The sequence below is a fragment of the Phalangium opilio genome, unplaced genomic scaffold (assembly GCF_054372755.1).
Source record: "Phalangium opilio isolate 3A_F unplaced genomic scaffold, DU_Popi_V2 ptg001170l_1, whole genome shotgun sequence".
Lineage (NCBI taxonomy): Eukaryota > Metazoa > Arthropoda > Arachnida > Opiliones > Phalangiidae > Phalangium > Phalangium opilio.
In genome coordinates, this window is record NW_028324255.1 from 6,878,129 (window position 1) to 6,950,217 (window position 72,089).

The 72,089-nt window shown below is 39.2% G+C and overlaps 9 non-coding genes across 9 annotated transcripts; all 9 read right to left on the reverse strand.

Moving 5' to 3' along the window:
• Positions 1 to 11,115: 11,115 nt before the first annotated feature.
• Positions 11,116 to 11,188, reverse strand: TRNAS-GCU (transfer RNA serine (anticodon GCU)). Its single transcript has one exon. It is a non-coding gene; the product is annotated as a tRNA-Ser (tRNA).
• A 6,987-nt stretch (positions 11,189 to 18,175) lies between these two features.
• TRNAI-GAU (transfer RNA isoleucine (anticodon GAU)) lies at positions 18,176 to 18,248 on the reverse strand. The gene has a single exon. It is a non-coding gene; the product is annotated as a tRNA-Ile (tRNA).
• Positions 18,249 to 20,381: 2,133 nt separating this feature from the next.
• TRNAI-GAU (transfer RNA isoleucine (anticodon GAU)) lies at positions 20,382 to 20,454 on the reverse strand. Its single transcript has one exon. It is a non-coding gene; the product is annotated as a tRNA-Ile (tRNA).
• A 368-nt stretch (positions 20,455 to 20,822) lies between these two features.
• Positions 20,823 to 20,895, reverse strand: TRNAI-GAU (transfer RNA isoleucine (anticodon GAU)). The gene has a single exon. It is a non-coding gene; the product is annotated as a tRNA-Ile (tRNA).
• A 1,531-nt stretch (positions 20,896 to 22,426) lies between these two features.
• TRNAI-GAU (transfer RNA isoleucine (anticodon GAU)) lies at positions 22,427 to 22,499 on the reverse strand. The gene has a single exon. It is a non-coding gene; the product is annotated as a tRNA-Ile (tRNA).
• Positions 22,500 to 23,455: 956 nt separating this feature from the next.
• Positions 23,456 to 23,528, reverse strand: TRNAI-GAU (transfer RNA isoleucine (anticodon GAU)). The gene has a single exon. It is a non-coding gene; the product is annotated as a tRNA-Ile (tRNA).
• Positions 23,529 to 23,896: 368 nt separating this feature from the next.
• TRNAI-GAU (transfer RNA isoleucine (anticodon GAU)) lies at positions 23,897 to 23,969 on the reverse strand. The gene has a single exon. It is a non-coding gene; the product is annotated as a tRNA-Ile (tRNA).
• Positions 23,970 to 25,514: 1,545 nt separating this feature from the next.
• Positions 25,515 to 25,587, reverse strand: TRNAI-GAU (transfer RNA isoleucine (anticodon GAU)). The gene has a single exon. It is a non-coding gene; the product is annotated as a tRNA-Ile (tRNA).
• Positions 25,588 to 27,426: 1,839 nt separating this feature from the next.
• On the reverse strand, positions 27,427 to 27,499 carry TRNAD-GUC (transfer RNA aspartic acid (anticodon GUC)). Its single transcript has one exon. It is a non-coding gene; the product is annotated as a tRNA-Asp (tRNA).
• Between the last annotated feature and the right edge of the window lie 44,590 nt (positions 27,500 to 72,089).

A 72,089-nucleotide genomic window follows, 5' to 3' on the forward strand; every position in this document is an offset into this window, starting at 1 on the left:
CCACGGAAGCTCAGAAATTAAATGGTTGTCACGTATTGTGGAAAAGTTTTGACTTTTTACGCAACATCTGAGACCCCACAACACCTCTCCCGGGTGGGCTCGAACCTTCAACCTTTCGATTAACAGCTGCACGCGCTAATCATTGCGCCACGGAAGCCCAAAAATTAAATGTTCGTCAGGTGTTGTGGAAAAACTCTGACATTTTACGTTACATCTGAGACCTCACAACACCGCTCCCGGATGGGCTAGAACCACCAACCTATTGGTTAACAGCCGAACGCGCTAACCATTGAGCCACGGAAGCTCAGAAATTAAATGGTTGTCAGGTATTGTGGATAAGTTATGACTTATTACGTAACATCTGAGACCCTACAACACCTCTCCCGGTTGGGCTCGAACCACCAACCTTTCGGTTAACAGCCGAACGCGCTAACCATTGCGCCAAGGAAGCCCAAAAAATAAATGGTCGTCAGGTATTGTGGAAAAACTTTGGCTTTCTACGTTACATTTGAGATTCCACATCACCCCTCCCGGGTGGGCTCGAACCACCAACCTATTGGTTAACAACCGAACGCGCTAACCATTGCGCCACGGAAGCCCAAAAACAAAATGGTCGTCAGGTATTGTGGAAAAACTTTGGTTTTCTACGTTACATTTGAGATCCCACAACACCGCTCCCGGGTGGGCTCAAACCACCAACCTATTGGTTAACAGCTGAACGAGCTAACCATTGCGCCACGGAAGCCCAAAAATTAAATGCTCGTCAGGTATTGTGTAAAAACCTTGACTTTTTACGTCACATCTGAGACCTCACAACACCGCTCCCGGATGGGCTCGAACCACCAACCTATTGGTTAACAGCCGAACGCGCTAACCATTGAGCCACGGAAGCTCAGAAATTAAATGGTTGTCACGTATTGTGGAAAAGTTTTGACTTTTTACGCTACATCTGAGACCACACAACACCTCTCCCGGGTGGGCTCGAACCTGCAACCTTTCGATTAACAGCTGAACGCGCTAATCATTGCGCCACGGAAGCCCAAAAATTAAATGTTCGTCAGGTGTTGTGGAAAAAACCTTGACTTTTTACGTTACATCTGAGACCTCACAACACCGCTCCCGGATGGGCTCGAACCACCAACCTATTGGTTAACAGCCGAACGCGCTAACCATTGAGCCACGGAAGCTCAGAAATTAAATGGTTGTCAGGTATTGTGGATATGTTATGACTTATTACGTTACATCTGAGACCCTACAACACCTCTCTCGGTTGGGCTCGAACCACCAACCTTTCGATTAACAGCTGAACGCGCTAACCATTGCGCCACGGAAGCCCAAAAATTAAATGCTCGTCAGGTATTGTGTAAAAACCTTGACTTTTTACGTCACATCTGAGACCTCACAACACCGCTCCCGGATGGGCTCGAACCACCAACCTATTGGTTAACAGCCGAACGCGCTAACCATTGAGCCACGGAAGCTCAGAAATTAAATGGTTGTCACGTATTGTGGAAAAGTTTTGACTTTTTACGCAACATCTGAGACCCCACAACACCTCTCCCGGGTGGGCTCGAACCTTCAACCTTTCGATTAACAGCTGCACGCGCTAATCATTGCGCCACGGAAGCCCAAAAATTAAATGTTCGTCAGGTGTTGTGGAAAAACTCTGACATTTTACGTTACATCTGAGACCTCACAACACCGCTCCCGGATGGGCTAGAACCACCAACCTATTGGTTAACAGCCGAACGCGCTAACCATTGAGCCACGGAAGCTCAGAAATTAAATGGTTGTCAGGTATTGTGGATAAGTTATGACTTATTACGTAACATCTGAGACCCTACAACACCTCTCCCGGTTGGGCTCGAACCACCAACTTTTCGGTTAACAGCCGAACGCGCTAACCATTGCGCCAAGGAAGCCCAAAAAATAAATGGTCGTCAGGTATTGTGGAAAAACTTTGGCTTTCTACGTTACATTTGAGATTCCACATCACCCCTCCCGGGTGGGCTCGAACCACCAACCTATTGGTTAACAACCGAACGCGCTAACCATTGCGCCACGGAAGCCCAAAAACAAAATGGTCGTCAGGTATTGTGGAAAAACTTTGGTTTTCTACGTTACATTTGAGATCCCACAACACCGCTCCCGGGTGGGCTCAAACCACCAACCTATTGGTTAACAGCTGAACGAGCTAACCATTGCGCCACGGAAGCCCAAAAATTAAATGCTCGTCAGGTATTGTGTAAAAACCTTGACTTTTTACGTCACATCTGAGACCTCACAACACCGCTCCCGGATGGGCTCGAACCACCAACCTATTGGTTAACAGCCGAACGCGCTAACCATTGAGCCACGGAAGCTCAGAAATTAAATGGTTGTCACGTATTGTGGAAAAGTTTTGACTTTTTACGCTACATCTGAGACCACACAACACCTCTCCCGGGTGGGCTCGAACCTGCAACCTTTCGATTAACAGCTGAACGCGCTAATCATTGCGCCACGGAAGCCCAAAAATTAAATGTTCGTCAGGTGTTGTGGAAAAAACCTTGACTTTTTACGTTACATCTGAGACCTCACAACACCGCTCCCGGATGGGCTCGAACCACCAACCTATTGGTTAACAGCCGAACGCGCTAACCATTGCGCCACGGAAGCCCAAAAGTTAAATGCTCGTCAGGTATTGTGTAAAAACCTTGACTTTTACGTCACATCTGAGACCTCACAACACCGCTCCCGGATGGGCTAGAACCACCAACCTATTGGTTAACAGCCGAACGCGCTAACCATTGCGCCACGGAAGCCCAAAAATTAAATGGTCGTCAGGTATTGTGGAAAAACTTTGGCTTTCTACGTTACATTTGAGATCCCACAACACCGCTCCCGGGTGGGCTCGATCCACCAACCTATTGGCTAACAGCCGAACGCGCTAACCATTGAGCCACGGAAGCTCAGAAATTAAATGGTTGTCACGTATTGTGGAAAAGTTTTGACTTTTTACGTTACATTTGAGATCCCACAACACCGCTCCCGGGTGGGCTCGAACCACCAACCTATTGGTTAACAGCTAAACGCGCTAATCATTGCGCCACGGAAATCCAAAAATTAAATGTTCGTCAGGTATTGTGGAAAAACTCTGACATTTTACGTCACATCTGAGACGTCACAACACCGCTCCCGGATGGGCTCGAGCCACACACCTATTGGTTAACAGCCGAACGCGCTAACCTTTGAGCCACGGAAGCTCAGAAATTAAATGGTTGTCAGGTATTGTGTATAAGTTATGACTTTTTACGTTACATCTGAGACCCTACAACACCTCTCTCGGTTGGGCTCGAACCACCAACCTTTCGGTTAACAGCCGAACGCGCTAACCATTGCGCCAAGGAAGCCCAAAAAATAAATGGTCGTCAGGTATTGTGGAAAAACTTTGTCTTTCTACGTTACATTTAAGATCCCACAACACCGCTCCCGGGTGGGCTCGAACCACCACCCTATTGGTTAAAAGCTAAACGCGCTAACCATTGCGCCACGGAAGCCCAAAAATTAAATGCTCGTCAGGTATTGTGTAAAAACCTTGACTTTTTACGTCACATCTGAGACCTCACAACACCGCTCCCGGATGGGCTCGAACCACCAACCTATTGGTTAACAGCCGAACGCGCTAACCATTGAGCCACGGAAGCTCAGAAATTAAATGGTTGTCAGCTATTGTGGATAAGTTATGACTTATTACGTTACATCTGAGACCCTACAACACCTCTCTCGGTTGGGCTCGAACCACCAACCTTTCGATTAACAGCTGAACGCGCTAACCATTGCGCCACGGAAGCCCAAAAATTAAATGCTCGTCAGGTATTGTGTAAAAACCTTGACTTTTTACGTCACATCTGAGTCCTCACAACACCGCTTCCGGGTGGGCTCGAACCACCAACCTATTGGTTAACAGCTGAACGCGCTAACCAATGCGCCACCGAAGCCCAAAACTTAAATGCTCGTCGGGTATTGTGTAAAAACCTTGAATTTTTACGTCACATCTAAGACCTCACATCACCGCTCCCGGATGGGTTCGAACCACCAACCTATTGGTTAACAGCCGAACGCGCTAACCTCTGCGCCACGGAAGCCCAAAAGTTAAATGCTCGTCAGGTATTGTGTAAAAACCTTGAATTTTACGTCACATCTGAGACCTCACAACACCGCTCCCGGAGGGGCTCGAACCACCAACCTATTGGTTAACAGCCGAACGCGCTAACCATTGCGCCACGGAAGCCCAAAAATTAAATGTCCATCAGGTATTGTGCAAAAACTTTGGCTTTCTACGTTACATATGAGATCCCACAACACCGCTCCCGGGTGGGCTCGAACCACCAACCTATTGGTTAACAGCCGAACGCGCTAACCATTGAGCCACGGGAGCTCAGAAATTAAATGGTTGTCACGTATTGTGGAAAAGTTTTGACTTTTTACGCTACATCTGAGACCCCACAACACCTCTCCCGGGTGGGCTCGAACCTTCAACCTTTCGATTAACAGCTGAACGCGCTAATTATTGCGCCACGGAAGCAAAAAAATTAAATGTTCGTCAGGTGTTGTGGAAAAAACCTTGACTTTTTACGTTACATCTGAGACCTCACAACACCGCTCCCGGATGGGCTCGAACCACCAACCTATTGGTTAACCGCCCAACGCGCTAACCATTGCGCCACGGAAGCCCAAAAATTAAATGGTCTTCAGGTATTGTGGAAAAACCTTGACTTTTTACGTCACATCTGAGACGTCACAACACCGCTCCCGGATGGGCTCGAACCACCAACCTATCGGTTAACAGCTGTAGGCGCTAATCATTGCGCCACGGAAGCCCAAAAATTAAATGTTCGTCAGGTGTTGTGGAAAAACTCTGACATTTTACGTTACATCTGAGACCTCACAACACCGCTCCCGGATGGGCTCGAACCACCAACCTATCGGTTAACAGCCGAACGCGCTAACCATTGAGCCACGGAAGCTCAGAAATTAAATGGTTGTCAGGTATTGTGGATAAGTTATGGCTTATTACGTTACATCTGAGACCCTACAACACCTCTCCCGGTTGTGCTCGAACCACCAACCTTTCGGTTAACAGCCGAACGCGCTAACCATTGCGCCAAGGAAGCCCAAAAATTAAATGTTCGTCAGGTATTGTGGAAAAACCTTGACTTTTTACGTCACATCTGAGACCTCACAACACCGCTCCCGGATAAGCTCAAGCCACCAACCTATTGGTTAACAGCCGAACGCGCTAACCATTGAGCCACGGAAGCTCAGAAATTAAATGGTTGTCACGTATTGTGGAAAAGTTTTGACTTTTTACGCAACATCTGAGACCCCACAACACCTCTCCCGGGTGGGCTCGAACCTTCAACCTTTCGATTAACAGCTGTACGCGCTAATCATTGCGCCACGGATACCCAAAAATTAAATGTTCGTCAGGTGTTGTGGAAAAACTCTGACATTTTACGTTACATCTGAGACCTCACAACACCGCTCCCGGATGGGCTCGAACCACCAACCTGTTGGTTAACAGCCGAACGCGCTAACCATTGAGCCACGGAAGCTCAGAAATTAAATGGTTGTCAGGTATTGTGGATAAGTTATGACTTATTACGTAACATCTGAGACCCTACAACACCTCTCCCGGTTGGGCTCGAACCACCAACCTTTCGGTTAACAGCCGAACGCGCTAACCATTGCGCCAAGGAAGCCCAAAAAATAAATGGTCGTCAGGTATTGTGGAAAAACTTTGGCTTTCTACGTTACATTTGAGATTCCACATCACCCCTCCCGGGTGGGCTCGAACCACCAACCTATTGGTTAACAACCGAACGCGCTAACCATTGCGCCACGGAAGCCCAAAAACAAAATGGTCGTCAGGTATTGTGGAAAAACTTTGGTTTTCTACGTTACATTTGAGATCCCACAACACCGCTCCCGGGTGGGCTCAAACCACCAACCTATTGGTTAACAGCTGAACGCGCTAACCTTTGCGCCACGGAAGCTCAGAAATTAAATGGTTGTCACGTATTGTGGAAAAGTTTTGACTTTTTACGCTACATCTGAGACCCCACAACACCTCTCCCGGGTGGGCTCGAACCTGCAACCTTTCAATTAACAGCTGAACGCGCTAATCATTGCGCCACGGAAGCCCAAAAATTAAATGTTCGTCAGGTGTTGTGTAAAAACCTTGAGTTTTTACGTCACATCTGAGACCTCACAACACCGCTCCCGGATGGGCTCGAACCACCAACCTATTGGTTAACAGCCGAACGCGCTAACCATTGAGCCACGGAAGCTCAGAAATTAAATGGTTGTCACGTATTGTGGAAAAGTTTTGACTTTTTACGCTACATCTGAGACCCCACAACACCTCTCCCGGGTGGGCTCGAACCTGCAACCTTTCAATTAACAGCTGAACGCGCTAATCATTGCGCCACGGAAGCCCAAAAATTAAATGTTCGTCAGGTGTTGTGGAAAAAACCTTGACTTTTTACGTTACATCTGAGACCTCACAACACCGCTCCCGGATGGGCTCGAACCACCAACCTATTGGTTAACAGCCCAACGCGCTAACCATTGCGCCACGGAAGCCCAAAAATTAAATGGTCCTCAGGTATTGTGGAAAAACCTTGACTTTTTACGTCACATCTGAGACGTCACAACACCGCTCCCGGATGGGCTCGAACCACCAACCTATCGGTTAACAGCCGAACGCGCTAACCATTGAGCCACGGAAGCTCAAAAATTAAAAGGTTGTCACGTATTGTGGAAAAGTTTTGACTTTTTACGCAACATCTGAGACCCCACAACACCTCTCCCGGGTGGGCTCGAACCTTCAACCTTTCGATTAACAGCTGTACGCGCTAATCATTGCGCCACGCAAGCCCAAAAATTAAATGTTCGTCAGGTGTTGTGGAAAAACTCTGACATTTTACGTTACATCTGAGACCTCACAACACCGCTCCCGGATGGGCTCGAACCACCAACCTATTGGTTAACAGCCGAACGCGCTAACCATTGAGCCACGAAAGCTCAGAACCAAAATGGTTGTCAGGTATTGTGGATAAGTTATGACTTATTACGTTACATCTGAGACCCTACAACACCTCTCCCGGTTGTGCTCGAACCACCAACCTTTCGGTTAACTGCCGAACGCGCTAACCATTGCGCCAAGGAAGCCCAAAAATTAAATGTTCGTCAGGTATTGTGGAAAAACCTTGACTTTTTACGTCACATCTGAGACCTCACAACACCGCTCCCGGATGATCTCGAGCCACCAACCTATTGGTTAACAGCCGAACGCGCTAACCATTGAGCCACGGAAGCTCAGAAATTAAATGGTTGTCACGTATTGTGGAAAAGTTTTGACTTTTTACGCTACATCTGAGACCCCACAACACCTCTCCCGGGTGGGCTCGAACCTTCAACCTTTCGATTAACAGCTGAACGCGCTAATCATTGCGCCACGGAAGCTCAAAAATTAAATGTTCGTCAGGTATTGTGGAAAAAACCTTGACTTTTTACGTTACATCTGAGACCTCACAACACCGCTCCCGGATGGGCTCGAACCACCAACCTATTGGTTAACCGCCCAACGCGCTAACCATTGCGCCACGGAAGCCCAAAAATTAAATGGTCTTCAGGTATTGTGGAAAAACCTTGACTTTTTACGTCACATCTGAGACGTCACAACACCGCTCCCGGATGGGCTCGAACCACCAACCTATCGGTTAACAGCCGAACGCGCTAACCATTGAGCCACGGAAGCTCAGAAATTAAATGGTTGTCACGTATTGTGGAAAAGTTTTGACTTTTTACGCTACATCTGAGACCCCACAACACCTCTCCCGGGTGGGCTCGAACCTTCAACCTTTCGATTAACAGCTGAACGCGCTAATTATTGCGCCACGGAAGCCCAAAAATTAAATGTTCGTCAGGTGTTGTGGAAAAAACCTTGACTTTTTACGTTACATCTGAGACCTCACAACACCGCTCCCGGATGGGCTCGAACCACCAACCTATTGGTTAACCGCCCAACGCGCAAACCATTGCGCCACGGAAGCCCAAAAATTAAATGGTCTTCAGGTATTGTGGAAAAACCTTGACTTTTTACGTCACATCTGAGACGTCACAACACCGCTCCCGGATGGGCTCGAACCACCAACCTATCGGTTAACAGCCGAACGCGCTAACCATTGAGCCACGGAAGCTCAGAAATTAAATGGTTGTCACGTATTGTGGAAAAGTTTTGACTTTTTACGCAACATCTGAGACCCCACAACACCTCTCCCGGGTGGGCTCGAACCTTCAACCTTTCGATTAACAGCTGTAGGCGCTAATCATTGCGCCACGGAAGCCCAAAAATTAAATGTTCGTCAGGTGTTGTGGAAAAACTCTGACATTTTACGTTACATCTGAGACCTCACAACACCGCTCCCGGATGGGCTCGAACCACCAACCTATCGGTTAACAGCCGAACGCGCTAACCATTGAGCCACGGAAGCTCAGAAATTAAATGGTTGTCAGGTATTGTGGATAAGTTATGGCTTATTACGTTACATCTGAGACCCTACAACACCTCTCCCGGTTGTGCTCGAACCACCAACCTTTCGGTTAACAGCCGAACGCGCTAACCATTGCGCCAAGGAAGCCCAAAAATTAAATGTTCGTCAGGTATTGTGGAAAAACCTTGACTTTTTACGTCACATCTGAGACCTCACAACACCGCTCCCGGATAAGCTCAAGCCACCAACCTATTGGTTAACAGCCGAACGCGCTAACCATTGAGCCACGGAAGCTCAGAAATTAAATGGTTGTCACGTATTGTGGAAAAGTTTTGACTTTTTACGCAACATCTGAGACCCCACAACACCTCTCCCGGGTGGGCTCGAACCTTCAACCTTTCGATTAACAGCTGTACGCTCTAATCATTGCGCCACGGATACCCAAAAATTAAATGTTCGTCAGGTGTTGTGGAAAAACTCTGACATTTTACGTTACATCTGAGACCTCACAACACCGCTCCCGGATGGGCTCGAACCACCAACCTGTTGGTTAACAGCCGAACGCGCTAACCATTGAGCCACGGAAGCTCAGAAATTAAATGGTTGTCAGGTATTGTGGATAAGTTATGACTTATTACGTAACATCTGAGACCCTACAACACCTCTCCCGGTTGGGCTCGAACCACCAACCTTTCGGTTAACAGCCGAACGCGCTAACCATTGCGCCAAGGAAGCCCAAAAAATAAATGGTCGTCAGGTATTGTGGAAAAACTTTGGCTTTCTACGTTACATTTGAGATTCCACATTCACCCTCCCGGGTGGGCTCGAACCACCAACCTATTGGTTAACAACCGAACGCGCTAACCATTGCGCCACGGAAGCCCAAAAACAAAATGGTCGTCAGGTATTGTGGAAAAACTTTGGTTTTCTACGTTACATTTGAGATCCCACAACACCGCTCCCGGGTGGGCTCAAACCACCAACCTATTGGTTAACAGCTGAACGCGCTAACCATTGCGCCACGGAAGCTCAGAAATTAAATGGTTGTCACGTATTGTGGAAAAGTTTTGACTTTTTACGCTACATCTGAGACCCCACAACACCTCTCCCGGGTGGGCTCGAACCTGCAACCTTTCAATTAACAGCTGAACGCGCTAATCATTGCGCCACGGAAGCCCAAAAATTAAATGTTCGTCAGGTGTTGTGTAAAAACCTTGAGTTTTTACGTCACATCTGAGACCTCACAACACCGCTCCCGGATGGGCTCGAACCACCAACCTATTGGTTAACAGCCGAACGCGCTAACCATTGAGCCACGGAAGCTCAGAAATTAAATGGTTGTCACGTATTGTGGAAAAGTTTTGACTTTTTACGCTACATCTGAGACCCCACAACACCTCTCCCGGGTGGGCTCGAACCTGCAACCTTTCAATTAACAGCTGAACGCGCTAATCATTGCGCCACGGAAGCCCAAAAATTAAATGTTCGTCAGGTGTTGTGGAAAAAACCTTGACTTTTTACGCTACATCTGAGACCCCACAACACCTCTCCCGGGTGGGCTCGAACCTTCAACCTTTCGATTAACAGCTGTACGCGCTAATCATTGCGCCACGGAAGCCCAAAAATTAAATGTTCGTCAGGTGTTGTGGAAAAACTCTGACATTTTACGTTACATCTGAGACCTCACAACACCGCTCCCGGATGGGCTCGAACCACCAACCTATTGGTTAACAGCCGAACGCGCTAACCATTGAGCCACGGAAGCTCAGAAATTAAATGGTTGTCACGTATTGTGGAAAGGATTTGACTTTTTACGCTACATCTGAGACCCCACAACACCTCTCCCGGGTGGGCTCGAACCTTCAACCTTTCGATTAACAGCTGTACGCGCTAATCATTGCGCCACGGAAGCCCAAAAATTAAATGTTCGTCAGGTGTTGTGGAAAAACTCTGACATTTTACGTTACATCTGAGGACTCACAACACCGCTCCCGGATGGGCTCGAACCACCAACCTATTGGTTAACAGCCGAACGCGCTAACCATTGAGCCACGAAAGCTCAGAAACAAAATGGTTGTCAGGTATTGTGGATAAGTTATGACTTATTACGTTACATCTGAGACCCTACAACACCTCTCCCGGTTGTGCTCGAACCACCAACCTTTCGGTTAACAGCCGAACGCGCTAACCATTGCGCCAAGGAAGCCCAAAAATTAAATGTTCGTCAGGTATTGTGGAAAAACCTTGACTTTTTACGTCACATCTGAGACCTCACAACACCGCTCCCGGAAGAGCTCGAGCCACCAACCTATTGAATAACAGCCGAACGCGCTAATCATTGAGCCACGGAAGCTCAGAAATTAAATGGTTGTCACGTATTGTGGAAAAGTTTTGACTTTTTACGCTACATCTGAGACCCCACAACACCTCTCCCGATTGGGCTCGAACCTGCAACCTTTCGATTAACAGCTGAACGCGCTAATCATTGCGCCACGGAAGCCCAAAAATTAAATGTTCGTCAGGTGTTGTGGAAAAAACCTTGACTTTTTACGTTACATCTGAGACCTCACAACACCGCTCCCGGATGGGCTCGAACCACCAACCTATTGGTTAGCAGCCCAACGCGCTAACCATTGCGCCACGGAAGCCCAAAAATTAAATGGTCTTCAGGTATTGTGGAAAAACCTTGACTTTTTACGTCACATCTGAGACGTCACAACACCGCTCCCGGATGGGCTCGAACCACCAACCTATCGGTTAACAGCCGAACGCGCTAACCATTGAGCCACGGAAGCTCAGAAATTAAATGGTTGTCACGTATTGTGGAAAAGTTTTGACCTTTTACGCAACATCTGAGACCCCACAACACCTCTCCCGGGTGGGCTCGAACCTTCAACCTTTCGATTAACAGCTGTACGCGCTAATCATTGCGCCACGGAAGCCCAAAAATTAAATGTTCGTCAGGTGTTGTGGAAAAACTCTGACATTTTACGTTACATCTGAGACCTCACAACACCGCTCCCGGATGGGCTCGAACCACCAACCTATTGGTTAACAGCCGAACGCGCTAACCATTGAGCCACGAAAGCTCAGAAACAAAATGGTTGTCAGGTATTGTGGATAAGTTATGACTTATTACGTTACATCTGAGACCCTACAACACCTCTCCCGGTTGTGCTCGAACCACCAACCTTTCGGTTAACAGCCGAACGCGCTAACCATTGAGCCACGGAAGCTCAGAAATTAAATGGTTGTCACGTATTGTGGAAAAGTTTTGACTTTTTACGCTACATCTGAGACCCCACAACACCTCTCCCGGGTGGGCTCGAACCTTCAACCTTTCGATTAACAGCTGAACGCGCTAATCATTGCGCCACGGAAGCTCAAAAATTAAATGTTCGTCAGGTGTTGTGGAAAAAACCTTGACTTTTACCGTTACATCTGAGACCTCACAATACCGCTCCCGGATGGGCTCGAACCACCAACCTATTGGTTAACAGCCGAACGCGCTAACCATTGAGCCACGGAAGCTCAGAAATTAAATGGTTGTCAGGTATTGTGGATAAGTAATGACTTATTACGTTACATCTGAGACCCTACAACACCTCTCCCGGTTTGGCTCGAACCACCAACCTTTCGGTTAACAGCCGAACGCGCTAACCATTGCGCCAAGGAAGCCCAAAAATTAAATGTTCGTCAGGTATTGTGGAAAAACCTTGACTTTTTACGTCACATCTGAGACCTCACAACACCGCTCCCGGATGAGCTCGAGCCACCAACCTATTGAATAACAGCCGAACGCGCTAATCATTGAGCCACGGAAGCTCAGAAATTAAATGGTTGTCACGTATTGTGGAAAAGTTTTGACTTTTTACGCTACATCTGAGACCCCACAACACCTCTCCCGATTGGGCTCGAACCTTCAACCTTTCGATTAACAGCTGAACGCGCTAATCATTGCGCCACGGAAGCCCAAAAATTAAATGTTCGTCAGGTGTTGTGGAAAAAACCTTGACTTTTTACGTTACATCTGAGACCTCACAACACCGCTCCCGGATGGGCTCGAACCACCAACCTATTGGTTAACAGCCCAACGCGCTAACCATTGCGCCACGGAAGCCCAAAAATTAAATGGTCTTCAGGTATTGTGGAAAAACCTTGACTTTTTACGTCACATCTGAGACCCTACAACACCTCTCCCGGTTGTGCTCGAACCACCAACCTTTCGGTTAACAGCCGAACGCGCTAACCATTGAGCCACGGAAGCTCAGAAATTAAATGGTTGTCACGTATTGTGGAAAAGTTTTGACTTTTTACGCTACATCTGAGACCCCACAACACCTCTCCCGGGTGGGCTCGAACCTTCAACCTTTCGATTAACAGCTGAACGCGCTAATCATTGCGCCACGGAAGCTCAAAAATTAAATGTTCGTCAGGTATTTTGGAAAAACTCTGACATTTTACGTTACATCTGAGACCTCACAACACCGCTCCCGGATGGGCTCGAACCACCAACCTATTGGTTAACAGCCGAACGCGCTAACCATTGCGCCACGGAAGCCCAGAAATTAAATGGTCGTCAGGTGTTGTGGAAAAAACCTTGACTTTTTACGTCACATCTGAGACGTCACAAAACCGCTCCCGGATGGGCTCGAACCACCAACCTATTGGTTAACAGCCGAACGCGCTAACCATTGAGCCACGGAAGCTCAGAAATTAAATGGTTGTCAGGTATTGTGGATAAGTAATGACTTATTACGTTACATCTGAGACCCTACAACACCTCTCCCGGTTTGGCTCGAACCACCAACCTTTCGGTTAACAGCCGAACGCGCTAACCATTGCGCCAAGGAAGCCCAAAAATTAAATGTTCGTCAGGTATTGTGGAAAAACCTTGACTTTTTACGTCACATCTGAGACCTCACAACACCGCTCCCGGATGAGCTCGAGCCACCAACCTATTGAATAACAGCCGAACGCGCTAATCATTGAGCCACGGAAGCTCAGAAATTAAATGGTTGTCACGTATTGTGGAAAAGTTTTGACTTTTTACGCTACATCTGAGACCCCACAACACCTCTCCCGATTGGGCTCGAACCTTCAACCTTTCGATTAACAGCTGAACGCGCTAATCATTGCGCCACGGAAGCCCAAAAATTAAATGTTCGTCAGGTATTGTGGAAAAACTCTGACATTTTACGTTACATCTGAGACCTCACAACACCGCTCCCGGATGGACTCGAACCACCAACCTATTGGTTAACAGCCGAACGCGCTAACCATTGAGCCACGGAAGCTCAGAAATTAAATGGTTGTCAGGTATTGTGGATAAGTAATGACTTATTACGTTACATCTGAGACCCTACAACACCTCTCCCGGTTGGGCTCGAACCACCAACCTATTGGTTAACAGCCGAACGCGCTAACCATTGCGCCAAGGAAGCCCAAAAATTAAATGTTCGTCAGGTATTGTGGAAAAACCTTGACTTTTTACGTCACATCTGAGACCTCACAACACCGCTCCCGGAAGAGCTCGAGCCACCAACCTATTGAATAACAGCCGAACGCGCTAATCATTGAGCCACGGAAGCTCAGAAATTAAATGGTTGTCACGTATTGTGGAAAAGTTTTGACTTTTTACGCTACATCTGAGACCCCACAACACCTCTCCCGATTGGGCTCGAACCTGCAACCTTTCGATTAACAGCTGAACGCGCTAATCATTGCGCCACGGAAGCAAAAAATTAAATGTTCGTCAGGTGTTGTGGAAAAAACCTTGACTTTTTACGTTACATCTGAGACCTCACAACACCGCTCCCGGATGGGCTCGAACCACCAACCTATTGGTTCACAGCCGAACGCGCTAACCATTGAGCCACGAAAGCTCAGAAATAAAATGGTTGTCAGGTATTGTGGATAAGTTATGACTTATTACGTTACATCTGAGACCCTACAACACCTCTCCCGGTTGTGCTCGAACCACCAACCTTTCGGTTAACAGCCGAACGCGCTAACCATTGAGCCACGGAAGCTCAGAAATTAAATGGTTGTCACGTATTGTGGAAAAGTTTTGACTTTTTACGCTACATCTGAGACCCCACAACACCTCTCCCGGGTGGGCTCGAACCTTCAACCTTTCGATTAACAGCTGTACGCGCTAATCATTGCGCCACGGAAGCCCAAAAATTAAATGTTCGTCAGGTGTTGTGGAAAAACTCTGACATTTTACGTTACATCTGAGACCTCACAACACCGCTCCCGGATGGACTCGAACCACCAACCTATTGGTTAACAGCCGAACGCGCTAACCATTGAGCCACGGAAGCTCAGAAATTAAATGGTTGTCAGGTATTGTGGATAAGTAATGACTTATTACGTTACATCTGAGACCCTACAACACCTCTCCCGGTTGGGCTCGAACCACCAACCTATTGGTTAACAGCCGAACGCGCTAACCATTGCGCCAAGGAAGCCCAAAAATTAAATGTTCGTCAGGTATTGTGGAAAAACCTTGACTTTTTACGTCACATCTGAGACGTCACAACACCGCTCCCGGATGGGCTCGAACCACCAACCTATCGGTTAACAGCCGAACGCGCTAACCATTGAGCCACGGAAGCTCAGAAATTAAAAGGTTGTCACGTATTGTGGAAAAGTTTTGACTTTTTACGCAACATCTGAGACCCCACAACACCTCTCCCGGGTGGGCTCGAACCTTCAACCTTTCGATTAACAGCTGTACGCGCTAATCATTGCGCCACGGAAGCCCAAAAATTAAATGTTCGTCAGGTGTTGTGGAAAAACTCTGACATTTTACGTTACATCTGAGACCTCACAACACCGCTCCCGGATGGGCTCGAACCACCAACCTATTGGTTCACAGCCGAACGCGCTAACGATTGAGCCACGAAAGCTCAGAAACAAAATGGTTGTCAGGTATTGTGGATAAGTTATGACTTATTACGTTACATCTGAGACCCTACAACACCTCTCCCGGTTGTGCTCGAACCACCAACCTTTCGGTTAACAGCCGAACGCGCTAACCATTGAGCCACGGAAGCTCAGAAATTAAATGGTTGTCACGTATTGTGGAAAAGTTTTGACTTTTTACGCTACATCTGAGACCCCACAACACCTCTCCCGGGTGGGCTCGAACCTTCAACCTTTCGATTAACAGCTGTACGCGCTAATCATTGCGCCACGGAAGCCCAAAAATTAAATGTTCGTCAGGTGTTGTGGAAAAACTCTGACATTTTACGTTACATCTGAGACCTCACAACACCGCTCCCGGATGGGCTCGAACCACCAACCTATTGCTTAACAGCCGAAAGCGCTAACCATTGCGCCACGGAAGCCCAAAACCTAAACGCTCGTCAGGTATTGTGCAAAAAACTTGACTTTTTACGTCACATCTGAGACCTCACAACACCGCTCCCGGATGGGGTCGAACCACCAACCTATTGGTTAACAGCCGAACGCGCTAACCATTGCGCCAAGGAAGCCCAAAATTTAAATGCTCGTCAGGTATTGTGTAAAAACCTTGACTTTTTACGTCACATCTGAGACCTCACAACACCGCTCCCGGATGGGCTCGAACCACCAACCTATTGCTTAACAGCCGAACGCGCTAACCATTGCGCCACGGAAGCCCAAAACCTAAATGCTCGTCAGGTATTGTGCAAAAAACTTGACTTTTTACGTCACATCTGAGACCTCACAACACCGCTCCCGGATGGGGTCGAACCACCAACCTATTGGTTAACAGCCGAACGCGCTAACCATTGCGCCACGGAAGCCCAAAAATTAAATACTCGTCAGGTATTGTGTAAAAACCTTGACTTCTTACGTCACATCTGAGACCTCACAACACCGCTGCCGGATGGGCTCGAACCACCAACCTATTGGTTAACAGCCGAACGCGCTAACCATTGCGCCACGGAAGCCCAAAAGTTAAGTGCTCGTCAGGTATTGTGTAAAAACCTTGACTTTTTACGTCACATCTGAGACCTCACAACACCGCTCCCGGATGGGCTCGAACCACCAACCTATTGGTTAACAGCCGAACGCGCTAACCATTGAGCCACGGAAGCTCAGAAATTAAATGGTTGTCAGGTGTTGTGGAAAAACTTTGGCTTTCTACGTTACATTTGAGACCCCACAACACCTCTCCCGGATGGGCTCGAACCACCAACCTTTCGATTAACAGCTGAACGCGCTAACCATTGAGCCACGGAAGCTCAGAAATTAAATGGTTGTCACGTATTGTGGAAAAGTTTTGACCTTTTACGCAACATCTGAGACCCCACAACACCTCTCCCGGGTGGGCTCGAACCTTCAACCTTTCGATTAACAGCTGTACGCGCTAATCATTGCGCCACGGAAGCCCAAAAATTAAATGTTCGTCAGGTGTTGTGGAAAAACTCTGACATTTTACGTTACATCTGAGACCTCACAACACCGCTCCCGGATGGGCTCGAACCACCAACCTATTGGTTAACAGCCGAACGCGCTAACCATTGAGCCACGAAAGCTCAGAAACAAAATGGTTGTCAGGTATTGTGGATAAGTTATGACTTATTACGTTACATCTGAGACCCTACAACACCTCTCCCGGTTGTGCTCGAACCACCAACCTTTCGGTTAACAGCCGAACGCGCTACCCATTGAGCCACGGAAGCTCAGAAATTAAATGGTTGTCACGTATTGTGGAAAAGTTTTGACTTTTTACGCTACATCTGAGACCCCACAACACCTCTCCCGGGTGGGCTCGAACCTTCAACCTTTCGATTAACAGCTGAACGCGCTAATCATTGCGCCACGGAAGCTCAAAAATTAAATGTTCGTCAGGTATTTTGGAAAAACTCTGACATTTTACGTTACATCTGAGACCTCACAACACCGCTCCCGGATGGGCTCGAACCACCAACCTATTGGTTAACAGCCGAACGCGCTAACCATTGAGCCACGGAAGCTCAGAAATTAAATGGTTGTCAGGTATTGTGGATAAGTAATGACTTATTACGTTACATCTGAGACCCTACAACACCTCTCCCGGTTTGGCTCGAACCACCAACCTTTCGGTTAACAGCCGAACGCGCTAACCATTGCGCCAAGGAAGCCCAAAAATTAAATGTTCGTCAGGTATTGTGGAAAAACCTTGACTTTTTACGTCACATCTGAGACCTCACAACACCGCTCCCGGATGAGCTCGAGCCACCAACCTATTGAATAACAGCCGAACGCGCTAATCATTGAGCCACGGAAGCTCAGAAATTAAATGGTTGTCACGTATTGTGGAAAGGTTTTGACTTTTTACGCTACATCTGAGACCCCACAACACCTCTCCCGATTGGGCTCGAACCTGCAACCTTTCGATTAACAGCTGAACGCGCTAATCATTGCGCCACGGAAGCCCAAAAATTAAATGTTCGTCAGGTGTTGTGGAAAAAACCTTGACTTTTTACGTTACATCTGAGACCTCACAACACCGCTCCCGGATGGGCTCGAACCACCAACCTATTGGTTAACAGCCCAACGCGCTAACCATTGCGCCACGGAAGCCCAAAAATTAAATGGTCTTCAGGTATTGTGGAAAAACCTTGACTTTTTACGTCACATCTGAGACGTGACAACACCGCTCCCGGATGGGCTCGAACCACCAACCTATCGGTTATCAGCCGAACGCGCTAACCATTGAGCCACGGAAGCTCAGAAATTAAATGGTTGTCACGTATTGTGGAAAAGTTTTGACCTTTTACGCAACATCTGAGACCCCACAACACCTCTCCCGGGTGGGCTCGAACCTTCAACCTTTCGATTAACAGCTGTACGCGCTAATCATTGCGCCACGGAAGCCCAAAAATTAAATGTTCGTCAGGTGTTGTGGAAAAACTCTGACATTTTACGTTACATCTGAGACCTCACAACACCGCTCCCGGATGGGCTCGAACCACCAACCTATTGGTTAACAGCCGAACGCGCTAACCATTGAGCCACGAAAGCTCAGAAACAAAATGGTTGTCAGGTATTGTGGATAAGTTATGACTTATTACGTTACATCTGAGACCCTACAACACCTCTCCCGGTTGTGCTCGAACCACCAACCTTTCGGTTAACAGCCGAACGCGCTAACCATTGCGCCAAGGAAGCCCAAAAATTAAATGTTCGTCAGGTATTGTGGAAAAACCTTGACTTTTTACGTCACATCTGATACCTCACAACACCGCTCCCGGATGAGCTCGAGCCACCAACCTATTGGTTAACAGCCGAACGCGCTAACCATTGAGCCACGGAAGCTCAGAAATTAAATGGTTGTCACGTATTGTGGAAAAGTTTTGACTTTTTACGCTACATCTGAGACCCCACAACACCTCTCCCGGGTGGGCTCGAACCTTCAACCTTTCGATTAACAGCTGAACGCGCTAATCATTGCGCCACGGAAGCTCAAAAATTAAATGTTCGTCAGGTATTTTGGAAAAACTCTGACATTTTACGTTACATCTGAGACCTCACAACACCGCTCCCGGATGGGCTCGAACCACCAACCTATTGGTTAACAGCCGAACGCGCTAACCATTGCGCCACGGAAGCCCAAAAATTAAATGGTCGTCAGGTGTTGTGGATAAGTAATGACTTATTACGTTACATCTGAGACCCTACAACACCTCTCCCGGTTGGGCTCGAACCACCAACCTATTGGTTAACAGCCGAACGCGCTAACCATTGCGCCACGGAAGCCCAAAAATTAAACGGTCGTCAGGTGTTTTGGAAAAAACCTTGACTTTTTACGTCACATCTGAGACGTCACAACACCGCTCCCGGATGGGCTCGAACCACCAACCTATTGGTTAACAGCCGAACGCGCTAACCATTGAGCCACGGAGGCTCAGAAATAAAATGGTTGTCAGGTATTGTGGATAAGTAATGACTTATTACGTTACATCTGAGACCCTACAACACCTCTCCCGGTTTGGCTCGAACCACCAACCTTTCGGTTAACAGCCGAACGCGCTAACCATTGCGCCAAGGAAGCCCAAAAATTAAATGTTCGTCAGGTATTGTGGAAAAACCTTGACTTTTTACGTCACATCTGAGACCTCACAACACCGCTCCCGGATGAGCTCGAGCCACCAACCTATTGAATAACAGCCGAACGCGCTAATCATTGAGCCACGGAAGCTCAGAAATTAAATGGTTGTCACGTATTGTGGAAAAGTTTTGACTTTTTACGCTACATCTGAGACCCCACAACACCTCTCCCGATTGGGCTCGAACCTTCAACCTTTCGATTAACAGCTGAACGCGCTAATCATTGCGCCACGGAAGCCCAAAAATTAAATGTTCGTCAGGTATTGTGGAAAAACTCTGACATTTTACGTTACATCTGAGACCTCACAACACCGCTCCCGGATGGACTCGAACCACCAACCTATTGGTTAACAGCCGAACGCGCTAACCATTGAGCCACGGAAGCTCAGAAATTAAATGGTTGTCAGGTATTGTGGATAAGTAATGACTTATTACGTTACATCTGAGACCCTACAACACCTCTCCCGGTTGGGCTCGAACCACCAACCTATTGGTTAACAGCCGAACGCGCTAACCATTGCGCCACGGAAGCCCAAAAATTAAATGTTCGTCAGGTATTGTGGAAAAACTCTGACATTTTACGTTACATCTGAGACCTCACAACACCGCTCCCGGATGGGCTCGAACCACCAACTTATTGGTTAACAGCCCAACGCGCTAACCATTGCGCCACGGAAGCCCAAAAATTAAATGGTCTTCAGGTATTGTGGAAAAACCTTGACTTTTTACGTCACATCTGAGACGTCACAACACCGCTCCCGGATGGGCTCGAACCACCAACCTATCGGTTATCAGCCGAACGCGCTAACCATTGAGCCACGGAAGCTCAGAAATTAAATGGTTGTCACGTATTGTGGAAAAGTTTTGACCTTTTACGCAACATCTGAGACTACACAACACCTCTCCCGGGTGGGCTCGAACCTTCAACCTTTCGATTAACAGCTGAACGCGCTAATCATTGCGCCACGGAAGCCCAAAAATTAAATGTTCGTCAGGTATTGTGGAAAAACTCTGACATTTTACGTTACATCTGAGACCTCACAACACCGCTCCCGGATGGGCTCGAACCACCAACCTATTGGTTAACAGCCCAACGCGCTAACCATTGCGCCACGGAAGCCCAAAAATTAAATGGTCTTCAGGTATTGTGGAAAAACCTTGACTTTTTACGTCACATCTGAGACGTCACAACACCGCTCCCGGATGGGCTCGAACCACCAACCTATCGGTTATCAGCCGAACGCGCTAACCATTGAGCCACGGAAGCTCAGAAATTAAATGGTTGTCACGTATTGTGGAAAAGTTTTGACCTTTTACGCAACATCTGAGACCCCACAACACCTCTCCCGGGTGGGCTCGAACCTTCAACCTTTCGATTAACAGCTGTACGCGCTAATCATTGCGCCACGGAAGCCCAAAAATTAAATGTTCGTCAGGTGTTGTGGAAAAACTCTGACATTTTACGTTACATCTGAGACCTCACAACACCGCTCCCGGATGGGCTCGAACCACCAACCTATTGGTTAACAGCCGAACGCGCTAACCATTGAGCCACGAAAGCTCAGAAACAAAATGGTTGTCAGGTATTGTGGAAAAGTTTTGACTTTTTACGCTACATCTGAGACCCCACAACACCTCTCCCGGGTGGGCTCGAACCTTCAACCTTTCGATTAACAGCTGAACGCGCTAATCATTGCGCCACGGAAGCTCAAAAATTAAATGTTCGTCAGGTATTTTGGAAAAACTCTGACATTTTACGTTACATCTGAGACCTCACAACACCGCTCCCGGATGGGCTCGAACCACCAACCTATTGGTTAACAGCCGAACGCGCTAACCATTGCGCCACGGAAGCCCAAAAATTAAATGGTCGTCAGGTGTTGTGGATAAGTAATGACTTATTACGTTACATCTGAGACCCTACAACACCTCTCCCGGTTGGGCTCGAACCACCAACCTATTGGTTAACAGCCGAACGCGCTAACCATTGCGCCACGGAAGCCCAAAAATTAAACGGTCGTCAGGTGTTTTGGAAAAAACCTTGACTTTTTACGTCACATCTGAGACGTCACAACACCGCTCCCGGATGGGCTCGAACCACCAACCTATTGGTTAACAGCCGAACGCGCTAACCATTGAGCCACGGAAGCTCAGAAATTAAATGGTTGTCAGGTATTGTGGATAAGTAATGACTTATTACGTTACATCTGAGACCCTACAACACCTCTCCCGGTTTGGCTCGAACCACCAACCTTTCGGTTAACAGCCGAACGCGCTAACCATTGCGCCAAGGAAGCCCAAAAATTAAATGTTCGTCAGGTATTGTGGAAAAACCTTGACTTTTTACGTCACATCTGAGACCTCACAACACCGCTCCCGGATGAGCTCGAGCCACCAACCTATTGAATAACAGCCGAACGCGCTAATCATTGAGCCACGGAAGCTCAGAAATTAAATGGTTGTCACGTATTGTGGAAAAGTTTTGACTTTTTACGCTACATCTGAGACCCCACAACACCTCTCCCGATTGGGCTCGAACCTTCAACCTTTCGATTAACAGCTGAACGCGCTAATCATTGCGCCACGGAAGCCCAAAAATTAAATGTTCGTCAGGTATTGTGGAAAAACTCTGACATTTTACGTTACATCTGAGACCTCACAACACCGCTCCCGGATGGGCTCGAACCACCAACCTATTGGTTAACAGCCCAACGCGCTAACCATTGCGCCACGGAAGCCCAAAAATTAAATGGTCTTCAGGTATTGTGGAAAAACCTTGACTTTTTACGTCACAACACCGCTCCCGGATGGGCTCGAACCACCAACCTATCGGTTATCAGCCGAACGCGCTAACCATTGAGCCACGGAAGCTCAGAAATTAAATGGTTGTCAGGTATTGTGGATAAGTAATGACTTATTACGTTACATCTGAGACCCTACAACACCTCTCCTGGTTTGGCTCGAACCACCAACCTTTCGGTTAACAGCCGAACGCGCTAACCATTGCGCCAAGGAAGCCCAAAAATTAAATGTTCGTCAGGTATTGTGGAAAAACCTTGACTTTTTACGTCACATCTGAGACCTCACAACACCGCTCCCGGATGAGCTCGAGCCACCAACCTATTGAATAACAGCCGAACGCGCTAATCATTGAGCCACGGAAGCTCAGAAATTAAATGGTTGTCACGTATTGTGGAAAAGTTTTGACTTTTTACGCTACATCTGAGACCCCACAACACCTCTCCCGATTGGGCTCGAACCTTCAACCTTTCGATTAACAGCTGAACGCGCTAATCATTGCGCCACGGAAGCCCAAAAATTAAATGTTCGTCAGGTATTGTGGAAAAACTCTGACATTTTACGTTACATCTGAGACCTCACAACACCGCTCCCGGATGGACTCGAACCACCAACCTATTGGTTAACAGCCGAACGCGCTAACCATTGAGCCACGGAAGCTCAGAAATTAAATGGTTGTCAGGTATTGTGGATAAGTAATGACTTATTACGTTACATCTGAGACCCTACAACACCTCTCCCGGTTGGGCTCGAACCACCAACCTATTGGTTAACAGCCGAACGCGCTAACCATTGCGCCACGGAAGCCCAAAAATTAAATGTTCGTCAGGTATTGTGGAAAAACTCTGACATTTTACGTTACATCTGAGACCTCACAACACCGCTCCCGGATGGGCTCGAACCACCAACCTATTGGTTAACAGCCCAACGCGCTAACCATTGCGCCACGGAAGCCCAAAAATTAAATGGTCTTCAGGTATTGTGGAAAAACCTTGACTTTTTACGTCACATCTGAGACGTCACAACACCGCTCCCGGATGGGCTCGAACCACCAACCTATCGGTTATCAGCCGAACGCGCTAACCATTGAGCCACGGAAGCTCAGAAATTAAATGGTTGTCACGTATTGTGGAAAAGTTTTGACCTTTTACGCAACATCTGAGACCCCACAACACCTCTCCCGGGTGGGCTCGAACCTTCAACCTTTCGATTAACAGCTGAACGCGCTAATCATTGCGCCACGGAAGCCCAAAAATTAAATGTTCGTCAGGTATTGTGGAAAAACTCTGACATTTTACGTTACATCTGAGACCTCACAACACCGCTCCCGGATGGGCTCGAACCACCAACCTATTGGTTAACAGCCCAACGCGCTAACCATTGCGCCACGGAAGCCCAAAAATTAAATGGTCTTCAGGTATTGTGGAAAAACCTTGACTTTTTACGTCACATCTGAGACGTCACAACACCGCTCCCGGATGGGCTCGAACCACCAACCTATCGGTTATCAGCCGAACGCGCTAACCATTGAGCCACGGAAGCTCAGAAATTAAATGGTTGTCACGTATTGTGGAAAAGTTTTGACCTTTTACGCAACATCTGAGACCCCACAACACCTCTCCCGGGTGGGCTCGAACCTTCAACCTTTCGATTAACAGCTGTACGCGCTAATCATTGCGCCACGGAAGCCCAAAAATTAAATGTTCGTCAGGTGTTGTGGAAAAACTCTGACATTTTACGTTACATCTGAGACCTCACAACACCGCTCCCGGATGGGCTCGAACCACCAACCTATTGGTTAACAGCCGAACGCGCTAACCATTGAGCCACGAAAGCTCAGAAACAAAATGGTTGTCAGGTATTGTGGAAAAGTTTTGACTTTTTACGCTACATCTGAGACCCCACAACACCTCTCCCGGGTGGGCTCGAACCTTCAACCTTTCGATTAACAGCTGAACGCGCTAATCATTGCGCCACGGAAGCTCAAAAATTAAATGTTCGTCAGGTATTTTGGAAAAACTCTGACATTTTACGTTACATCTGAGACCTCACAACACCGCTCCCGGATGGGCTCGAACCACCAACCTATTGGTTAACAGCCGAACGCGCTAACCATTGCGCCACGGAAGCCCAAAAATTAAATGGTCGTCAGGTGTTGTGGATAAGTAATGACTTATTACGTTACATCTGAGACCCTACAACACCTCTCCCGGTTGGGCTCGAACCACCAACCTATTGGTTAACAGCCGAACGCGCTAACCATTGCGCCACGGAAGCCCAAAAATTAAACGGTCGTCAGGTGTTTTGGAAAAAACCTTGACTTTTTACGTCACATCTGAGACGTCACAACACCGCTCCCGGATGGGCTCGAACCACCAACCTATTGGTTAACAGCCGAACGCGCTAACCATTGAGCCACGGAAGCTCAGAAATTAAATGGTTGTCAGGTATTGTGGATAAGTAATGACTTATTACGTTACATCTGAGACCCTACAACACCTCTCCCGGTTTGGCTCGAACCACCAACCTTTCGGTTAACAGCCGAACGCGCTAACCATTGCGCCAAGGAAGCCCAAAAATTAAATGTTCGTCAGGTATTGTGGAAAAACCTTGACTTTTTACGTCACATCTGAGACCTCACAACACCGCTCCCGGATGAGCTCGAGCCACCAACCTATTGAATAACAGCCGAACGCGCTAATCATTGAGCCACGGAAGCTCAGAAATTAAATGGTTGTCACGTATTGTGGAAAAGTTTTGACTTTTTACGCTACATCTGAGACCCCACAACACCTCTCCCGATTGGGCTCGAACCTTCAACCTTTCGATTAACAGCTGAACGCGCTAATCATTGCGCCACGGAAGCCCAAAAATTAAATGTTCGTCAGGTATTGTGGAAAAACTCTGACATTTTACGTTACATCTGAGACCTCACAACACCGCTCCCGGATGGGCTCGAACCACCAACCTATTGGTTAACAGCCCAACGCGCTAACCATTGCGCCACGGAAGCCCAAAAATTAAATGGTCTTCAGGTATTGTGGAAAAACCTTGACTTTTTACGTCACATCTGAGACGTCACAACACCGCTCCCGGATGGGCTCGAACCACCAACCTATCGGTTATCAGCCGAACGCGCTAACCATTGAGCCACGGAAGCTCAGAAATTAAATGGTTGTCAGGTATTGTGGATAAGTAATGACTTATTACGTTACATCTGAGACCCTACAACACCTCTCCCGGTTTGGCTCGAACCACCAACCTTTCGGTTAACAGCCGAACGCGCTAACCATTGCGCCAAGGAAGCCCAAAAATTAAATGTTCGTCAGGTATTGTGGAAAAACCTTGACTTTTTACGTCACATCTGAGACCTCACAACACCGCTCCCGGATGAGCTCGAGCCACCAACCTATTGAATAACAGCCGAACGCGCTAATCATTGAGCCACGGAAGCTCAGAAATTAAATGGTTGTCACGTATTGTGGAAAAGTTTTGACTTTTTACGCTACATCTGAGACCCCACAACACCTCTCCCGATTGGGCTCGATCCTTCAACCTTTCGATTAACAGCTGAACGCGCTAATCATTGCGCCACGGAAGCCCAAAAATTAAATGTTCGTCAGGTATTGTGGAAAAACTCTGACATTTTACGTTACATCTGAGACCTCACAACACCGCTCCCGGATGGACTCGAACCACCAACCTATTGGTTAAAAGCCGAACGCGCTAACCATTGAGCCACGGAAGCTCAGAAATTAAATGGTTGTCAGGTATTGTGGATAAGTAATGACTTATTACGTTACATCTGAGACCCTACAACACCTCTCCCGGTTGGGCTCGAACCACCAACCTATTGGTTAACAGCCGAACGCGCTAACAATTGCGCCAAGGAAGCCCAAAAATTAAATGTTCGTCAGGTATTGTGGAAAAACCTTGACTTTTTACGTCACATCTGAGACCTCACAACACCGCTCCCGGATGAGCTCGAGCCACCAACCTATTGAATAACAGCCGAACGCGCTAATCATTGAGCCACGGAAGCTCAGAAATTAAATGGTTGTCACGTATTGTGGAAACGTTTTGACTTTTTACGCTACATCTGAGACCCCACAACACCTCTCCCGATTGGGCTCGAACCTTCAACCTTTCGATTAACAGCTGAACGCGCTAATCATTGCGCCACGGAAGCCCAAAAATTAAATGTTCGTCAGGTATTGTGGAAAAACTCTGACATTTTACGTTACATCTGAGACCTCACAACACCGCTCCCGGATGGACTCGAACCACCAACCTATTGGCTAACAGCCGAACGCGCTAACCATTGAGCCACGGAAGCTCAGAAATTAAATGGTTGTCAGGTATTGTGGATAAGTAATGACTTATTACGTTACATCTGAGACCCTACAACACCTCTCCCGGTTGGGCTCGAACCACCAACCTATTGGTTAACAGCCGAACGCGCTAACCATTGCGCCACGGAAGCCCAAAAATTAAATGGTCGTCAGGTGTTTTGGAAAAAACCTTGACTTTTTACGTCACATCTGAGACGTCACAACACCGCTCCCGGATGGGCTCGAACCACCAACCTATTGGTTAACAGCCGAACGCGCTAACCATAGAGCCACGGACGCCCAAAAGTTAAATGCTCGTCAGGTATTGTGTAAAAACCTTGACTTTTTACGTCACATCTGAGACCTCACAACACCGCTCCCGGATGGGCTCGAACCACCAACCTATTGGTTAACAGCCGAACGCGCTAACCATTGAGCCACGGAAACTCAGAAATTAAATGGTTGTCTCGTATTGTGGAAAAGTTTTGACTTTTTACGCTACATCTGAGACCCCACAACACCTCTCCCGGGTGGGCTCGAACCTTCAACCTTTCGATTAACTGCTAAACGCGCTAATCATTGCGCCACGGAAGCTCAAAAATTAAATGTTCGTCAGGTATTGTGGAAAAACTCTGACATTTTACGTTACATCTGAGACCTCACAACACCGCTCCCGGATGGGCTCGAACCACCAACCTATTGGTTGACAGCCTAACGCGCTAACCATTGCGCCACGGAAGCCCAAAAATTAAATGGTCGTCAGGTGTTGTGGAAAAAACCTTGACTTTTTACGTCACATCTGAGACGTCACAACACCGCTCCCGGATGGGCTCGAACCACCAACCTATCGGTTAACAGCCGAACGCGCTAACCATTGAGCCACGGAAGCTCAGAAATTAAATGGTTGTCACGTATTGTGGAAAAGTTTTGACTTTTTACGCTACATCTGAGACCCCACAACACCTCTCCCGGGTGGGCTCGAACCTGCAACCTTTCAATTAACAGCTGAACGCGCTAATCATTGCGCCACGGAAGCCCAAAAATTAAATGTTCGTCAGGTGTTGTGGAAAAAACCTTGACTTTTTACGTTACATCTGAGACCTCACAACACCGCTCCCGGATGGGCTCGAACCACCAACCTATTGGTTAACAGCCCAACGCGCTAACCATTGCGCCACGGAAGCCCAAAAATTAAATGGTCTTCAGGTATTGTGGAAAAACCTTGACTTTTTACGTCACATCTGAGACGTCACAACACCGCTCCCGGATGGGCTCGAACCACCAACCTATCGGTTAACAGCCGAACGAGCTAACCATTGAGCCACGGAAGCTCAGAAATTAAAAGGTTGTCACGTATTGTGGAAAAGTTTTGACTTTTTACGCAACATCTGAGACCCCACAACACCTCTCCCGGGTGGGCTCGAACCTTCAACCTTTCGATTAACAGCTGTACGCGCTAATCATTGCGCCACGGAAGCCCAAAAATTAAATGTTCGTCAGGTGTTGTGGAAAAACTCTGACATTTTACGTTACATCTGAGACCTCACAACACCGCTCCCGGATGGGCTCGAACCACCAACCTATTGGTTAACAGCCGAACGCGCTAACCATTGAGCCACGAAAGCTCAGAACCAAAATGGTTGTCAGGTATTGTGGATAAGTTATGACTTATTACGTTACATCTGAGACCCTACAACACCTCTCCCGGTTGTGCTCGAACCATCAACCTTTCGGTTAACAGCCGAACGCGCTAACCATTGCGCCAAGGAAGCCCAAAAATTAAATGTTCGTCAGGTATTGTGGAAAAACCTTGACTTTTTACGTCACATCTGAGACCTCACAACACCGCTCCCGGATGAGCTCGAGCCACCAACCTATTGGTTAACAGCCGAACGCGCTAACCATTGAGCCACGGAAGCTCAGAAATTAAATGGTTGTCACGTATTGTGGAAAAGTTTTGACTTTTTACGCTACATCTGAGACCCCACAACACCTCTCCCGGGTGGGCTCGAACCTTCAACCTTTCGATTAACAGCTGAACGCGCTAATCATTGCGCCACGGAAGCTCAAAAATTAAATGTTCGTCAGGTGTTGTGGAAAAACCTTGACTTTTTACGTCACATCTGAGACCTCACAACACCGCTCCCGGATGGGCTCGAACCACCAACCTATTGGTTAACAGCCGAACGCGCTAACCATTGAGCCACGGAAGCTCAGAAATTAAATGGTTGTCACGTATTGTGGAAAAGTTTTGACTTTTTACGCTACATCTGAGACCCCACAACACCTCTCCCGGGTGGGCTCGAACCTGCAACCTTTCGATTAACAGCTGAACGCGCTAATCATTGCGCCACGGAAGCCCAAAAATTAAATGTTCGTCAGGTGTTGTGGAAAAAACCTTGACTTTTACGTCACATCTGAGACGTCACAACACCGCTCCCGGATGGGCTCGAACCACCAACCTATTGGTTAACAGCCGAACGCGCTAACCATAGAGCCACGGACGCCCAAAAGTTAAATGCTCGTCAGGTATTGTGTAAAAACCTTGACTTTTTACGTCACATCTGAGACGTCACAACACCGCTCCCGGATGGGCTCGAACCACCAACCTATCGGTTAACAGCCGAACGCGCTAACCATTGAGCCACGGAAGCTCAGAAATTAAATGGTTGTCACGTATTGTGGAAAAGTTTTGACTTTTTACGCTACATCTGAGACCCCACAACACCTCTCCCGGGTGGGCTCGAACCTGCAACCTTTCAATTAACAGCTGAACGCGCTAATCATTGCGCCACGGAAGCCCAAAAATTAAATGTTCGTCAGGTGTTGTGGAAAAAACCTTGACTTTTTACGTTACATCTGAGACCTCACAACACCGCTCCCGGATGGGCTCGAACCACCAACCTATTGGTTAACAGCCCAACGCACTAACCATTGCGCCACGGAAGCCCAAAAATTAAATGGTCTTCAGTTATTGTGGAAAAACCTTGACTTTTTACGTCACATCTGAGACGTCACAACACCGCTCCCGGATGGGCTCGAACCACCAACCTATCGGTTAACAGCCGAACGCGCTAACCATTGAGCCACGGAAGCTCAGAAATTAAAAGGTTGTCACGTATTGTGGAAAAGTTTTGACTTTTTACGCAACATCTGAGACCCCACAACACCTCTCCCGGGTGGGCTCGAACCTTCAACCTTTCGATTAACAGCTGTACGCGCTAATCATTGCGCCACGGAAGCCCAAAAATTAAATGTTCGTCAGGTGTTGTGGAAAAACTCTGACATTTTACGTTACATCTGAGACCTCACAACACCGCTCCCGGATGGGCTCGAACCACCAACCTATTGGTTAACAGCCGAACGCGCTAACCATTGAGCCACGAAAGCTCAGAACCAAAATGGTTGTCAGGTATTGTGGATAAGTTATGACTTATTACGTTACATCTGAGACCCTACAACACCTCTCCCGGTTGTGCTCGAACCATCAACCTTTCGGTTAACAGCCGAACGCGCTAACCATTGCGCCAAGGAAGCCCAAAAATTAAATGTTCGTCAGGTATTGTGGAAAAACCTTGACTTTTTACGTCACATCTGAGACCTCACAACACCGCTCCCGGATGAGCTCGAGCCACCAACCTATTGGTTAACAGCCGAACGCGCTAACCATTGAGCCACGGAAGCTCAGAAATTAAATGGTTGTCACGTATTGTGGAAAAGTTTTGACTTTTTACGCTACATCTGAGACCCCACAACACCTCTCCCGGGTGGGCTCGAACCTTCAACCTTTCGATTAACAGCTGAACGCGCTAATCATTGCGCCACGGAAGCTCAAAAATTAAATGTTCGTCAGGTGTTGTGGAAAAACCTTGACTTTTTACGTCACATCTGAGACCTCACAACACCGCTCCCGGATGGGCTCGAACCACCAACCTATTGGTTAACAGCCGAACGCGCTAACCATTGAGCCACGGAAGCTCAGAAATTAAATGGTTGTCACGTATTGTGGAAAAGTTTTGACTTTTTACGCTACATCTGAGACCCCACAACACCTCTCCCGGGTGGGCTCGAACCTGCAACCTTTCGATTAACAGCTGAACGTGCTAATCATTGCGCCACGGAAGCCCAAAAATTAAATGTTCGTCAGGTGTTGTGGAAAAAACCTTGACTTTTTACGTTACATCTGAGACCTCACAACACCGCTCCCGGATGGGCTCGAACCACCAACCTATTGGTTAACAGCCCAACGCGCTAACCATTGCGCCACGGAAGCCCAAAAATTAAATGGTCTTCAGGTATTGTGGAAAAACCTTGACTTTTTACGTCACATCTGAGACGTCACAACACCGCTCCCGGATGGGCTCGAACCACCAACCTATCGGTTAACAGCCGAACGCGCTAACCATTGAGCGACGGAAGCTCAGAAATTAAATGGTTGTCACGTATTGTGGAAAAGTTTTGACTTTTTACGCAACATCTGAGACCCCACAACACCTCTCCCGGGTGGGCTCGAACCTTCAACCTTTCGATTAACAGCTGTACGCGCTAATCATTGCGCCACGGAAGCCCAAAAATTAAATGTTCGTCAGGTGTTGTGGAAAAACTCTGACATTTTACGTTACATCTGAGACCTCACAACACCGCTCCCGGATGGGCTCGAACCACCAACCTATTGGTTAACAGCCGAACGCGCTAACCATTGAGCCATGAAAGCTCAGAAACAAAATGGTTGTCAGGTATTGTGGATAAGTTATGACTTATTACGTTACATCTGAGACCCTACAACACCTCTCCCGGTTGTGCTCGAACCACCAACCTTTCGGTTAACAGCCGAACGCGCTAACCATTGAGCCACGGAAGCTCAGAAATTAAATGGTTGTCACGTATTGTGGAAAAGTTTTGACTTTTTTCGCTACATCTGAGACCCCACAACACCTCTCCCGGGTGGGCTCGAACCTTCAACCTTTCGATTAACAGCTGTACGCGCTAATCATTGCGCCACGGAAGCCCAAAAATTAAATGTTCGTCAGGTCTTGTGGAAAAACTCTGACATTTTACGTTACATCTGAGACCTCACAACACCGCTCCCGGATGGGCTCGAACCACCAACCTATTGGTTAACAGCCGAACGCGCTAACCATTGAGCCACGGAAGCTCAGAAATTAAATGGTTGTCACGTATTGTGGAAAAGTTTTGACTTTTTACGCTACATCTGAGACCCCACAACACCTCTCCCGGGTGGGCTCGAACATTCAACCTTTCGATTAACAGCTGAACGCGCTAATCATTGCGCCACGGAAGCTCAAAAATTAAATGTTCGTCAGGTATTGTGGAAAAACTCTGACATTTTACGTTACATCTGAGACCTCACAACACCGCTCCCGGATGGGCTCGAACCACCAACCTATTGGTTAACAGCCGAACGCGCTAACCATTGCGCCACGGAAGCCCAAAAATTAAATGGTCGTCAGGTGTTGTGGAAAAAACCTTGACTTTTTACGTCACATCTGAGACGTCACAACACCGCTCCCGGATGGGCTCGAACCACCAACCTCTTGGTTAACAGCCGAACGCGCTAACCATTGAGCCACGGAAGCTCAGAAATTAAATGGTTGTCAGGTATTGTGGATAAGTAATGACTTATTACGTTACATCTGAGACCCTACAACACCTCTCCCGGTTTGGCTCGAACCACCAACCTTTCGGTTAACAGCCGAACGCGCTAACCATTGCGCCAAGGAAGCCCAAAAATTAAATGTTCGTCAGGTATTGTGGAAAAACCTTGACTTTTTACGTCACATCTGAGACCTCACAACACCGCTCCCGGATGAGCTCGAGCCACCAACCTATTGAATAACAGCCGAACGCGCTAACCATTGAGCCACGGAAGCTCAGAAATTAAATGGTTGTCACGTATTGTGGAAAAGTTTTGACTTTTTACGCTACATTTGAGACCCCACAACACCTCTCCCGATTGGGCTCGAACCTTCAACCTTTCGATTAACAGCTGAACGCGCTAATCATTGCGCCACGGAAGCCCAAAAATTAAATGTTCGTCAGGTATTGTGGAAAAACTCTGACATTTTACGTTACATCTGAGACCTCACAACACCGCTCCCGGATGGACTCGAACCACCAACCTATTGGTTAACAGCCGAACGCGCTAACCATTGAGCCACGGAAGCTCAGAAATTAAATGGTTGTCAGGTATTGTGGATAAGTAATGACTTATTACGTTACATCTGAGACCCTACAACACCTCTCCCGGTTGGGCTCGAACCACCAACCTATTGGTTAACAGCCGAACGCGCTAACCATTGCGCCACGGAAGCCCAAAAATTAAATGGTCGTCAGGTGTTTTGGAAAAAACCTTGACTTTTTACGTCACATCTGAGACGTCACAACACCGCTCCCGGATGGGCTCGAACCACCAACCTATTGGTTAACAGCCGAACGCGCTAACCATAGAGCCACGGAAGCCCAAAAGTTAAATGCTCGTCAGGTATTGTGTAAAAACCTTGACTTTTTACGTCACATCTGAGACCTCACAACACCGCTCCCGGATGGGCTCGAACCACCAACCTATTGGTTAACAGCCGAACGCGCTAACCATTGAGCCACGGAAGCTCAGAAATTAAATGGTTGTCACGTATTGTGGAAAAGTTTTGACTTTTTACGCTACATCTGAGACCCCACAACACCTCTCCCGGGTGGGCTCGAACCTTCAACCTTTCGATTAACTGCTGAACGCGCTAATCATTGCGCCACGGAAGCTCAAAAATTAAATGTTCGTCAGGTATTGTGGAAAAACTCTGACATTTTACGTTACATCTGAGACCTCACAACACCGCTCCCGGATGGGCTCGAACCACCAACTTATTGGTTAACAGCCTAACGCGCTAACCATTGCGCCACGGAAGCCCAAAAATTAAATGGTCGTCAGGTGTTGTGGAAAAAACCTTGACTTTTTACGTCACATCTGAGACGTCACAACACCGCTCCCGGATGGGCTCGAACCACCAACCTATTGGTTAACAGCCGAACGCGCTAACCATTGAGCCACGGAAGCTCAGAAATTAAATGGTTGTCACGTATTGTGGAAAAGTTTTGACTTTTTACGCTACATCTGAGACCCCACAACACCTCTCCCGGGTGGGCTCGAACCTTCAACCTTTCGATTAACTGCTGAACGCGCTAATCATTGCGCCACGGAAGCTCAAAAATTAAATGTTCGTCAGGTATTGTGGAAAAACTCTGACATTTTACGTTACATCTGAGACCCCACAACACAGCTCCCGGATGGGCTCGAACCACCAACCTATTGGTTAACAGCCTAACGCGCTAACCATTGCGCCACGGAAGCCCAAAAATTAAATGGTCGTCAGGTGTTGTGGAAAAAACCTTGACTTTTTACGTCACATCTGAGACGTCACAACACCGCTCCCGGATGGGCTCGAACCACCAACCTATTGGTTAACAGCCGAACGCGCTAACCATTGAGCCACGGAAGCTCAGAAATTAAATGGTTGTCACGTATTGTGGAAAAGTTTTGACTTTTTACGCTACATCTGAGACCCCACAACACCTCTCCCGGGTGGGCTCGAACCTTCAACCTTTCGATTAACTGCTGAACGCGCTAATCATTGCGCCACGGAAGCTCAAAAATTAAATGTTCGTCAGGTATTGTGGAAAAACTCTGACATTTTACGTTACATCTGAGACCTCACAACACCGCTCCCGGATGGGCTCGAACCACCAACCTATTGGTTAACAGCCTAACGCGCTAACCATTGCGCCACGGAAGCCCAAAAATTAAATGGTCGTCAGGTGTTGTGGAAAAAACCTTGACTTTTTACGTCACATCTGAGACGTCACAACACCGCTCCCGGATGGGCTCGAACCACCAACCTATTGGTTAACAGCCGAACGCGCTAACCATTGAGCCACGGAAGCCCAAAAGTTAAATGCTCGTCAGGTATTGTGTAAAAACCTTGACTTTTTACGTCACATCTGAGACCTCACAACACCGCTCCCGGATGGGCTCGAACCACCAACCTATTGGTTAACAGCCGAACGCGCTAACCATTGAGCCACGGAAGCTCAGAAATTAAATGGTTGTCACGTATTGTGGAAAAGTTTTGACTTTTTACGCTACATCTGAGACCCCACAACACCTCTCCCGGGTGGGCTCGAACCTTCAACCTTTCGATTAACAGCTGTTCGCGCTAATCATTGCGCCACGGAAGCCCAAAAATTAAATGTTCGTCAGGTATTGTGGACAAACTCTGACATTTTACGTTACATCTGAGACCCCACAACACCTCTTCCGGGTGGGCTCGAACCACAAGCCTTTCGATTAACAGTTGAACGCGCTAATAATTGCGCCACGGAAGCCCGAAAATTAAATGTTCGTCAGGTATTGTGGAAAAACTCTGACATTTTACGTTACATCTGAGACGTCACAACACCGCTCCCGGATGGGCTCGAACCACCAACCTTTCGGTTAACAGCTGAACGCGCTGACCATTGCGCCACGGAAGCCCAAAAGCTTAATTCTCGTCAGGTATTGTGGAAAAACCTAGACTTTTTACGTAACATCTGAGACCTAACAACACCGCTCCCGGATGAGCTCGAACCACCAACCTATTGGTTAACAGCCGAACGCGCTAACCATTGAGCCACGGAAGCTCAGAAATTAAATGGTTGTCACGTATTGTGGAAAAGTTTTGACTTTTGACGCTACATCTGAGACCCCACAACACCTCTCCCGGGTGGGCTCGAACCTTCAACCTTTCGATTAACAGCTGAACGCGCTAATCATTGCGCCACGGAAGCCCAAAAATTAAATGCTCGTCAGGTATTGTGTAAAAACCTTGACTTTTTACGTCACATCTGAGACCTCACAACACCGCTCCCGGATGGGCTCGAACCACCAACCTATTGGTTAACAGCCGATCGCGCTAACCATTGAGCCACGGAAGCTCAGAAATTAAATGGTTGTCACGTATTGTGGAAACGTTTTGACTTTTTACGCTACATCTGAGACCCCACAACACCTCTCCCGGGTGTGCTCGAACCTTCAACCTTTCGATTAACAGCTGAACGCGCTAATCATTGCGCCTCGGAAGCCCAAAAATTAAATGTTCGTCAGGTATTGTGGAAAAAATCTGACATTTTACGTTACATCTGAGACCTCACAACACCGCTCCCGGATGGGCTCGAACCACCAACCTATTGGTTAACAGCCGAACGCGCTAACCATTGAGCCATGGAAGCTCAGAAATTAAATGGTTGTCAGGTATTGTGGATAAGTTATGACTTATTACGTTACATCTGAGACCCTACAACACCTCTCCCGGTTGGGCTCGAACCACCAACCTTTCGGTTAACAGCCGAACGCGCTAACCATTGCGCCAAGGAAGCCAGAAAAATAAATGGTCGTCAGGTATTGTGGAAAAACTTTGGCTTTCTACGTTACATTTGAAATCCCACATCACCGCTCCCGGGTGGGCTCGAACCACCAACCTATTGGTTTGCAGCCGAACGCGCTATCCATTGCGCCACGGAAGCCCAAAAGCTAAATGGTCGTCAGGTATTGTGGAAAAACTTTGGCTTTCTACGTTACATTTGAGATCCCACAACACCGCTCCCGGGTGGGATCGAACCACCAACCTATTGGTTAACAGCCTAACGCGCTAACCATTGCGCCACGGAAGCCCAAAAATTAAATGGTCGTCAGGTGTTGTGGAAAAAACCTTGACTTTTTACGTCACATCTGAGACGTCACAACACCGCTCCCGGATGGGCTCGAACCACCAACCTATTGGTTAACAGCCGAACGCGCTAACCATTGAGCCACGGAAGCTCAGAAATTAAATGGTTGTCACGTATTGTGGAAAAGTTTTGACTTTTTACGCTACATCTGAGACCCCACAACACCTCTCCCGGGTGGGCTCGAACCTTCAACCTTTCGATTAACTGCTGAACGCGCTAATCATTGCGCCACGGAAGCTCAAAAATTAAATGTTCGTCAGGTATTGTGGAAAAACTCTGACATTTTACGTTACATCTGAGACCTCACAACACCGCTCCCGGATGGGCTCGAACCACCAACCTATTGGTTAACAGCCTAACGCGCTAACCATTGCGCCACGGAAGCCCAAAAATTAAATGGTCGTCAGGTGTTGTGGAAAAAACCTTGACATTTTACGTTACATCTGAGACCTCACAACACCGCTCCCGGATGGGCTCGAACCACCAACCTATTGGTTAACAGCCGAACGCGCTAACCATTGAGCCATGGAAGCTCAGAAATTAAATGGTTGTCAGGTATTGTGGATAAGTTATGACTTATTACGTTACATCTGAGACCCTACAACACCTCTCCCGGTTGGGCTCGAACCACCAACCTTTCGGTTAACAGCCGAACGCGTTAACCATTGCGCCAAGGAAGCCAGAAAAATAAATGGTCGTCAGGTATTGTGGAAAAACTTTGGCTTTCTACGTTACATTTGAAATCCCACATCACCGCTCCCGGGTGGGCTCGAACCACCAACCTATTGGTTTGCAGCCGAACGCGCTATCCATTGCGCCACGGAAGCCCAAAAGCTAAATGGTCGTCAGGTATTGTGGAAAAACTTTGGCTTTCTACGTTACATTTGAGATCCCACAACACCGCTCCCGGGTGGGATCGAACCACCAACCTATTGGTTAACAGCCTAACGCGCTAACCATTGCGCCACGGAAGCCCAAAAATTAAATGGTCGTCAGGTGTTGTGGAAAAAACCTTGACTTTTTACGTCACATCTGAGACGTCACAACACCGCTCCCGGATGGGCTCGAACCACCAACCTATTGGTTAACAGCCGAACGCGCTAACCATTGAGCCACGGAAGCTCAGAAATTAAATGGTTGTCACGTATTGTGGAAAAGTTTTGACTTTTTACGCTACATCTGAGACCCCACAACACCTCTCCCGGGTGGGCTCGAACCTTCAACCTTTCGATTAACTGCTGAACGCGCTAATCATTGCGCCACGGAAGCTCAAAAATTAAATGTTCGTCAGGTATTGTGGAAAAACTCTGACATTTTACGTTACATCTGAGACCTCACAACACCGCTCCCGGATGGGCTCGAACCACCAACCTATTGGTTAACAGCCTAACGCGCTAACCATTGCGCCACGGAAGCCCAAAAATTAAATGGTCGTCAGGTGTTGTGGAAAAAACCTTGACTTTTTACGTCACATCTGAGACGTCTCAACACCGCTCCCGGATGGGCACGAACCACCAACCTATTGGTTAACAGCCGAACGCGCTAACCATTGAGCCACGGAAGCTCAGAAATTAAATGGTTGTCACGTATTGTGGAAAAGTTTTGACTTTTTACGCTACATCTGAGACCCCACAACACCTCTCCCGGGTGGGCTCGAACCTTCAACCTTTCGATTAACTGCTGAACGCGCTAATCATTGCGCCACGGAAGCTCAAAAATTAAATGTTCGTCAGGTATTGTGGAAAAACTCTGACATTTTACGTTACATCTGAGACCTCACAACACCGCTCCCGGATGGGATCGAACCACCAACCTATTGGTTAACAGCCTAACGCGCTAACCATTGCGCCACGGAAGCCCAAAAATTAAATGGTCGTCAGGTGTTGTGGAAAAAACCTTGACTTTTTACGTCACATCTGAGACGTCACAACACCGCTCCCGGATGGGCTCGAACCACCAACCTATTGGTTAACAGCCGAACGCGCTAACCATTGAGCCACGGAAGCCCAAAAGTTAAATGCTCGTCAGGTATTGTGTAAAAACCTTGACTTTTTACGTCACATCTGAGACCTCACAACACCGCTCCCGGATGGGCTCGAACCACCAACCTATTGGTTAACAGCCGAACGCGCTAACCATTGAGCCACGGAAGCTCAGAAATTAAATGGTTGTCACGTATTGTGGAAAAGTTTTGACTTTTTACGCTACATCTGAGACCCCACAACACCTCTCCCGGGTGGGCTCGAACCTTCAACCTTTCGATTAACAGCTGTTCGCGCTAATCATTGCGCCACGGAAGCCCGAAAATTAAATGTTCGTCAGGTATTGTGGAAAAACTCTGACATTTTACGTTACATCTGAGACGTCACAACACCGCTCCCGGATGGGCTCGAACCACCAACCTTTCGGTTAACAGCTGAACGCGCTGACCATTGCGCCACGGAAGCCCAAAAGCTAAATGCTCGTCAGGTATTGTGGAAAAACCTTGACTTTTTACGTCACATCTGAGACCTCACAACACCGCTCCCGGATGAGCTCGAACCACCAACCTATTGGTTAACAGCCGAACGCGCTAACCATTGAGCCACGGAAGCTCAGAAATTAAATGGTTGTCACGTATTGTGGAAAAGTTTTGACTTTTGACGCTACATCTGAGACCCCACAACACCTCTCCCGGGTGGGCTCGAACCTTCAACCTTTCGATTAACAGCTGAACGCGCTAATCATTGCGCCAAGGAAGCCCAAAAATTAAATGCTCGTCAGGTATTGTGTAAAAACCTTGACTTTTTACGTCACATCTGAGACCTCACAACACCGCTCCCGGATGGGCTCGAACCACCAACCTATTGGTTAACAGCCGAACGCGCTAACCATTGAGCCACGGAAGCTCAGAAATTAAATGGTTGTCACGTATTGTGGAAAAGTTTTGACTTTTGACGCTACATCTGAGACCCCACAACACCTCTCCCGGGTGGGCTCGAACCTGCAACCTTTCGATTAACAGCTGAACGCGCTAATCATTACGCCTCGGAAGCCCAAAAATTAAATGTTCGTCAGGTATTGTGGAAAAAATCTGACATTTTACGTTACATCTGAGACCTCACAACACCGCTCCCGGATGGGCTCGAACCACCAACCTATTGGTTAACAGCCGAACGCGCTAACCATTGAGCCATGGAAGCTCAGAAATTAAATGGTTGTCAGGTATTGTGGATAAGTTATGACTTATTACGTTACATCTGAGACCCTACAACACCTCTCCCGGTTGGGCTCGAACCACCAAAATTTCGGTTAACAGCCGAACGCGCTAACCATTGCGCCAAGGAAGCCAGAAAAATAAATGGTCGTCAGGTATTGTGGAAAAACTTTGGCTTTCTACGTTACATTTGAAATCCCACATCACCGCTCCCGGGTGGGCTCGAACCACCAACCTATTGGTTAACAGCTAAACGCGCTAACCATTGCGCCACGGAAGCCCAAAAATTAAATGCTCGTCAGGTATTGTGTAAAAACCTTGACTTTTTACGTCACATCTGAGACCTCACAACACCGCTCCCGGATGGGCTCGAACCACCAACCAATTGGTTAACAGCCGAACGCGCTAACCATTGAGCCACGGAAGCCCAAAAATTAAATGTTCGTCAGGTATTGTGGAAAAACTCTGACATTTTACGTTACATCTGAGACGTCACAACACTTCTCCCGGATGGGCTCGAACCACCAACCTATTGGTTAACAGCCGAACTCTCTAACCATTGAGCCACGGAAGCCCAAAAATTAAATGTTCGTCAGGTATTGTGGAAAAACTCTGACATTTTACGTTACATCTGAGACGTCACAACACTTCTCCCGGATGGGCTCGAACCACCAACCTATTGGTTAACAGCCGAACGCGCTAACCATTGCGCCACTGAAGCCCAAAAATTAAATTTTCGTCAGGTATTGAGGTAAAACTTTGACTTTTTACTTCACATCTGAGACCTCACAACACCGCTCCCGGATGGGCTCGAACCACCAAAATTTCGGTTAACAGCCGAACGCGCTAACCATTCGCAACGGACGCCCAAAAATTAAATGGTCGTCAGGTATTGTGGAAAAACTTTGGCTATTTACGTTACATTTGAGATCCAAAAACACCGCTCCCGGGTGGGCTCGAACCACCAACTTTTCGGTTAACAGCTGAACGCGCTGACCATTGCGCCACTGAAGCCCAAAAATTTAATTTTCGTCAGGTATTGAGGTAAAACTTTGAGTTTTTACTTCACATCTGAGACCTCTCAACACCGCTCCCGGATGGGCTCGAACCACCAACCTTTCGATTAACAGCTGAACGCGCTAACCATTGCGCCACGGAAGCCCAAAAATTAAATGCTCGTCAAGTATTGTGGAAAACTCTGACATTTTACGTTCCATCTGAGACGTCACAACACCGCTCCCGGGAGGGCTCGAACCACCAACCTATTGGTTAACAGCCGAACGCTCTAACAATTGAGCCACGGAAGCCCAAAAATTGAATGTTCGGCAGGTATTGTGGAAAAACTCTGACATTTTACGTTACATCTGAGACGTCACAACACTTCTCCCGGATGGGCTCGAACCACCAACCTATTGGTTAACAGCCCAACGCGCTAACAATTGAGAAACGGAAGCTCAGAAAATAAATGGTTATCACGTATTATGGAAAAAGTTTGACTTTTCACGCTACATCTGAGACCTCACAACACCGCTCCCGGATCGGCTCGAACCACCAACCTTTCGATTAACAGCCGAACGCGCTAACCATTGAGCCACGGAAGCCCAGAAATTAAATGTTCGTCTGGTATTGTGGAAAAACTCTGACATTTTACGTTACATCTGAGACGTCACAACACTTCTCCCGGATGGGCTCGAACCACCAACCTATTGGTTAACAGCCGAACGCGCTAACCATTGAGCCACGAAACTCAGAAAATAAATGGTTATCACGTATTATGGAAAAACTTCAGCTGTTATTCAAAAGACTGGTGGTTTGAGCCCTCCCGGGAGCGGTGCTGTGAGGTCTCAGATGTAACGTAAAATGTCAGAGTTTTTCCACAATAACTGACGAACATTTAATTTCTGGGCTTCCGTGGCGCAATGGTTAGCGCGTTCAGCAGTTAACCAATAGGCTGGTGGTTCGAGCCCACCCGGGAGCGGTGTTGTGGGATCTCTAATGTAACGTAAAAACCCAAAGTTTTCCCACAATACCGGACGACCATATAATTTTTGGGCGTCCGTGGCGCAATAATTAGCGCGTTCGGTTGTTAACCGAAAGGTTGGTGGTTCGAGCCCATCCGGGAGCGGTGTTGTGACGTCTCAGATGTTACGTAAAATGTCAGAGTTTTTCTACAATACCTGACGAACATTTCATTATTGGGCTTCCGTGGCGCAATAATTAGCGCGTCCAGCTGTTAATCGAAAGGTTGGTGGTTCGAGCCCACCCGGGAGCGGTGTTTTGGGATCTCAAATGTAACGTAAATAGCCAAAGTTTTTCCATAATACGTGATAACCATTTATTTTCTGAGCTTCCGTGGCTCAATGGTTAGCGCGTTTGGCTGTTAACCAATAGGTTGGTGGTTCGAGCCCATCCGGGAGAAGTGTTGTGACGTCTCAGATGTAACGTAAAATGTCAGAGTTTTTCCACAATACCTGACGAACATTTAATTTTTGGGCTTCCGTGGCTCAATGGTTAGCGCGTTCGGCTGTTAACCAATAGGTTGGTGGTTCGAGCCCTCCCGGGCTCATTTTCAAAATCGACGTAACTCGGCCTAAGAAAAACATTTTGAGTATTTGTTCACTATTTACAAATATATTCACTGAAACCATTATTTTTATACTTTTTGCTATAATTCAAGCAAATGTAACGATATTCATTCAAAAAACTGTTAAAATTCAATTTTTCAATAAGAAATCGTTGTCACGGATTTTGTATCTTGAAGAAGAAAAACATGCGATTTTTTCGGTACTTTTTTGAATGCATTTTTTTCTGGAGAAATTTTTGACCGAATTCAGCTTAATTCCCTATAAAACACTCATTGAAAGTGATTTCATCTCGATTGAACAATAAATAAAAATGTACCTCGATTTTTAATAACATTTTCAAAATCGACGTAACTCGGCCTAAGAAAAACATTTTGAGTATTTGTTCACTGTTTTCAAATATAACCACTGAAACCATTATTTTTGTAATTTTTGCGTTAATTCAAGCAAATGTAACGATATTCATTCAACAAACTGTTAAAATTCAATTTTAAATAAGAAATCGTTGTCACGGATTTTGTATCTTGAAGAAAAAAAACATGCGATTTTTTCGGTACACTTTTAAATGCATTTTTTTCTGGAGAAATGTTTGACCGAATTCAGCTTAATTCCCTATAAAACACTCATTAAAAGTGATTTCATCTCGATTGAACAATAAATAAAAATGTACCTCGATTTTTAATAACATTTTCAAAATCAACGTTTCACGGCCAAAGAAGCATATTTTGAGTATTTCTTCACTATTTTCAAAAATAACCACTGAAACCATTATTTTTATACTTTTTGCTTTAATGCAAGCAAATGTAACGATATTCATTCAACAAACTGTTAAAATTCAATTTTAAATAAGAAATCGTTGTCACGGATTTTGTATCTTGAAGAAAAAAACATGCGATTTTTTCGGTACTTTTTTGAATGCATTTTTTTCTGGAGAAATTTTTGACCGAATTCAGCTTAATTCCCTATAAAACACTCAATTAAAGTGATTTCATCTCGATTGAACAATAAATAAAATATACCTCGATTTTTAATAACATTTTCAAAATCGACGTAACTCGGCCTAAGAAAAACATTTTGAGTATTTGTTCATTATTTACAAATATATTCACTGAAACCATTATTTTTATACTTTTTGCTTTAATTCAAGCAAATGTATCGATATTCATTCAAAAAACTGTTAAAATTCAATTTTTCAATAAGAAATCGTTGTCACGGATTTTGTATCTTGAAGAAGAAAAACATGCGATTTTTTCGGTACTTTTTTGAATGCATTTTTTTCTGGAGAAATTTTTGACCGAATTCAGCTTAATTCCCTATAAAACACTCATTGAAAGTGATTTTATCTCGATTGAACAATAAATAAAAATGTACCTCGATTTTTAATAACATTTTCAAAATCGACGTAACTCGGCCTAAGAAAAACATTTTGAGTATTTGTTCACTGCTTTCAAATATAACCACTGAAACCATTATTTTTGAAATTTTTGCATTAATTCAAGCAAATGTAACGATATTCATTCAACAAACTGTTAAAATTCAATTTTAAATAAGAAATCGTTGTCACGGATTTTGTATCTTGTAGAAAAAAAACATGCGATTTTTTCGGTACTTTTTTGAATGCATTTTTTTCTGGAGAAATGTTTGACCGAATTCAGCTTAATTCCCTATAAAACACTCATTGAAAGTGATTTCATCTCGATTGAACAATAATTAAAAATTTACCTCGATTTTTAATAACATTTTCAAAATCGACGTTTCACGGCCAAAGAAGCTTACTTTGAGTATTTCTTCACTATTTTCAAATATGTTCACTGAAACCATTATTTTTATACTTTTTGCTTTAATTCAAGCAAATGTAACGATATTCAATCAAAAAACTGTTAAAATTAAATTTTTAAATAAGAAATCGTTGTCACGGATTTTGTATCTTGAAGAAGAAAAACATGCGATTTTTTCGGTACTTTTTTGAATACATTTTTTTCAGGAGAAATTTTTGACCGAATTCAGCTTAATTCCCTATAAAACACTCATTAAAAGTGATTTCATCTCGATTGAACAATAAATAAAAATGTACCTCGATTTTTAATAACATTTTCAAAATCGACGTTTCACGGCCAAAGAAGCATATTTTGAGTATTTCTTCACTATTTTCAAATATAACCACTGAAACCATTATTTTTATACTTTTTGCTTTAATTCAAGCAATGTAACGATATTCATTCAAAAAACTGTTAAAATTCAATTTTCAATAAGAAATCGTTGTCACGGATATTGTATCTTGAAGAAAAAAACATGCGATTTTTTCGGTACACTTTTGAATGCATTTTTTTTTGGAGAAATGTTTGACCGAATTCAGCTTAATACCCTATAAAACACTCTTTGAAAGTGATTTCATCTTGATTGAACAATAATTAAAAATTTACCTCGATTTTTAATAACATTTTCAAAATCGACGTTTCACGGCCAAAGAAGCATACTTTCAGTATTTCTTCACTATTTTCAAATATGTTCACTGAAACCATTATTTTTATACATTTTGCTTTAATTCAAGCAATGTAACGATATTCATTCAATAAACTGTTAAAATTCAATTTTAAATAAGAAATCGTTGTCACGGATTTTGTATCTTGAAGAAAAAAAACATGCAATTTTTTCGGTACACTTTTGAATGCATTTTTTTCTGGAGAAATTTTTGACCGAATTCAGCTTAATTCCCTATAAAACACTCAATAAAAGTGATTTCATCTCGATTGAACAATAAATTAAAATGTACCTCGATTTTTAATAACATTTTCAAAATCGACGTAACTCGGCCTAAGAAAAACATTTTGAGTATTTGTTCACTGTTTTCAAATATAACCACTGAAACCATTATTTTTGTAATTTTTGCGTTAATTCAAGCAAATGTAACGATATTCATTCAACAAACTGTTAAAATTCAATTTTAAATAAGAAATCGTTGTCACGGATTTTGTATCTTGAAGAAAAAAAACATGCGATTTTTTCGGTACACTTTTAAATGCATTTTTTTCTGGAGAAATGTTTGACCGAATTCAGCTTAATTCCCTATAAAACACTCATTAAAAGTGATTTCATCTCGATTGAACAATAATTAAAAATGTACCTCGATTTTTAATAACATTTTAAAAATCGACGTTTCACCGCCAACGAAGCATATTTTGAGTATTTCTTCACTATTTACAAATATATTCACTGAAACCATTATTTTTATACTTTTTGCTTTAATTCAAGCAAATGTAACGATATTCATTCAAAAAACTGTTAAAATTCAATTTTTCAATAAGAAATCGTTGTCACGGATTTTGTATCTTGAAGAAGAAAAACATGCGATTTTTTCGGTACTTTTTTGAATGCATTTTTTTCTGGAGAAATTTTTGACCGAATTCAGCTTAATTCCCTATAAAACACTCATTGAAAGTGATTTCATCTCGATTGAACAATAAATAAAAATGTACCTCGATTTTTAATAACATTTTCAAAATCGACGTAACTCGGCCTAAGAAAAACATTTTGAGTATTTCTTCACTATTTTCAAAAATAACCACTGAAACCATTATTTTTATACTTTTTGCTTTAATGCAAGCAAATGTAACGCTATTCATTCAACAAACTGTTAAAATTCAATTTTAAATAAGAAATCGTTGTCACGGATTTTGTATCTTGAAGAAAAAAAACATGCGATTTTTTCGTTACTTTTTTGAATGCATTTTTTTCTGGAGAAATTTTTGACCGAATTCAGCTTAATTCCCTATAAAACACTCAATAAAAGTGATTTCATCTCGATTGAACAATAAATAAAAATATACCTCGATTTTTAATAACATTTTCAAAATCGACGTAACTCGGCCTAAGAAAAACATTTTGAGTATTTGTTCACTATTTACAAATATATTCACTGAAACCATTATTTTTATACTTTTTGCTATAATTCAAGCAAATGTAACGATATTCATTCAAAAAACTGTTAAAATTCAATTTTTCAATAAGAAATCGTTGTCACGGATTTTGTATCTTGAAGAAGAAAAACATGCGATTTTTTCGGTACTTTTTTGAATGCATTTTTTTCTGGAGAAATTTTTGAACGAATTCAGCTTAATTCCCTATAAAACACTCTTTGAAAGTGATTTCATCTCGATTGAACAATAAATAAAAATGTACCTCGATTTTTAATAACATTTTCAAAATCGACGTAACTCGGCCTAAGAAAAACATTTTGAGTATTTGTTCACTGTTTTCAAATATAACCACTGAAACCATTATTTTTGTAATTTTTGCGTTAATTCAAGCAAATGTAACGATATTCATTCAACAAACTGTTAAATTTCAATTTTAAATAAGAAATCGTTGTTACGGATTTTGTATCTTGAAGAAGAAAAACATGCGATTTTTTCGGTACTTTTTTGAATGCATTTTTTTCTGGAGAAATGTTTGACCGAATTCAGCTTAATTCCCTATAAAACACTCATTGAAAGTGATTTCATCTCGATTGAACAATAAATAAAAATGTACCTCGATTTTTAATAACATTTTCAAAATCGACGTTTCACGGCCAAAGAAGCATATTTTGAGTATTTCTTCACTATTTTCAAAAATAACCACTGAAACCATTATTTTTATACTTTTTGCTTTAATGCAAGCAAATGTAACGATATTCATTCAACAAACTGTTAAAATTCAATTTTAAATAAGAAATAATTGTCACGGATTTTGTATCTTGAAGAAAAAAAACATGCGATTTTTTCGGTACTTTTTTGAATGCATTTTTTTCTGTAGAAATTTTTGACCGAATTCAGCTTAATTCCCTATAAAACACTCATTGAAAGTGATTTCATCTCGATTGAACAATAAATAAAAATGTACCTCGATTTTTAATAACATTTTCAAAATCGACGTAACTCGGCCTAAGAAAAACATTTTGAGTATTTGTTCACTGTTTTCAAATATAACCACTGAAACCATTATTTTTGTAATTTTTGCGTTAATTCAAGCAAATGTAACGATATTCATTCAACAAACTGTTAAATTTCAATTTTAAATAAGAAATCGTTGTTACGGATTTTGTATCTTGAAGAAGAAAAACATGCGATTTTTTCGGTACTTTTTTGAATGCATTTTTTTCTGGAGAAATTTTTGACCGAATTCAGCTTAATTCCCTATAAAACACTCATTGAAAGTGATTTCATCTCGATTGAACAATAAATAAAAATGTACCTCGATTTTTAATAACATTTTCAAAATCGACGTAACTCGGCCTAAGAAAAACATTTTGAGTATTTGTTCACTGCTTTCAAATATAACCACTGAAACCATTATTTTTGAAATTTTTGCGTTAATTCAAGCAAATGTAACGATATTCATTCAACAAACTGTTAAAATTCAATTTTAAATAAGAAATCGTTGTCACGGATTTTGTATCTTGAAGAAAAAAAACATGCGATTTTTTCGGTACTTTTTTGAATGCATTTTTTTCTGGAGAAATGTTTGACCGAATTCAGCTTAATTCCCTATAAAACACTCATTAAAAGTGATTTCATCTCGATTGAACAATAAATAAAAATGTACCTCGATTTTTAATAACATTTTCAAAATCGACGTTTCACGGCCAAAGAAGCATATTTTGAGTATTTCTTCACTATTTTCAAAAATAACCACTGAAACCATTATTTTTATACTTTTTGCTTTAATGCAAGCAAATGTAACGATATTCATTCAACAAACTGTTAAAATTCAATTTTAAATAAGAAATCGTTGTCACGGATTTTGTATCTTGAAGAAAAAAAACATGCGATTTTTTCGGTACTTTTTTGAATGCATTTTTTTCTGGAGAAATTTTTGACCGAATTCAGCTTAATTCCCTATAAAACACTCAATAAAAGTGATTTCATCTCGATTGAACAATAAATAAAAATATACCTCGATTTTTAATAACATTTTCAAAATCGACGTAACTCGGCCTAAGAAAAACATTTTGAGTATTTGTTCACTATTTACAAATATATTCACTGAAACCATTATTTTTATACTTTTTGCTTTAATTCAAGCAAATGTAACGATATTCATTCAAAAAACTGTTAAAATTCAATTTTTCAATAAGAAATCGTTGTCACGGATTTTGTATCTTGAAGAAGAAAAACATGCGATTTTTTCGGTACTTTTTTGAATGCATTTTTTTCTGGAGAAATTTTTGACCGAATTCAGCTTAATTCCCTATAAAACACTCATTGAAAGTGATTTCATCTCGATTGAACAATAAATAAAAATGTACCTCGATTTTTAATAACATTTTCAAAATCGACGTAACTCGGCCTAAGAAAAACATTTTGAGTATTTGTTCACTGCTTTCAAATATAACCACTGAAACCATTATTTTTGAAATTTTTGCGTTAATTCAAGCAAATGTAACGATATTCATTCAACAAACTGTTAAAATTCAATTTTAAATAAGAAATCGTTGTCACGGATTTTGTATCTTGAAGAAAAAAAACATGCGATTTTTTCGGTACTTTTTTGAATGCATTTTTTTCTGGAGAAATGTTTGACCGAATTCAGCTTAATTCCCTATAAAACACTCATTAAAAGTGATTTCATCTCGATTGAACATAAAATAAAAATGTACCTCGATTTTTAATAACATTTTCAAAATCGACGTTTCACGGCCAAAGAAGCATATTTTGAGTATTTCTTCACTATTTTCAAAAATAACCACTGAAACCATTATTTTTATACTTTTTGCTTTAATGCAAGCAAATGTAACGATATTCATTCAACAAACTGTTAAAATTCAATTTTAAATAAGAAATCGTTGTCACGGATTTTGTATCTTGAAGAAGAAAAACATGCGATTTTTTCGGTACTTTTTTGAATGCATTTTTTTCTGGAGAAATTTTTGACCGAATTCAGCTTAATTCCCTATAAAACACTCATTGAAAGTGATTTCATCTCGATTGAACAATAAATAAAAATGTACCTCGATTTTTAATAACATTTTCAAAATCGACGTAACTCGGCCTAAGAAAAACATTTTGAGTATTTGTTCACTGTTTTCAAATATAACCACTGAAACCATTATTTTTGTAATTTTTGCGTTAATTCAAGCAAATGTAACTATATTCATTCAAAAAACTGTTAAAATTCAATTTTTCAATAAGAAATCGTTGTCACGGATTTTGTATCTTGAAGAAGAAAAACATGCGATTTTTTCGGTACTTTTTTGAATGCATTTTTTTCTGGAGAAATGTTTGACCGAATTCAGCTTAATTCCCTATAAAACACTCATTAAAAGTGATTTCATCTCGATTGAACAATAAATAAAAATGTACCTCGATTTTTAATAACATTTTCAAAATCGACGTTTCACGGCCAAAGAAGCATATTTTGAGTATTTCTTCACTATTTTCAAAAATAACCACTGAAACCATTATTTTTATACTTTTTGCTTTAATGCAAGCAAATGTAACGATATTCATTCAACAAACTGTTAAAATTCAATTTTAAATAAGAAATCGTTGCCACGGATTTTGTATCTTGAAGAAAAAAAACATGCGATTTTTTCGGTACTTTTTTGAATGCATATTTTTCTGGAGAAATTTTTGACCGAATTCAGCTTAATTCCCTATAAAACACTCAATAAAAGTGATTTCATCTCGATTGAACAATAAATAAAAATATACCGCGATTTTTAATAACATTTTCAAAATCGACGTAACTCGGCCTAAGAAAAACATTTTGAGTATTTGTTCACTATTTACAAATATATTCACTGAAACCATTATTTTTATACTTTTTGCTTTAATTCAAGCAAATGTAACGATATTCATTCAAAAAACTGTTAAAATTCAATTTTTCAATAAGAAATCGTTGTCACGGATTTTGTATCTTGAAGAAGAAAAACATGCGATTTTTTCGGTACTTTTTTGAATGCATTTTTTTCTGGAGAAATTTTTGACCGAATTCAGCTTAATTCCCTATAAAACACTCATTGAAAGTGATTTCATCTCGATTGAACAATAAATAAAAATGTACCTCGATTTTTAATAACATTTTCAAAATCGACTTTTCACGGCCAAAGAAGCATATTTTGAGTATTTCTTCACTATTTTCAAATATAACCACTGAAACCATTATTTTTATACTTTTTGCTTTAATTCAAGCAATGTAACGATATTCATTCAAAAAACTGTTAAAATTCAATTTTCAATAAGAAATCGTTGTCACGGATATTGTATCTTGAAGAAAAAAACATGCGATTTTTTCGGTACACTTTTGAATGCATTTTTTTTGGAGAAATGTTTGACCGAATTCAGCTTAATACCCTATAAAACACTCTTTGAAAGTGATTTCATCTTGATTGAACAATAATTAAAAATTTACCTCGATTTTTAATAACATTTTCAAAATCGACGTTTCACGGCCAAAGAAGCATACTTTGAGTATTTCTTCACTATTTTCAAATATGTTCACTGAAACCATTATTTTTATACATTTTGCTTTAATTCAAGCAATGTAACGATATTCATTCAATAAACTGTTAAAATTCAATTTTAAATAAGAAATCGTTGTCACGGATTTTGTATCTTGAAGAAAAAAAACATGCAATTTTTTCGGTACACTTTTGAATGCATTTTTTTCTTTAGAAATTTTTGACCGAATTCAGCTTAATTCCCTATAAAACACTCAATAAAAGTGATTTCATCTTGATTGAACAATAAATTAAAATGTACCTCGATTTTTAATAACATTTTCAAAATCGACGTAACTCGGCCTAAGAAAAACATTTTGAGTATTTGTTCACTGTTTTCAAATATAACCACTGAAACCATTATTTTTGTAATTTTTGCGTTAATTCAAGCAAATGTAACGATATTCATTCAACAAACTGTTAAATTTCTATTTTAAATAAGAAATCGTTGTCACGGATTTTGTATCTTGAAGAAAAAAACATGCGATTTTTTCGGTACACTTTTGAATGCATTTTTTTTGGAGAAATGTTTGACCGAATTCAGCTTAATACCCTATAAAACACTCTTTGAAAGTGATTTCATCTTGATTGAACAATAATTAAAAATTTACCTCGATTTTTAATAACATTTTCAAAATCGACGTTTCACGGCCAAAGAAGCATACTTTGAGTATTTCTTCACTATTTTCAAATATGTTCACTGAAACCATTATTTTTATACATTTTGCTTTAATTCAAGCAATGTAACGATATTCATTCAATAAACTGTTAAAATTCAATTTTAAATAAGAAATCGTTGTCACGGATTTTGTATCTTGAAGAAAAAAAACATGCAATTTTTTCGGTACACTTTTGAATGCATTTTTTTCTGGAGAAATTTTTGACCGAATTCAGCTTAATTCCCTATAAAACACTCAATAAAAGTGATTTCATCTCGATTGAACAATAAATAAAAATGTACCTCGATTTTTAATAACATTTTCAAAATCGACGTAACTCGGCCTAAGAAAAACATTTTGAGTATTTGTTCACTGTTTTCAAATATATTCACTGAAACCATTATTTTTATACTTTTTGCTTTAATTCAAGCAAATGTAACGATATTCATTCAAAAAACTGTTAAAATTCAATTTTTCAATAAGAAATCGTTGTCACGGATTTTGTATCTTGAAGAAGAAAAACATGCGATTTTTTCGGTACTTTTTTGAATGCATTTTTTTCTGGAGAAATTTTTGACCGAATTCAGCTTAATTCCCTATAAAACACTCATTGAAAGTGATTTCATCTCGATTGAACAATAAATAAAAATGTACCTCGATTTTTAATAACATTTTCAAAATCGACGTAACTCGGCCTAAGAAAAACATTTTGAGTATTTGTTCACTGCTTTCAAATATAACCACTGAAACCATTATTTTTGAAATTTTTGCGTTAATTCAAGCAAATGTAACGATATTCATTCAACAAACTGTTAAAATTCAATTTTAAATAAGAAATCGTTGTCACGGATTTTGTATCTTGAAGAAAAAAAACATGCGATTTTTTCGGTACTTTTTTGAATGCATTTTTTTCTGGAGAAATGTTTGACCGAATTCAGCTTAATTCCCTATAAAACACTCATTAAAAGTGATTTCATCTCGATTGAACATAAAATAAAAATGTACCTCGATTTTTAATAACATTTTCAAAATCGACGTTTCACGGCCAAAGAAGCATATTTTGAGTATTTCTTCACTATTTTCAAAAATAACCACTGAAACCATTATTTTTATACTTTTTGCTTTAATGCAAGCAAATGTAACGATATTCATTCAACAAACTGTTAAAATTCAATTTTAAATAAGAAATCGTTGTCACGGATTTTGTATCTTGAAGAAAAAAAACATGCGATTTTTTCGGTACTTTTTTGAATGCATTTTTTTCTGGAGAAATTTTTGACCGAATTCAGCTTAATTCCCTATAAAACACTCAATAAAAGTGATTTCATCTCGATTGAACAATAAATAAAAATATACCTCGATTTTTAATAACATTTTCAAAATCGACGTAACTCGGCCTAAGAAAAACATTTTGAGTATTTGTTCACTATTTACAAATATATTCACTGAAACCATTATTTTTATACTTTTTGCTTTAATTCAAGCAAATGTAACGATATTCATTCAAAAAACTGTTAAAATTCAATTTTTCAATAAGAAATCGTTGTCACGGATTTTGTATCTTGAAGAAGAAAAACATGCGATTTTTTGGGTACTTTTTTGAATGCATTTTTTTCTGGAGAAATTTTTGACCGAATTCAGCTTAATTCCCTATAAAACACTCATTGAAAGTGATTTCATCTCGATTGAACAATAAATAAAAATGTACCTTGATTTTTAATAACATTTTCAAAATCGACGTAACTCGGCCTAAGAAAAACATTTTGAGTATTTGTTCACTGTTTTCAAATATAACCACTGAAACCATTATTTTTGTAATTTTTGCGTTAATTCAAGCAAATGTAACTATATTCATTCAAAAAACTGTTAAAATTCAATTTTTCAATAAGAAATCGTTGTCACGGATTTTGTATCTTGAAGAAGAAAAACATGCGATTTTTTCGGTACTTTTTTGAATGCATTTTTTTCTGGAGAAATTTTTGACCGAATTCAGCTTAATTCCCTATAAAACACTCATTAAAAGTGATTTCATCTCGATTGAACAATAAATAAAAATGTACCTCGATTTTTAATAACATTTTCAAAATCGACGTTTCACGGCCAAAGAAGCATATTTTGAGTATTTCTTCACTATTTTAAAAAATAACCACTGAAACCATTATTTTTATACTTTTTGCTTTAATGCAAGCAAATGTAACGATATTCATTCAACAAACTGTTAAAATTCAATTTTAAATAAGAAATCGTTGCCACGGATTTTGTATCTTGAAGAAAAAAAACATGCGATTTTTTCGGTACTTTTTTGAATGCATATTTTTCTGGAGAAATTTTTGACCGAATTCAGCTTAATTCCCTATAAAACACTCAATAAAAGTGATTTCATCTCGATTGAACAATAAATAAAAATATACCTCGATTTTTAATAACATTTTCAAAATCGACGTAACTCGGCCTAAGAAAAACATTTTGAGTATTTGTTCACTATTTACAAATATATTCACTGAAACCATTATTTTTATACTTTTTGCTTTAATTCAAGCAAATGTAACGATATTCATTCAAAAAACTGTTAAAATTCAATTTTTCAATAAGAAATCGTTGTCACGGATTTTGTATCTTGAAGAAGAAAAACATGCGATTTTTTCGGTACTTTTTTGAATGCATTTTTTTCTGGAGAAATTTTTGACCGAATTCAGCTTAATTCCCTATAAAACACTCATTGAAAGTGATTTCATCTCGATTGAACAATAAATAAAAATGTACCTCGATTTTTAATAACATTTTCAAAATCGACTTTTCACGGCCAAAGAAGCATATTTTGAGTATTTCTTCACTATTTTCAAATATAACCACTGAAACCATTATTTTTATACTTTTTGCTTTAATTCAAGCAATGTAACGATATTCATTCAAAAAACTGTTAAAATTCAATTTTCAATAAGAAATCGTTGTCACGGATATTGTATCTTGAAGAAAAAAAACATGCAATTTTTTCGGTACACTTTTGAATGCATTTTTTTCTTTAGAAATTTTTGACCGAATTCAGCTTAATTCCCTATAAAACACTCAATAAAAGTGATTTCATCTTGATTGAACAATAAATTAAAATGTACCTCGATTTTTAATAACATTTTCAAAATCGACGTAACTCGGCCTAAGAAAAACATTTTGAGTATTTGTTCACTGTTTTCAAATATAACCACTGAAACCATTATTTTTGTAATTTTTGCGTTAATTCAAGCAAATGTAACGATATTCATTCAACAAACTGTTAAATTTCTATTTTAAATAAGAAATCGTTGTCACGGATTTTGTATCTTGAAGAAAAAAACATGCGATTTTTTCGGTACACTTTTGAATGCATTTTTTTTGGAGAAATGTTTGACCGAATTCAGCTTAATACCCTATAAAACACTCTTTGAAAGTGATTTCATCTTGATTGAACAATAATTAAAAATTTACCTCGATTTTTAATAACATTTTCAAAATCGACGTTTCACGGCCAAAGAAGCATACTTTGAGTATTTCTTCACTATTTTCAAATATGTTCACTGAAACCATTATTTTTATACATTTTGCTTTAATTCAAGCAATGTAACGATATTCATTCAATAAACTGTTAAAATTCAATTTTAAATAAGAAATCGTTGTCACGGATTTTGTATCTTGAAGAAAAAAAACATGCAATTTTTTCGGTACACTTTTGAATGCATTTTTTTCTGGAGAAATTTTTGACCGAATTCAGCTTAATTCCCTATAAAACACTCAATAAAAGTGATTTCATCTCGATTGAACAATAAATAAAAATGTACCTCGATTTTTAATAACATTTTCAAAATCGACGTAACTCGGCCTAAGAAAAACATTTTGAGTATTTGTTCACTGTTTTCAAATATATTCACTGAAACCATTATTTTTATACTTTTTGTTTTAATTCAAGCAAATGTAACGATATTCATTCAAAAAACTGTTAAAATTCAATTTTTCAATAAGAAATCGTTGTCACGGATTTTGTATCTTGAAGAAGAAAAACATGCGATTTTTTCGGTACTTTTTTGAATGCATTTTTTTCTGGAGAAATTTTTGACCGAATTCAGCTTAATTCCCTATAAAACACTCATTGAAAGTGATTTCATCTCGATTGAACAATAAATAAAAATGTACCTCGATTTTTAATAACATTTTCAAAATCGACGTAACTCGGCCTAAGAAAAACATTTTGAGTATTTGTTCACTGCTTTCAAATATAACCACTGAAACCATTATTTTTGAAATTTTTGCGTTAATTCAAGCAAATGTAACGATATTCATTCAACAAACTGTTAAAATTCAATTTTAAATAAGAAATCGTTGTCACGGATTTTGTATCTTGAAGAAAAAAAACATGCGATTTTTTCGGTACTTTTTTGAATGCATTTTTTTCTGGAGAAATGTTTGACCGAATTCAGCTTAATTCCCTATAAAACACTCATTAAAAGTGATTTCATCTCGATTGAACATAAAATAAAAATGTACCTCGATTTTTAATAACATTTTCAAAATCGACGTTTCACGGCCAAAGAAGCATATTTTGAGTATTTCTTCACTATTTTCAAAAATAACCACTGAAACCATTATTTTTATACTTTTTGCTTTAATGCAAGCAAATGTAACGATATTCATTCAACAAACTGTTAAAATTCAATTTTAAATAAGAAATCGTTGTCACGGATTTTGTATCTTGAAGAAAAAAAACATGCGATTTTTTCGGTACTTTTTTGAATGCATTTTTTTCTGGAGAAATTTTTGACCGAATTCAGCTTAATTCCCTATAAAACACTCAATAAAAGTGATTTCATCTCGATTGAACAATAAATAAAAATATACCTCGATTTTTAATAACATTTTCAAAATCGACGTAACTCGGCCTAAGAAAAACATTTTGAGTATTTGTTCACTATTTACAAATATATTCACTGAAACCATTATTTTTATACTTTTTGCTTTAATTCAAGCAAATGTAACGATATTCATTCAAAAAACTGTTAAAATTCAATTTTTCAATAAGAAATCGTTGTCACGGATTTTGTATCTTGAAGAAGAAAAACATGCGATTTTTTCGGTACTTTTTTGAATGCATTTTTTTCTGGAGAAATTTTTGACCGAATTCAGCTTAATTCCCTATAAAACACTCATTGAAAGTGATTTCATCTCGATTGAACAATAAATAAAAATGTACCTTGATTTTTAATAACATTTTCAAAATCGACGTAACTCGGCCTAAGAAAAACATTTTGAGTATTTGTTCACTGTTTTCAAATATAACCACTGAAACCATTATTTTTGTAATTTTTGCGTTAATTCAAGCAAATGTAACTATATTCATTCAAAAAACTGTTAAAATTCAATTTTTCAATAAGAAATCGTTGTCACGGATTTTGTATCTTGAAGAAGAAAAACATGCGATTTTTTCGGTACTTTTTTGAATGCATTTTTTTCTGGAGAAATTTTTGACCGAATTCAGCTTAATTCCCTATAAAACACTCATTAAAAGTGATTTCATCTCGATTGAACAATAAATAAAAATGTACCTCGATTTTTAATAACATTTTCAAAATCGACGTTTCACGGCCAAAGAAGCATATTTTGAGTATTTCTTCACTATTTTCAAAAATAACCACTGAAACCATTATTTTTATACTTTTTGCTTTAATGCAAGCAAATGTAACGATATTCATTCAACAAACTGTTAAAATTCAATTTTAAATAAGAAATCGTTGTCACGGATTTTGTATCTTGAAGAAAAAAAACATGCGATTTTTTCGGTACTTTTTTGAATGCATTTTTTTCTGGAGAAATTTTTGACCGAATTCAGCTTAATTCCCTATAAAACACTCATTGAAAGTGATTTCATCTCGATTGAACAATAAATAAAAATGTACCTCGATTTTTAATAACATTTTCAAAATCGACGTAACTCGGCCTAAGAAAAACATTTTGAGTATTTGTTCACTGCTTTCAAATATAACCACTGAAACCATTATTTTTGAAATTTTTGCGTTAATTCAAGCAAATGTAACGATATTCATTCAACAAACTGTTAAAATTCAATTTTAAATAAGAAATCGTTGTCACGGATTTTGTATCTTGAAGAAAAAAAACATGCGATTTTTTCGGTACTTTTTTGAATGCATTTTTTTCTGGAGAAATGTTTGACCGAATTCAGCTTAATTCCCTATAAAACACTCATTAAAAGTGATTTCATCTCGATTGAACAATAAATAAAAATGTACCTCGATTTTTAATAACATTTTCAAAATCGACGTTTCACGGCCAAAGAAGCATATTTTGAGTATTTCTTCACTATTTTCAAAAATAACCACTGAAACCATTATTTTTATACTTTTTGCTTTAATGCAAGCAAATGTAACGATATTCATTCAACAAACTGTTAAAATTCAATTTTAAATAAGAAATCGTTGTCACGGATTTTGTATCTTGAAGAAAAAAAACATGCGATTTTTTCGGTACTTTTTTGAATGCATTTTTTTCTGGAGAAATTTTTGACCGAATTCAGCTTAATTCCCTATAAAACACTCAATAAAAGTGATTTCATCTCGATTGAACAATAAATAAAAATATACCTCGATTTTTAATAACATTTTCAAAATCGACGTAACTCGGCCTAAGAAAAACATTTTGAGTATTTGTTCACTATTTACAAATATATTCACTGAAACCATTATTTTTATACTTTTTGCTTTAATTCAAGCAAATGTAACGATATTCATTCAAAAAACTGTTAAAATTCAATTTTTCAATAAGAAATCGTTGTCACGGATTTTGTATCTTGAAGAAGAAAAACATGCGATTTTTTCGGTACTTTTTTGAATGCATTTTTTTCTGGAGAAATTTTTGACCGAATTCAGCTTAATTCCCTATAAAACACTCATTAAAAGTGATTTCATCTCGATTGAACAATAAATAAAAATGTACCTCGATTTTTAATAACATTTTCAAAATCGACGTTTCACGGCCAAAGAAGCATATTTTGAGTATTTCTTCACTATTTTCAAAAATAACCACTGAAACCATTATTTTTATACTTTTTGCTTTAATGCAAGCAAATGTAACGATATTCATTCAACAAACTGTTAAAATTCAATTTTAAATAAGAAATCGTTGTCACGGATTTTGTATCTTGAAGAAAAAGAACATGCGATTTTTTCGGTACTTTTTTGAATGCATTTTTTTCTGGAGAAATTTTTGACCGAATTCAGCTTAATTCCCTATAAAACACTCATTGAAAGTGATTTCATCTCGATTGAACAATAAATAAAAATGTACCTCGATTTTTAATAACATTTTCAAAATCGACGTAACTCGGCCTAAGAAAAACATTTTGAGTATTTGTTCACTGCTTTCAAATATAACCACTGAAACCATTATTTTTGAAATTTTTGCGTTAATTCAAGCAAATGTAACGATATTCATTCAACAAACTGTTAAAATTCAATTTTAAATAAGAAATCGTTGTCACGGATTTTGTATCTTGAAGAAAAAAAACATGCGATTTTTTCGGTACTTTTTTGAATGCATTTTTTTCTGGAGAAATGTTTGACCGAATTCAGCTTAATTCCCTATAAAACACTCATTAAAAGTGATTTCATCTCGATTGAACAATAAATAAAAATGTACCTCGATTTTTAATAACATTTTCAAAATCGACGTTTCACGGCCAAAGAAGCATATTTTGAGTATTTCTTCACTATTTTCAAAAATAACCACTGAAACCATTATTTTTATACTTTTTGCTTTAATGCAAGCAAATGTAACGATATTCATTCAACAAACTGTTAAAATTCAATTTTAAATAAGAAATCGTTGTCACGGATTTTGTATCTTGAAGAAAAAAAACATGCGATTTTTTCGGTACTTTTTTGAATGCATTTTTTTCTGGAGAAATTTTTGACCGAATTCAGCTTAATTCCCTATAAAACACTCAATAAAAGTGATTTCATCTCGATTGAACAATAAATAAAAATATACCTCGATTTTTAATAACATTTTCAAAATCGACGTAACTCGGCCTAAGAAAAACATTTTGAGTATTTGTTCACTATTTACAAATATATTCACTGAAACCATTATTTTTATACTTTTTGCTTTAATTCAAGCAAATGTAACGATATTCATTCAAAAAACTGTTAAAATTCAATTTTTCAATAAGAAATCGTTGTCACGGATTTTGTATCTTGAAGAAGAAAAACATGCGATTTTTTCGGTACTTTTTTGAATGCATTTTTTTCTGGAGAAATTTTTGACCGAATTCAGCTTAATTCCCTATAAAACACTCATTGAAAGTGATTTCATCTCGATTGAACAATAAATAAAAATGTACCTCGATTTTTAATATCATTTTCAAAATCGACGTAACTCGGCCTAAGAAAAACATTTTGAGTATTTGTTCACTGCTTTCAAATATAACCACTGAAACCATTATTTTTGAAATTTTTGCGTTAATTCAAGCAAATGTAACGATATTCATTCAACAAACTGTTAAAATTCAATTTTAAATAAGAAATCGTTGTCACGGATTTTGTATCTTGAAGAAAAAAAACATGCGATTTTTTCGGTACTTTTTTGAATGCATTTTTTTCTGGAGAAATGTTTGACCGAATTCAGCTTAATTCCCTATAAAACACTCATTAAAAGTGATTTCATCTCGATTGAACAATAAATAAAAATGTACCTCGATTTTTAATAACATTTTCAAAATCGACGTTTCACGGCCAAAGAAGCATATTTTGAGTATTTCTTCACTATTTTCAAAAATAACCACTGAAACCATTATTTTTATACTTTTTGCTTTAATGCAAGCAAATGTAACGATATTCATTCAACAAACTGTTAAAATTCAATTTTAAATAAGAAATCGTTGTCACGGATTTTGTATCTTGAAGAAAAAAAACATGCGATTTTTTCGGTACTTTTTTGAATGCATTTTTTTCTGGAGAAATTTTTGACCGAATTCAGCTTAATTCCCTATAAAACACTCAATAAAAGTGATTTCATCTCGATTGAACAATAAATAAAAATATACCTCGATTTTTAATAACATTTTCAAAATCGACGTAACTCGGCCTAAGAAAAACATTTTGAGTATTTGTTCACTATTTACAAATATATTCACTGAAACCATTATTTTTATACTTTTTGCTTTAATTCAAGCAAATGTAACGATATTCATTCAAAAAACTGTTAAAATTCAATTTTTCAATAAGAAATCGTTGTCACGGATTTTGTATCTTGAAGAAGAAAAACATGCGATTTTTTCGGTACTTTTTTGAATGCATTTTTTTCTGGAGAAATTTTTGACCGAATTCAGCTTAATTCCCTATAAAACACTCATTGAAAGTGATTTCATCTCGATTGAACAATAAATAAAAATGTACCTCGATTTTTAATAACATTTTCAAAATCGACTTTTCACGGCCAAAGAAGCATATTTTGAGTATTTCTTCACTATTTTCAAATATAACCACTGAAACCATTATTTTTATACTTTTTGCTTTAATTCAAGCAATGTAACGATATTCATTCAAAAAACTGTTAAAATTCAATTTTCAATAAGAAATCGTTGTCACGGATATTGTATCTTGAAGAAAAAAACATGCGATTTTTTCGGTACACTTTTGAATGCATTTTTTTTGGAGAAATGTTTGACCGAATTCAGCTTAATACCCTATAAAACACTCTTTGAAAGTGATTTCATCTTGATTGAACAATAATTAAAAATTTACCTCGATTTTTAATAACATTTTCAAAATCGACGTTTCACGGCCAAAGAAGCATACTTTGAGTATTTCTTCACTATTTTCAAATATGTTCACTGAAACCATTATTTTTATACATTTTGCTTTAATTCAAGCAATGTAACGATATTCATTCAATAAACTGTTAAAATTCAATTTTAAATAAGAAATCGTTGTCACGGATTTTGTATCTTGAAGAAAAAAAACATGCAATTTTTTCGGTACACTTTTGAATGCATTTTTTTCTGGAGAAATTTTTGACCGAATTCAGCTTAATTCCCTATAAAACACTCAATAAAAGTGATTTCATCTTGATTGAACAATAAATTAAAATGTACCTCGATTTTTAATAACATTTTCAAAATCGACGTAACTCGGCCTAAGAAAAACATTTTGAGTATTTGTTCACTGTTTTCAAATATAACCACTGAAACCATTATTTTTGTAATTTTTGCGTTAATTCAAGCAAATGTAACGATATTCATTCAACAAACTGTTAAATTTCTATTTTAAATAAGAAATCGTTGTCACGGATTTTGTATCTTGAAGAAGAAAAACATGCGATTTTTTCGGTACTTTTTTGAATGCATTTTTTTCTGGAGAAATGTTTGACCGAATTCAGCTTAATTCCCTATAAAACACTCATTGAAAGTGATTTCATCTCGATTGAACAATAATTAAAAATTTACCTCGATTTTTAATAACATTTTCAAAATCGACGTTTCACGGCCAAAGAAGCTTACTTTGAGTATTTCTTCACTATTTTCAAATATGTTCACTGAAACCATTATTTTTGTAATTTTTGCGTTAATTCAAGCAAATGTAACGATATTTATTCAACAAACTGTTAAATTTCAATTTTAAATAAGAAATCGTTGTCACGGATTTTGTATCTTGAAGAAGAAAAACATGCGATTTTTTCGGTACTTTTTTGAATGCATTTTTTTCTGGAGAAATGTTTGACCGAATTCAGCTTAATTCCCTATAAAACACTCATTGAAAGTGATTTCATCTCGATTGAACAATAATTAAAAATTTACCTCGATTTTTAATAACATTTTCAAAATCGACGTTTCACGGCCAAAGAAGCTTACTTTGAGTATTTCTTCACTATTATCAAATATGTTCACTGAAAGCATTATTTTTATACTTTTTGCTTTAATTCAAGCAAATGTAACGATATTCAATCAAAAAACTGTTAAAATTAAATTTTTCAATAAGAAATCGTTGTCACGGATTTTGTATCTTGAAGAAGAAAAACATGCGATTTTTTCGGTACTTTTTTGAATGCATTTTTTTCAGGAGAAATTTTTGACCGAATTCAGCTTAATTCCCTATAAAACACTCATTGAAAGTGATTTCATCTCGATTGAACAATAAATAAAAATGTACCTCGATTTTTAATAACATTTTCAAAATCGACGTAACTCGGCCTAAGAAAAACATTTTGAGTATTTGTTCACTGTTTTCAAATATAACCACTGAAACCATTATTTTTGTAATTTTTGCGTTAATTCAAGCAAATGTAACGATATTCATTCAACAAACTGTTAAAATTCAATTTTAAATAAGAAATCGTTGTCACGGATTTTGTATCTTGAAGAAAAAAAACATGCGATTTTTTCGGTACACTTTTGAATGCATTTTTTTCTGGAGAAATGTTTGACCGAATTCAGCTTAATTACCTATAAAACACTCATTGAAAGTGATTTCATCTCGATTGAACAATAAATAAAAATGTACCTCGATTTTTAATAACATTTTCAAAATCGACGTTTCACGGCCAAAGAAGCATATTTTGAGTATTTCTTCACTATTTTCAAAAATAACCACTGAAACCATTATTTTTATACTTTTTGCTTTAATGCAAGCAAATGTAACGATATTCATTCAACAAACTGTTAAAATTCAATTTTAAATAAGAAATCGTTGTCACGGATTTTGTATCTTGAAGAAAAAAAACATGCGATTTTTTCGGTACTTTTTTGAATGCATTTTTTTCTGGAGAAATTTTTGACCGAATTCAGCTTAATTCCCTATAAAACACTCAATAAAAGTGATTTCATCTCGATTGAACAATAAATAAAAATATACCTCGATTTTTAATAACATTTTCAAAATCGACGTAACTCGGCCTAAGAAAAACATTTTGAGTATTTGTTCACTATTTACAAATATATTCACTGAAACCATTATTTTTATACTTTTTGCTTTAATTCAAGCAAATGTAACGATATTCATTCAAAAAACTGTTAAAATTCAATTTTTCAATAAGAAATCGTTGTCACGGATTTTGTATCTTGAAGAAGAAAAACATGCGATTTTTTCGGTACTTTTTTGAATGCATTTTTTTCTGGAGAAATTTTTGACCGAATTCAGCTTAATTCCCTATAAAACACTCATTGAAAGTGATTTCATCTCGATTGAACAATAAATAAAAATGTACCTCGATTTTTAATAACATTTTCAAAATCGACGTAGCTCGGCCTAAGAAAAACATTTTGAGTATTTGTTCACTGTTTTCAAATATAACCACTGAAACCATTATTTTTATACTTTTTGCTTTAATGCAAGCAAATGTAACGATATTCATTCAACAAACTGTTAAAATTCAATTTTAAATAAGAAATCGTTGTCACGGATTTTGTATCTTGAAGAAAAAAAACATGCGATTTTTTCGGTACTTTTTTGAATGCATTTTTTTCTGGAGAAATTTTTGACCGAATTCAGCTTAATTCCCTATAAAACACTCATTGAAAGTGATTTCATCTCGATTGAACAATAAATAAAAATGTACCTCGATTTTTAATAACATTTTCAAAATCGACGTAACTCGGCCTAAGAAAAACATTTTGAGTATTTGTTCACTGCTTTCAAATATAACCACTGAAACCATTATTTTTGAAATTTTTGCGTTAATTCAAGCAAATGTAACGATATTCATTCAACAAACTGTTAAAATTCAATTTTAAATAAGAAATCGTTGTCACGGATTTTGTATCTTGAAGAAAAAAAACATGCGATTTTTTCGGTACTTTTTTGAATGCATTTTTTTCTGGAGAAATGTTTGACCGAATTCAGCTTAATTCCCTATAAAACACTCATTAAAAGTGATTTCATCTCGATTGAACAATAAATAAAAATGTACCTCGATTTTTAATAACATTTTCAAAATCGACTTTTCACGGCCAAAGAAGCATATTTTGAGTATTTCTTCACTATTTTCAAATATAACCACTGAAACCATTATTTTTATACTTTTTGCTTTAATTCAAGCAATGTAACGATATTCATTCAAAAAACTGTTAAAATTCAATTTTCAATAAGAAATCGTTGTCACGGATATTGTATCTTGAAGAAAAAAACATGCGATTTTTTCGGTACACTTTTGAATGCATTTTTTTTGGAGAAATGTTTGACCGAATTCAGCTTAATACCCTATAAAACACTCTTTGAAAGTGATTTCATCTTGATTGAACAATAATTAAAAATTTACCTCGATTTTTAATAACATTTTCAAAATCGACGTTTCACGGCCAAAGAAGCATACTTTGAGTATTTCTTCACTATTTTCAAATATGTTCACTGAAACCATTATTTTTATACATTTTGCTTTAATTCAAGCAATGTAACGATATTCATTCAATAAACTGTTAAAATTCAATTTTAAATAAGAAATCGTTGTCACGGATTTTGTATCTTGAAGAAAAAAAACATGCAATTTTTTCGGTACACTTTTGAATGCATTTTTTTCTGGAGAAATTTTTGACCGAATTCAGCTTAATTCCCTATAAAACACTCAATAAAAGTGATTTCATCTTGATTGAACAATAAATTAAAATGTACCTCGATTTTTAATAACATTTTCAAAATCGACGTAACTCGGCCTAAGAAAAACATTTTGAGTATTTGTTCACTGTTTTCAAATATAACCACTGAAACCATTATTTTTGTAATTTTTGCGTTAATTCAAGCAAATGTAACGATATTCATTCAACAAACTGTTAAATTTCTATTTTAAATAAGAAATCGTTGTCACGGATTTTGTATCTTGAAGAAGAAAAACATGCGATTTTTTCGGTACTTTTTTGAATGCATTTTTTTCTGGAGAAATGTTTGACCGAATTCAGCTTAATTCCCTATAAAACACTCATTGAAAGTGATTTCATCTCGATTGAACAATAATTAAAAATTTACCTCGATTTTTAATAACATTTTCAAAATCGACGTTTCACGGCCAAAGAAGCTTACTTTGAGTATTTCTTCACTATTTTCAAATATGTTCACTGAAACCATTATTTTTGTAATTTTTGCGTTAATTCAAGCAAATGTAACGATATTTATTCAACAAACTGTTAAATTTCAATTTTAAATAAGAAATCGTTGTCACGGATTTTGTATCTTGAAGAAGAAAAACATGCGATTTTTTCGGTACTTTTTTGAATGCATTTTTTTCTGGAGAAATGTTTGACCGAATTCAGCTTAATTCCCTATAAAACACTCATTGAAAGTGATTTCATCTCGATTGAACAATAATTAAAAATTTACCTCGATTTTTAATAACATTTTCAAAATCGACGTTTCACGGCCAAAGAAGCTTACTTTGAGTATTTCTTCACTATTTTCAAATATGTTCACTGAAAGCATTATTTTTATACTTTTTGCTTTAATTCAAGCAAATGTAACGATATTCAATCAAAAAACTGTTAAAATTAAATTTTTCAATAAGAAATCGTTGTCACGGATTTTGTATCTTGAAGAAGAAAAACATGCGATTTTTTCGGTACTTTTTTGAATGCATTTTTTCAGGAGAAATTTTTGACCGAATTCAGCTTAATTCCCTATAAAACACTCATTGAAAGTGATTTCATCTCGATTGAACAATAAATAAAAATGTACCTCGATTTTTAATAACATTTTCAAAATCGACGTAACTCGGCCTAAGAAAAACATTTTGAGTATTTGTTCACTGTTTTCAAATATAACCACTGAAACCATTATTTTTGTAATTTTTGCGTTAATTCAAGCAAATGTAACGATATTCATTCAACAAACTGTTAAAATTCAATTTTAAATAAGAAATCGTTGTCACGGATTTTGTATCTTGAAGAAAAAAAACATGCGATTTTTTCGGTACACTTTTGAATGCATTTTTTTCTGGAGAAATGTTTGACCGAATTCAGCTTAATTACCTATAAAACACTCATTGAAAGTGATTTCATCTCGATTGAACAATAATTAAAAATTTACCTCGATTTTTAATAACATTTTCAAAATCGACGTTTCACGGCCAAAGAAGCATACTTTGAGTATTTCTTCACTATTTTCAAATATATTCATTGAAACCATTATTTTTATACTTTTTGCTTTAATTCAAGCAATGTAACGATATTCATTCAACAAACTGTTAAAATTAAATTTTTCAATAAGAAATCGTTGTCACGGATTTTGTATCTTGAAGAAGAAAAACATGCGATTTTTTCGGTACTTTTTTGAATGCATTTTTTTCAGGAGAAATTTTTGACCGAATTCAGCTTAATTCCCTATAAAACACTCATTAAAAGTGATTTCATCTCGATTGAACAATAAATAAAAATGTACCTCGATTTTTAATAACATTTTCAAAATCGACGTTTCACGGCCAAAGAAGCATATTTTGAGTATTTCTTCACAATTTTCAAATATAACCACTGAAACCATTATTTTTATACTTTTTGCTTTAATTCAAGCAATGTAACGATATTCATTCAAAAAACTGTTAAAATTCAATTTTCAATAAGAAATCGTTGTCACGGATATTGTATCTTGAAGAAAAAAAACATGCGATTTTTTCGGTACACTTTTGAATGCATTTTTTTTTGGAGAAATGTTTGACCGAATTCAGCTTAATTCCCTATAAAACACTCTTTGAAAGTGATTTCATCTTGATTGAACAATAATTAAAAATTTACCTCGATTTTTAATAACATTTTCAAAATCGACGTTTCACGGCCAAAGAAGCATATTTTGAGCATTTCTTCACTATTTTCAAATATGTTCACTGAAACCATTATTTTTATACTTTTTGCTTTAATTCAAGCAATGTAACGATATTCATTCAAAAAACTGTTAAAATTCAATTTTCAGTAAGAAATCGTATTCACGGATTTTGTGTCTTGAAGAAGAAAAACCTGCGATTTTTTCGGTACTTTTTTGAATGAATTTTTTTCTGGAGAAATTTTTGACCGAATTCAGCTTAATTCCCTATAAAACACTCATTGAAAGTGATTTCATCTCGATTGAACAATAAATAAAAATGTACCTCGATTTTTAATAACATTTTCAAAATCGACGTAACTCGGCCTAAGGAAAACATTTTGAGTATTTGTTCACTGTTTTCAAATATAACCACTGAAACCATTATTTTTGAAATTTTTGCGTTAATTCAAGCAAATGTAACGATATTCATTCAACAAACTGTTAAAATTCAATTTTAAATAAGAAATCGTTGTCACGGATTTTGTATCTTGAAGAAAAAAAACATGCGATTTTTTCGGTACACTTTTGAATGCATTTTTTTCTGGAGAAATGCTTGACCGAATTCAGCTTAATTGCCTATAAAACACTCATTGAAAGTGATTTCATCTCGATTGAACAATAATTAAAAATTTACCTCGATTTTTAATAACATTTTCAAAATCGACGTTTCACGGCCAAAGAAGCATACTTTGAGTATTTCTTCACTATTTTCAAATATATTCATTGAAACCATTATTTTTATACTTTTTGCTTTAATTCAAGCAATGTAACGATATTCATTCAAAAAACTGTTAAAATTCAATTTTCAATAAGAAATCGTATTCACGGATTTTGTGTCTTGAAGAAGAAAAACCTGCGATTTTTTCGGTACTTTTTTGAATGAATTTTTTTCTGGAGAAATTTTTGACCGAATTCAGCTTAATTCCCTATAAAACACTCATTGAAAGTGATTTCATCTCGATTGAACAATAATTAAAAATTTACCTCGATTTTCAATAACATTTTCAAAATCGACGTTTCACGGCCAAAGAAGCTTACTTTGAGTATTTCTTCACTATTTTCAAATATGTTCACTGAAAGCATTATTTTTATACTTTTTGCTTTAATTCAAGCAAATGTAACGATATTCAATCAAAAAACTGTTAAAATTAAATTTTTCAATAAGAAATCGTTGTCACGGATTTTGTATCTTGAAGAAGAAAAACATGCGATTTTTTCGGTACTTTTTTGAATGCATTTTTTTCAGGAGAAATTTTTGACCGAATTCAGCTTAATTCCCTATAAAACACTCATTGAAAGTGATTTCATCTCGATTGAACAATAAATAAAAATGTACCTCGATTTTTAATAACATTTTCAAAATCGACGTAACTCGGCCTAAGAAAAACATTTTGAGTATTTGTTCACTGTTTTCAAATATAACCACTGAAACCATTATTTTTGTAATTTTTCCGTTAATTCAAGCAAATGTAACGATATTCATTCAACAAACTGTTAAAATTCAATTTTAAATAAGAAATCGTTGTCACGGATTTTGTATCTTGAAGAAAAAAAACATGCGATTTTTTCGGTACACTTTTGAATGCATTTTTTTCTGGAGAAATGTTTGACCGAATTCAGCTTAATTGCCTATAAAACACTCATTGAAAGTGATTTCATCTCGATTGAACAATAATTAAAAATTTACCTCGATTTTTAATAACATTTTCAAAATCGACGTTTCACGGCCAAAGAAGCATACTTTGAGTATTTCTTCACTATTTTCAAATATATTCATTGAAACCATTATTTTTATACTTTTTGCTTTAATTCAAGCAATGTAACGATATTCATTCAAAAAACTGTTAAAATTCAATTTTCAATAAGAAATCGTATTCACGGATTTTGTGTCTTGAAGAAGAAAAACCTGCGATTTTTTCGGTACTTTTTTGAATGAATTTTTTTCTGGAGAAATGTTTGACCGAATTCAGCTTAATTCCCTATAAAACACTCATTGAAAGTGATTTCATCTCGATTGAACAATAATTAAAAATTTACCTCGATTTTCAATAACATTTTCAAAATCGACGTTTCACGGCCAAAGAAGCTTACTTTGAGTATTTCTTCACTATTTTCAAATATGTTCACTGAAAGCATTATTTTTATACTTTTTGCTTTAATTCAAGCAAATGTAACGATATTCAATCAAAAAACTGTTAAAATTAAATTTTTCAATAAGAAATCGTTGTCACGGATTTTGTATCTTGAAGAAGAAAAACATACGATTTTTTCGGTACTTTTTTGAATGCATTTTTTTCAGGAGAAATTTTTGACCGAATTCAGCTTAATTCCCTATAAAACACTCATTGAAAGTGATTTCATCTCGATTGAACAATAAATAAAAATGTACCTCGATTTTTAATAACATTTTCAAAATCGACGTAACTCGGCCTAAGAAAAACATTTTGAGTATTTGTTCACTGTTTTCAAATATAACCACTGAAACCATTATTTTTGTAATTTTTGCGTTAATTCAAGCAAATGTAACGATATTCATTCAACAAACTGTTAAAATTCAATTTTAAATAAGAAATCGTTGTCACGGATTTTGTATCTTGAAGAAAAAAAACATGCGATTTTTTCGGTACACTTTTGAATGCATTTTTTTCTGGAGAAATGTTTGACCGAATTCAGCTTAATTGCCTATAAAACACTCATTGAAAGTGATTTCATCTCGATTGAACAATAATTAAAAATTTACCTCGATTTTTAATAACATTTTCAAAATCGACGTTTCACGGCCAAAGAAGCATACTTTGAGTATTTCTTCACTATTTTCAAATATATTCATTGAAACCATTATTTTTATACTTTTTGCTTTAATTCAAGCAATGTAACGATATTCATTCAAAAAACTGTTAAAATTCAATTTTCAATAAGAAATCGTATTCACGGATTTTGTGTCTTGAAGAAGAAAAACCTGCGATTTTTTCGGTACTTTTTTGAATGAATTTTTTTCTGGAGAAATGTTTGACCGAATTCAGCTTAATTCCCTATAAAACACTCATTGAAAGTGATTTCATCTCGATTGAACAATAATTAAAAATTTACCTCGATTTTCAATAACATTTTCAAAATCGACGTTTCACGGCCAAAGAAGCTTACTTTGAGTATTTCTTCACTATTTTCAAATATGTTCACTGAAAGCATTATTTTTATACTTTTTGCTTTAATTCAAGCAAATGTAACGATATTCAATCAAAAAACTGTTAAAATTAAATTTTTCAATAAGAAATCGTTGTCACGGATTTTGTATCTTGAAGAAGAAAAACATACGATTTTTTCGGTACTTTTTTGAATGCATTTTTTTCAGGAGAAATTTTTGACCGAATTCAGCTTAATTCCCTATAAAACACTCATTGAAAGTGATTTCATCTCGATTGAACAATAAATAAAAATGTACCTCGATTTTTAATAACATTTTCAAAATCGACGTAACTCGGCCTAAGAAAAACATTTTGAGTATTTGTTCACTGTTTTCAAATATAACCACTGAAACCATTATTTTTGTAATTTTTGCGTTAATTCAAGCAAATGTAACGATATTCATTCAACAAACTGTTAAAATTCAATTTTAAATAAGAAATCGTTGTCACGGATTTTGTATCTTGAAGAAAAAAAACATGCGATTTTTTCGGTACACTTTTGAATGCATTTTTTTCTGGAGAAATGTTTGACCGAATTCAGCTTAATTGCCTATAAAACACTCATTGAAAGTGATTTCATCTCGATTGAACAATAATTAAAAATTTACCTCGATTTTTAATAACATTTTCAAAATCGACGTTTCACGGCCAAAGAAGCATACTTTGAGTATTTCTTCACTATTTTCAAATATATTCATTGAAACCATTATTTTTATACTTTTTGCTTTAATTCAAGCAATGTAACGATATTCATTCAAAAAACTGTTAAAATTCAATTTTCAATAAGAAATCGTATTCACGGATTTTGTGTCTTGAAGAAGAAAAACCTGCGATTTTTTCGGTACTTTTTTGAATGAATTTTTTTCTGGAGAAATTTTTGACCGAATTCAGCTTAATTCCCTATAAAACACTCATTGAAAGTGATTTCATCTCGATTGAACAATAATTAAAAATTTACCTCGATTTTCAATAACATTTTCAAAATCGACGTTTCACGGCCAAAGAAGCATACTTTGAGTATTTCTTCACTATTTTCAAATATGTTCACTGAAAGCATTATTTTTATACTTTTTGCTTTAATTCAAGCAAATGTAACGATATTCAATCAAAAAACTGTTAAAATTAAATTTTTCAATAAGAAATCGTTGTCACGGATTTTGTATCTTGAAGAAGAAAAACATGCGATTTTTTCGGTACTTTTTTGAATGCATTTTTTTCAGGAGAAATTTTTGACCGAATTCAGCTTAATTCCCTATAAAACACTCATTAAAAGTGATTTCATCTCGATTGAACAATAAATAAAAATGTACCTCGATTTTTAATAACATTTTCAAAATCGACGTAACTCGGCCTAAGGAAAACATTTTGAGTATTTGTTCACTGTTTTCAAATATAACCACTGAAACCATTATTTTTGTAATTTTTGCGTTAATTCAAGCAAATGTAACGATATTTATTCAACAAACTGTTAAATTTCAATTTTAAATAAGAAATCGTTGTCACGGATTTTGTATCTTGAAGAAGAAAAACATGCGATTTTTTCGGTACTTTTTTGAATGCATTTTTTTCTGGAGAAATGTTTGACCGAATTCAGCTTAATTCCCTATAAAACACTCATTGAAAGTGATTTCATCTCGATTGAAC